Below are 72,089 nucleotides of genomic sequence, written 5' to 3'. Positions count from 1 at the left end.
TGGGACTGCAGGGGACATCGCCCTGAGGAGGCGTGACATCACGTGAAATGGCCGTAGGCCAAGGAATCATTGCCCTCCTGTGCAATACCCTTGCATTCCGCTTATATTCATCTTTGCATTCAAGTTTTGTGGGACTTTATTTAATTGGCGTGCACCACCAAAAAGAGCTGTATGGTTATCTGAGTTAACCCCGTGTTGTGAGTGGAAAGCTGCTGGAGTGGAGCGGGGTGTCAATATTGGTAAGTGTGTTGTGAACGGGGCTGACAGAAACTACAGACACAGTAGGCCTGTGCCTATAGGTAGCCCTGTGTCTTAATATAATAAAAGACGTTGGGCGTGAGAGGAGGACACCAAAAGATGAACAAGGAGAAGGCTGTAGAGGGCGCTAGATTTTCTAAGAAGCACATCGCAATTTTCTTCTTTGTTTTTTTTTAGGTGCGGCCTACTTTATGGGCGGAGTCTAAAGTGCGAGACTATCTGTGCCCATAGGCTGCTGAGATATAATTCCCGTACTGATTATGGACATATATTCCCCTAGAAGCAATGTCTTTAGGGGAGAATCCCTTCGTAATATGTAACTGTAGGGACTCTGTCCCGACTCCTAAGGCTGGATTCACACGAGGTCATTACGTCCGTAATTGACAGACGTATTTCGGCCGCAAGTCCCGGACCAAACATAGTGCAGGGAGCCGGGCTCCTAGCATCATACTTATGTACGATGCTAGGAGTCCCTGCCTCGCTGCAGGACAACTCTCCCGTACTGTAATCATGTTTCCAGTACAGGACAGGAGTTCCACGGAGACGCAGGGACTCCTAGCGTCGTACATAACTATGATGCTAGGAGCCCGGCTCCCTGCACTGTTTTCAGTCCGGGACTTGCGGCCGAAATACGTCCGTCAATTACGGACGTAATGACCTCGTGTGAATCCAGCCTTATTCTGTTAGGCCCTGTTACACTGAGTTTTTTGCAGGCAGATTTTGATCTGCCAGGACGCCGTTTGCCGCGTTTTTCGCTGTGTTTTTCGCTCACGCCCATTGATAGCCACGGGCAAAAACGCAGCGAAATACGCTTTCTCTGCCTCCCATTGGGAGGTCAGAGACATAAACGCCCGAAGATAGGGCATGTCGCTTCTTTTTACCGCAAGCGTTTTTTTCCGGTCACGGGAAAAACCGCCTCCGCCTCCCATTGAAATCAATGAGAGGCATTTTCGGACTTTTTTTTGCATTTTCTGGTGTTTTCCAACGTGGTTTCCGCGTCATAAAACTTGTGAAAAGAACTGTGTGTGAACAGGGCCTTAGAATGTATCCACGTTGCAATCCAGCTGGCAAAGCACAGTATAAAACTGAAAAATTCCTTGTAGATGCTGTAGAACAAATTCCCTTTATGTACAAGAAAGCGTCTCATTTCTATTAGTCTTTTATGTTTTCGGGGAGTAATACTTAGTTCTGTATTTTAAACTGGATTTGCACAGGACATTATTTATGGCTGGATATAATATCCATATAATTAAATGACTGCCAGCTGAGCTGATTGAAAAAGATCCGCAGTCTTATGTGCGGCAATGTAAATATTAAAGGGGACTTTGATCCAATCTAAAATGCACGGTGAGTTATTATCCCCGCGACTCTTTCGGGATTTGTTAAACACATGAAACAAGCGAGGTGAGGTCATGAAATGTGGAGTGTGAAGCTGGCCAAATAAGGAAGGAAACGTAAAGGTGTTAAAAAAGAGAAAAAGGAAATAACTGGGTACAAAAAAATTATATTACTGGAAAAATCAAGTTTGTTAGCTCGGATATTGGAAGCGCGGGGTTTATCGTAAAAGCACGTTAGTGTGGAAGAGTTAAGACATCCTGCTCAAATGTCAGAATATACGTTTTCCAGTAAAAAGGACACATGCAATATATCTATCATTTATAACCAATAAAATATTTCTTATGTATTTATTACATATCGCTGTCTTTTTGCTTAAGGTCAATGCATTGAGCTTTGCCAAATGTTATAAACAGGGACACAAACTGTATATGAATAAACAAATGTAGAAGAGCTGAATTTCTCATTCCATTCTTTAAAGGGTATGTGCAACTAATTTTTTTTTTTATATCTCCATTGCATCTAAAATAAAAAATGAAGCACCCATTGTCACAGATTAGCAGCCTACACAACATTGTACGTAGATCTCATGAGAGTCAAAAACAGAGGGACAGACGAATTAATAAAGATAGATAGATAGATAGATAGATAGACAGACAGACAGACAGACAGACAGAGAGAGAGAGAGAGAGAGAGAGAGAGAGAGAGAGAGATAGATAGATAGATAGATAGATAGATAGATAGATAGATAGATAGATAGATAGATAGATAGACAGGGCATAACTAGGAAACACTGGGCACTATAGCAAACTTTTGACTGTGCCCCCCTCCCCTGGGTGCCACACACAGCTTGCCCCTGTAGATAGTGCCCCCCAGTAAATAGTGCCATGCAGCCCCTCCTGCAGACAGTGCTATACAGACCCCCCCTGTAGACAGTGCTATACAGACCCCAATGTAGACAGTGCTATACAGACCCCTCTGTAGGCAGTATTATACAGACTCCCCTGTAGAGTGCTATACAGCGCCCCCTGTGGACTGTGCTATACAATACTTTCAAGTATCACATAGAGGGACAATCGATGCGGCGCGCAGTGGCATTTTTTTTCCTTTAAGCCACGCCTCTAATCCAACTCAATCCCCACCCATACACACCTGGTTCCACCCACACAGTATCATGCTCCCATAGTGCCCCCGACACACACTATAATGCCATCATAGCTGCCACCATACAGTGTAAGGCCCCCATACAGTACACTGACCCATAGATGCATACAGTATAATGCCCACACAGATGCCCCATACAGTATAATGCCCACACAGATGCCCCCATACAGTATAATGCCCACACAGATGCCCCAAACAGTATAAAGCTCCCAATAGATGAACCCCACACAGTATAATGCCCCCCATAGCTGCCACCACAGTATAATGCCCCACACAGTATAATTCCCCCCATATCTGTCCCCACAGTATACCACCCATAGCTGTTCCCACACAGTATAATGCCACCCATAGCTGTCCCCACAGTATAATGGCCCCATAGCTGCCTCCACAGTATAATGCCCCCCATAGCTGCCCCCACAGTATAATGCCCTATAGCTGCCCCCACAATATAATGGCCACCATAGCTGCCCCACAGTATAATGCCCCCCATAGCTGCCCCCACAGTATAATGCCATCCATAGCTGTCCCCACTGTATAATGCCCCCTATAGCTGTCCCTACAGTATAATGCCACCACAGTTTAAAGCCGCCCATAGCTGCCCCCACAGTATAATTCCGCCCATAGCTGTCCCCAAAGTAGAATGTCCTCCATAGCTGCCCCCACAGTATAATGCCCCCATAGATGTCCCCACATTATAATGCCACCCCATAGCTACCTCCACAGCATAATTCCATCCATAGCTGTCCCCAAAGTATAATGCCCCCCATAGCTGTCCCCACAGTATAATGCCCCCATAGCTGTCCCCAGAGTATAATGCCACCACAGTATAATGCCACCCATAGCTGTCCCCACACAATACCACCACAATATAATGCCCCCCATAGCTGCCCCCACAGTATAATGCCCCCATAGTATAATGCCCCCCATAGATGTCCCCGCATTATAATGCCCCCATAGATGTCCCTGCAGTATAATGCCCCCATAGTTGTCCCCTCAGTATAATGCCCCCCATAGCTGCCCCCACAGTATAATGCCCTATAGCTGCCCCCACAATATAATGGCCACCATAGCTGCCCCACAGTATAATGCCCCCCCATAGCTGCCCCCACAGTATAATGCCATCCATAGCTGTCCCCACAGTATAATGCCCCCTATAGCTGTCCCTACAGTATAATGCCACCACAGTTTAAAGCAGCCCATAGCTGCCCCCACAGTATAATTCCGCCCATAGCTGTCCCCAAAGTAGAATGTCCTCCATAGCTGCCCCCACAGTATAATGCCCCCCATAGCTGTCCCCACATTATAATGCCACCCCATAGCTACCCCCACAGCATAATTCCATCCATAGCTGTCCCCAAAGTATAATGCCCCCCATAGCTGTCCCCACAGTATAATGCCCCCATAGCTGTCCCCACAGTATAATGCCACCACAGTATAATGCCACCCATAGCTGTCCCCACACAATACCACCACAATATAATGCCCCCCATAGCTGCCCCCACAGTATAATGCCCCCATAGTATAATGCCCCCCATAGATGTCCCCGCATTATAATGCCCCCATAGATGTCCCTGCAGTATAATGCCCCCATAGCTGTCCCCACAGTATAATGCCCCCCATAGCTGTCCCCACATAATAATGCTACCCCATAGCTGTCCCCACAGTATAATGCCCCCCTATAGCTGTGCTGCAGTATAGTGCCCCCCATAGCTGTCCCTTCAGTATAACTCCACTGCAGTATAATGCCACCCATAGCTGTCCCCACAGTATAATGCCCCCCATAGCTGTCCCCGCAGTATACTGCCCCCATAGCTGTCCCACAGTATAATGTCCCCCATAGCTGTCCCCACAGTCTAACTCCACTACTGTATAATGCCACCCATAGCTGTCCCCACAGTATAATGCCCCCCATAGCTGTGCCCACGGTATGATGCCACTACAATATAATGCCGCCCATAGCTGTCCCCACAGTATAATGCCCCCCATAGCTGTCCCCACAGTCTAACTCCACTACTGTATAATGCCACCCATAGCTGTCCCCACAGTATAATGCCCCCCATAGCTGTGCCCACGGTATGATGCCACTACAATATAATGCCGCCCATAGCTGTCCCCACAGTATAATGCCCCCCATAGCTGTCCCCACAGTATAATTCCCCCATAGCTGTCCCCACAGTATAATGCCACTACAGTATAATGCCGCCTATAGATGCCCCCATAGTATAATGCCCCAATAGCTGTCCCTTCAGTATAATGCCCCCTTATATCTGTCCCCACAGTATAATGCCCCCATAGCTGTGCCCACAGTATGATGCCACTATAGTATAATGCCACCCATAGCTGTCCCCACACTATAATACCACCACAATATAATGCCCCCCATAGCTGCCCCCGCAGTATAATGCCCCCATAGCTGCCCCCATAGTATAATGCCCCCCATAGATGTCCCCGCAGTATAATGCCCCCCATAGATGTCCCTGCAGTATAATGCCCCCATAGCTGTCCCCACATAATAATGCCACCCCATAGCTGTCCCTACAGTATAATGCCCCCATAGCTGTCCCTACAGTATAATGCCCCCATAGCTGCCCCCACAATATAATGTCCCTCTATAGCTGTCCTGCAGTATAGTGCCCCCCATAGCTGTCTCTGCAGTATACTGCCCCCATAGCTGTCCCTGCAGTATACTGCCCCCATAGCTGTCCCACAGTATAATGCCCCCCATAGCTGTCCCCGCAGTATACTGCCCCCATAGCTGTCCCACAGTATAATGTCCCCCATAGCTGTCCCCACAGTATAACTCCACTACTGTATAATGCCACCCATAGCTGCCCCCACAGTATAATGTCCCTCTATAGCTGTCCTGCAGTATAGTGCCCCCCATAGCTGTCCCTGCAGTATACTGCCCCCATAGCTGTCCCTGCAGTATAATGCCCCCATAGCTGTCCCCACATAATAATGCCACCCCATAGCTGTCCCTACAGTATAATGCCCCCATGATGCCACTATAGAATAATGCCCCCATAGCTGTCCCCAGAGTATACCGCCCCCATAGATGTCCCCACAGTATAATGCCCCCATACAGTATAATGCCCCCATAGCTGTCCCCACAGTATAATGCCCATATAGTATTATGCCCCCATATAGTAAAATGCGACTATAGCTGCTACCATATTAGCCCCCCCTTCCCTACCCAGTATAATGCCCCATAGTGCCTAATAGAAAAATAATAACATACGGTAATTACTTACCTATCCCCGTTCCCATGACGGGTGGAGGATCCTTCTCCTCCGGTCTGTGCTGTGAGTGACTCGGAGCAGACAGGCGAGATGACGTCACAACATCACGCCTGCCTGCACTGAGCCGCTCAAGGCAGAGTGAATGCTGGAGCAAAGAGCTGTCAGTTCCTTGATTCAGGAAGCAGGACCAGCGCGGTCAGCGCTGTGTGGCTACGGGAGGCCTGTGGGCCCCCCAGGCTTAGGTGCCCGGTTGTGTTCAATAGCATCTGCATCCGAAGTACGCAGATACTATTGAATGTGGTGTCGCTACCGCTGTAGCAGCCATGGTGGCTGCTAAAGGAGCCTCCGGGCATGGGGAGGCCGTGCGGGCTGGTGGCACAGGCCTCCCTATGCCTTGGGCCCCGTAGCAGCAGCTATGGCTGCTACAGTGGTAGTTAAAGAGGCTCTGTCACCAGATTATCAAATCCCTATCTCCTATTGCATGTGATCGGCGCTGCAATGTAGATAACAGTAACGTTTTGTTTTGTTTTTTGAAAAACGATCATTTTTGGCTAAGTTATGAGCAATTTTATATTTATGCAAATGAGCCTTTCTAATGAACAACTGGGCGTGTTTTCTCTTATTTCCAATGAGAAGTGTAGGACACTGATTGGTCACTGATTGGTCACTGATTGGTCAGCCTCATACACTCCTCTGTACAACACCCAGTTGGTAAAAAGTAAAAACACGCCCAGTTGTCCATTGAGAAACTCATTAGCATAAATCTAAACTAGCTCATAATTTGCTCATAAATGATCGTTTTTCAAAATAAAAACCACTACTGCTATCTACATTACAGCGCCGATCAGATTATGTAGGAGATAGAGCACTTATAATGTGGTGACAGAGCCTCTTTAAGCCACTGGATAGATGGATAGATAGATAGATAGATAGATAGATAGATAGATAGATAGATAGATAGATAGATAGATAGATAGATAGATAGATAGATAGATAGATAGATAGATAGATAGATAGATAGATAGATAGATAGAGACAGACCGTAGCATTTCTAGTGTCTTAAAAGATTCGGGGCACAAGCCTTAAAGGCGTTTCTCCCATAATCATTATTTATCACCTATCCACAGGATAGGAGATAAATATATGGTCGTTAGGGGTCCAACCGCTGGGACACCCACCGATCAACAGAACGAGCTTACCTTGCCATTTCTGGGAGACCCATAGGAATGGAGCTGTAGTGCGCTTCTTCAGCAGCCCCATAGAAATTAATGGAGCGGTACTCGAGCATGAGCACTATAGCTCCATTCCTATGGGTCTCCCAGGAACAGCAAGGTAAGCCCGTTCTCGTATTCTGTGGGGGTCCCAGCAGTTGGACCCCTACCGATCAGATATTTATCACCTATCCTGTGGATAGATGATAATTATGGATTATGGGAAAACCCCTTTAAAAATAAGACCAATGTCTCCCCCCTTAAAAAAAACCATAGTATAGCTTTAAGCCAACTTTTGGAACAAAAGCTTAGCTACACTGCCTCAGCAGTTAACTGTCCCTGGATATTACTTTATGATGAAATCAGGGCTGTAGGGCCTGGAACCTGTATCCAAAGGTACATCAACCATGCCCCCAAATAATTTTCTTTATCGTGACCACTAATGTATATGTGATAGTATAACTCTGAATAATTTAGTAATACACTTACCCAATAATAACACTATACAAGGACCTAATAATACCTCCACATCCACATCATGAAATATAACTACCATAAAGACCAATATAACCAATAATATTACCATACAGTGAGCACATAGTGGCGAGATGCCAGTTCTACGCAGGCGCTGTGCAGAATATACTCGAATACAGTAGCGTTAAATTAAGTGACTTTCAGGTGACGTCTTTTCTGTTTGGAGTCGTTTACTTTCCCTATTCCTGCCTATTAAGTCAAGACTACCATGATGACTTCTTCCAACCTGGGGTCGTCTCTGCAGTTTGCTGCTCAGAAATCTTTGTCTCTTTGTATTCAGATAGATAGATAGATAGATAGATAGATAGATAGATAGATAGATAGATAGATAGATAGATAGATAGATAGATAGATAGATAGATAGATAGATAGATAGATATGAGATAGATAGATAGATAGATAGATAGATAGATAGATAGATAGATAGATAGATAGATAGATAGATAGATAGATAGATAGATAGATAGATAGATAGATAGATAGATTGATAATCAATTTGTCTATAAAGAGATTTGTTACATTGCATCATATCATGAGTTGTGTTCCATACTCATAGATGCTCATTTTTGGAGGTCACTGTGAAATTGTCTTCCCCTGTTTCCTTGGGCATCCAATGTTATGAAGACTTAAGCAGGTGTGACAAATGGTAGCCACTGACTGTGACAGCCCTGGGAATTTAGACTAACAGTTGTTACTAGCACTGCTGTTAGAATGATTGCCTTTGCCCATACTTCTTGTTCATCACTTTACATTTTAATAATTTCATATGGCACTTCGGTGATACATGGGGTGTGCTTCATTAATGAAGGTCAGAATTTGCCTCTTGTGGCAGGATCTGTTCAGTTGTAGTGAGGAAAAGTGTCTTGTATTTCGGAGGGGCAAACACAACGGGGCTTCTGGGAGTATGTACGGGGCGCACGCTTCTTGTTCACCTCTTGCTGCTTCATTATTAAAATGACATTGAAGAAAGTAAGACGGTGTTTAGAGAACTGATATGGACAGCACGTAATCTAAAATGAACACTTATCGGAGGATTGTCTGTACTTATTTGGGGATTTTTATTGTTAACTCCACCAGTTGAGTCACTGTAAAGGCCCTATTACACGAGTCAATGATCGGGCAAACGAGAGACCATACGAACGCTCGTTCCCGATCATTGCCCTGTGTAAACAGGGCAACGATCAGCTGATGAACGAGCAGACATAAATTACATAAAATGTACAAAGAAGGCTAAATTCACCTTACATTATGTGAACACATTCAGGGTATACAATGAATGTAACCATAGGCCCCCCATTCACCTGATGGCGGCTAAAGAGTGTCCGACCTGCTGTATCTTTTTTATATTAGATAGGAAAATGCACTATGTGTTACGACCAGCGGGTTGTGCACCCACTGAGCTACTCCACCAATGAGAGTAGCGGCTGGCAGCTGATAACAGGACACAGGCCGTAGCGGGTAGCTGGATACAGGCTGATAACAGGAAGCTGGATACAGGGTGGTAGCGGATAGCTAAATGCAGGCTGATAACAGAGAGCAATAGCAGACTTGATACAGGCTGACAACAGATAGCAATAGTGGACTAGAATCAGATGCACACGGGAACTTTTGCAAGATACAACTAGGTTGATCAAATATTGCTCAGGCAGGGTGTATCCAGTAAAGCCAACTAATATACCCGGTGATGGACAGGGACTGGCTGGGGATGGATTTGGGGGCGCGAGCGCTGTCCCTATAAGATACAGGAAGTCAGCGTGCAACAGCCCTATGGGCAGCCCCAGAAACACCAGATCCAGGAAATTCAGGAACCTTACAGCATGTACAAAAAGTAACCTGACAGCTATGCCTGCCGGGAGAGGTAGTACGCCGATGATCGCAGAGCGTCAGCGTTACACGATGCTGAGCTTTCCTTTACAGCGGGCCCTCCCCAAAAAAATAAAAAATAATGTAGACATTGTAGACAATGGCTGACATATGCCACTGTATGGTTGTACAGTGGCATACATCGAAGGTATTCGTCTGGGAATACCCCCCCCCCATATACCTCTGACATATAATCCTATCATGATGTGAACAGAGCCTAAGAGTACTATGCGTGACCAAGTAGTATCACACCACACTGCTCTAATAATCAACATGTGGAGTGTGGTGGAGGCCATCAGATGGTGGCATTTCCCCCTCTTACCCTTCTTATAATCTGGCCCTGCCTCTAGATGGCAATTTGCCAATCCAGGCAGAGATGACTTATAAATGTTGGTGGATTTGTGCCTACAGCGCAATTCACTGGTGATATGTTTTTTTATTGATCCACCCAATGTCCTCCATTTTATTTTTTTATTTATGAACACACCTGAAGAATTTCATGACCATGTTTAGTTTGATATTAGTGTCATATAGACTATTGTAAGTGTTAGAGATCTACATTATTACAAAGCATGTGACTGATGTCATCCCAAATCCCACTGTAATCCGGGCGTGATCACAGAACCAGAGGTCTTTTAGAATGAGCTGATGTTAAGTTGGCTAAACAGACTCCATCCCGGGAGAGTACACGGATACTGAATCTGCCATTTTGTACTGAAACACTTAAATGGGCTTCACAACCACAAATCTCAAAACCAAGACAGAGTGACCTATATACAAGAAAGAGAAGAAACCACAAAAACTCACTCAATATACACATATAGTGATAGTCATACGATTTAGAAATAGGACTTGATCTCAGATTTATGTACAGTGACTTGTGGTCTGTATTCTCATAAATAGTGGCTTATCCTATAAAATACCAGCCTGCAATGATTACACCTCATAATGGTTCCTATGTTTGACCCAAAATCCCTCTGCCCCTCTTTTGGAAGTGATTAATAGATTTACATTAAAGTGGGTTGTCTGCATTAAAGGGGGTTGTTCCAAGTGGACAAATCTGTGTCTATACGCCTTTTAGGGCCTATGGATATCATAGAGAGGATTTCCCTGTAGTTTTTCCCTGGACGGTGGCGCTCCTGTCCACTCGCTGTAGGATACTACAGAACAGCCCTGTAACACAACGTGCAGTACTACACGCCGGGTGGTCAAAGTGCAGTACTACACTCCCCTCTGCTGTCCCATGATCCTTTTTGACTGACTTCATAAGTCTCTTTCTGGGCACCACCAAAGTTTTAGGTCCCATCCTGACTCTTCTAGAAGGGAGAAAAAGAGGGAGAAAAGGATACGGCGCTCCTCTAAGGTATTACTGTTTTACAACACTTTGTTGTCGCACATTGTGAGGTATTTGCAACTCACTTGGTCAGGTTGTGCAAGTATAGGCACAATGCTACTGCTTGGCATTAGTGTGGGTTGCACTGTTTCTTAGGATGCCGGCTGCCACCCGCTGCTATCCCTGGGGTAGAATCCCTTTCTTCCCGGGGAGAACTAATAAATAAAATTTGCAGCTTTACGGATCACGGCTAATGGTCCCTTCATCAGGGTCATCCCTGTATGTTCCTGATGAAGGGACCTGGCCGGTCCTGAAACACGTAGTCCTGCAATAAACGTTTACAAAGAGAAAAAGACAACTATGTGGATTTACTTGCCAGGCGCCGTGACCCGTAAAGCTGCAAATTTTTTCCTGCCTTCTCCTAATGATCCATCCTGACTCTAGAACTCTTGTGCCAATACCTGTGATTGACTATTCGTGTACCTGACCTTAGCTAGTGACCAGATCGGTCAGAGATCAGATCAGAGATCGCTCAGGGTTACTAGAAAGTCCCTGATGGTGGGATTGTTCTTCTCATGGCGGCAGTCCATCTGTTGGTAGGACTGCTCTACAGTTGGGGTCATTTTAGGGTTTTTCCGGCGACCTCAGAGATTGCTCACTGGGTAGTTTGCGCCAAGTCTGACTGGAATTCTTCTTTAATTTAACAATACCGTGACAATTACATCTCCACGCTACAAAGACTTGATTTAGTTCTCCTCCACTTAGGCATCAGAACCACGAGAAGACTACGCAAGAAAATCGTGCAACTCTGGGCTATAAAACAATCAAGACAAGGGAAGAAAATTCAGAAACTAGCAAGATTGGAAGTTATATACTAGCAGTGCACCACGAGTGTGGCTTCAGGGAGGCCTACAGAGATAGTCTGTAACCACCTTAGACATGGCTTCTGTCCTCTGCTACTGTCTATACGATTATTAATTGCAGCAGAGGTTTCTATACTAAACTCATATCTGTGTCATGTTCACAGGGGTATCCCTCAGCGTGAACGGAAAAGCCTTGAGTCGATTTTCGAGGAGTCTTCACTCCCGGGATGATTTATGATACCAGACAGAATGATGTGACACAGCATCCATAGTTATTTAATAACAATGACTCCTGGACTTCTATTGTCTGAACAAAGTGGGTGCTCAGTTTTTGTCAGTGACAACTGTCAGCGATCATAAAGCCATAACACTGACTTTGATACTCACCGGTTTTATTTGCTAGCTCCGTATTGATTGCATAAGTACTCTATGGTGGTGATTAGGTAGCTGTGACCTGTCATACAGGCGAGATACAGCCAGCGCTATAATTCATTACTGGCTGGAACTAGAACATCAGACATAGAAGCCAAACAATGAGTTTCTTTCTAATGATTAATTACCAGCAGCTGCATTATTTTCACAAACGTACACATACCTCGCCTGTACTGGAGATATCGGTGTGCATTACATTTAACCTGTGCGCTGCCTCAGCTGAAGGGGATGCAATTAACTTGTTCCTAATTAGTCAAAAAAGGATACTGAAAATTGGAGGAAAAAGGTATGGAGGCACTGGTTTACATTAAGGAGAGGGGGGCCCTTTATCAAAAATTCAAATGCCCCCCCCTCATTATTGTGTACACGTTTTCCACCCAGGGCAGAGGGACCTGGTGTTTGTTCTCACCCCTAAATAGCAAAAGGAACAACCAGGGCTGAAACCCATCTCTCGAAGGGCCCTCTAGTAGCCGCATGGTCTGCCTCTTTGGTACTGTACGTTCCGTATTTCCTTGAGTCGACACGTAGAACTCAAAATAGGTAAATATGGTAATACACTGAACCTCAATGAGAAAGTAGTGGCCTATAACAAAATCAGCAAATGGGTGTTAACCTGGCTATATACTTTAGATTGCTGTTCGTTCGGCCGACAGCTGTTTCTCCTGAGCCCCCCATACACATGTCGACCGAGCATGCTGGTATTATCAATTGGGAGAAGGGAGTAAGCCGCCATCAGACATCTCTGGCAGCGGCGTATCTCCTAGCAAACAAATGGATCGGGCATGTTAAAATTTAACAGCACCGATCCTTATATCCCCCGACATCTCCCATCATGGGAAAGTCGGGACACCGCCGTAAACATTTAATGGTCATCTGGTCCCGCTGAAATCATCCGTAATTCATCTAATGTGTATGGCCACCTTTATGCTGTTCAGGAACCAAAGATGACTCATCATCAGGAAGAAAATTAAGTGCACCCAGTTGCATTTATTATGAACCATGACCTCCACATTGAAACCACGTATATCGACCTCTATTCCTAGGATGGCAGCATGTAGTGAACACATTTAGGCTACATTCACACGAGCGTGACAGATTTACGCGCGTACAAAACGCACGTAAATCTTTCCGTGTGCGTTGCATTATGCATCAGTGTGCTTTGCGTGTGGCATGTGTTTTTCACGCACTTGCATGCACTTTTTTTTTAATTCAATGTAATAGATGCGTGAAACACGGACAGCGCATGGATGCGCGTCCGTGTGCTGTCCGTGGTTTTCACGCACCCATTGTCTTCAATGGGCAACTAGGTGCGTGAAAACGCACGAATACAGGACGAGTTTCAAGCAACGGACACTCGCTGCGTGAAAACTCACGCATGTGTGAATAGCCCCTTTGAAATCAATGGGTCCGTGTGCTGTGCGTTGTTCAAACACGCAGCACACGGGCGAGAATCACGCTCGTCTGAATGAGACCTTAATCTTTTTTTTTACGTCTAAAAGTTTATTTCTTGTATGAGGCAATATAGCCTCTTGGTATACCAGTGCCAGCTAAGTGTTCAGATCTTTGAGAGACGCACATCAAAAAATGTACATGTAGAGCCGTAACGGAAATATACAGCATTTCATATAGCAATGACCCCCGGTGATAATTGAGTTGTCTATGGTACCAAAATGATTGGCCAGAGCAATTATTGAACTTGCATTAAAATCTTTCTCTTCAGGTAGTAGTACTGTAGCACTTATATCACAGTTGATAAAGAATTTCCAATCTATTTCCAATTAATTTATGCCCTTTTATAATCTGTCTCTTCATGGGTACGTCAAATCAAAGACATTTAGACCCTAGATTTTTTTCATTAGATTTAGATTGTGTTTTTTAAATAAAACTTTCTTTGTGTAGAGCTATTTTTAGTGAATGTGGTTGAGTACACACATAGTAACTCTAGGTAGGTAGACTCAGACCAGTCAGTGGACTATACAATACTTAGGTGAGCCCATGTCCTGACACATTAATTTGTCATGCTACATAAGGGCCCATAAGGTTCAGCCGAAACAAAAAACAACCTGAAGCTGATTCTAGAGTAGATCACAAGCCACTAAATTCCATTGTTTTTTTTGTTTTTTAGTCCATTCACAAATAACTTGGTAATAATAACAGCAGAGTTGAGATACAATGCGATTAAAAGTTGAGATTTTCTAGACTCTCTGGATCATTTTCTTCTAAAAGTGACCATACACGTTAGATGAATATCGTCCGAAACCAATGGCAGAAAGAAGGATTCAAGATAAGCCGCTTCCAAACGCGTCTGGCCTATCCCCTTCTCCACATTGAGTATACATGCATACTCGGCCGGGCGTGAATGTGGTGGTTGAGAAGAATAGGCTGAATGAGAATTTGACAACTATCTAAGGTATGGCCACCTTATGGATATAAAGTATCCACGTCCAACACTGAATAAAATTGTTACAATTCAGACAGTAATGATCACTATAAGGTTGGCCCTACACATTAGATTAAAGTTGGTTGAACCTGCCAATTACAATGGGTACAGCCAACAGTTTAATGTGTATGGGGAAACCCGAACGTTACCTTGATGTTTGCTATTACTGGAAAGAAGGGTCAGGCACATTGGCTTTCAACATGGACAATCCTTTGTTAAATTAAAAACGGTATAAATACAAATATTTTATGTTAAAGAGGCTCTGTCACCACATTATAAGTGGCCTATATTGTACATGATGTGATCGGCGCTGTAATGTAGATTACAGCAGTGTTTTTTATTTAGAAAAACGATCATTCGCTTTATTTTAATGAGTTTCTTAATGGTGAACTGGGCGTGTTTTACTTTTTGGCCAAGTGGGCGCTGTGGAGAGAAGTGTATGATGCTGACCAACCAGTGACCAATCAGCGTCATACACTTCTCCCCATTCATTTACTCTGCACATAGCGATATAGCTATATCGCTATGTGCAGCCACATAAACACACTATAACGTTACTGCAGTGTCCTGACAATGAATATACATTACCTCCAGCCAGGACGTGATGTGTATTCAGAATCCTGACACTCCGCTAACACAATCCCGGCACTAGAGCACAGCAAGTGTAATCTCGCGAGATTATGCTGTAAACTGCCATTTGAAACGAGATTACGCTTGCTGTGCTGTAGTGTCGGGATTGTATTAGCGAAGTGTCAGGATTCTGAATACACATCACGTCCTGGCTGGTGGCAGGGCCGCCATCAGGGGGGTATTAGGGGTAGTGGTGTGAGGGGCCCGGCCAAACCTAATTGAAAGGGGGGCCCGGCAACTGCCTCGACATTCTTTTGGTAGGAAAAAACGGGCCCCTGCAATGGGGCCCGTTTTTTTCACCAAAAGAATGTCGTGAGCTGCTGCTGCTGCTGCGGGCCCCCTCGTCATGGGGGGCCGTCAAACCGTCCGCCCGCGCGCGCGCACCCGATCGCGCGCACAATGAAACTCCCGCGCGTGCGCACTCGCGAGCGCGCATCCACGAACGCCCGCACTGGAGACCGCCCGCGCGCACCCGCGACCGACCGCGCGCGCACCCGCGACCGACCGCGCGCGCACCCGCGAACGAAGCGCGCGCAGCCGCGGACCCACATGGACAAAACTTACCTGGAGCCTGGCTGGAGGTGAAGGACTGGACGTCTGGACCGAAGACCTCCCCTGGAAGACATCGCCGGAAGAGGACTGGAGTGGGAGCAGCTCTTCTGACAGTGAGTAAATTATCTCAAAGTGCTGTTTATGTATGGCCCTGTTCACACAGTATTTTGCAGGCAAAAAAAAATCTGCCTCAAAATTCCTTAAAGAATTTTGAGGCAGATTTTGCCCTGCCCACACTATCTTGCCGCGTTTTTTTGCTGCGTTTTTTGCTCGCGGCGATTGAGGACAGCAGACAAAAAACGCAGCGAAAAATGCATTTTCTGCCTCCCATTGATTTAGATGGGAGGTCAGAGGCGGAACCGCGGCAAGAAAGGACGTGCTGCTTTTTCTTTTTTCCGCGACTGGCTCCCATTGATTTCAGATTAAATCAATGGGAGGCGGTTTTGGACGTTTTTTGGTGCTGATTCTGACGCAGTGTCCGAGTCAATATCAAGGCCCAAAAACTCTGTGAACTGGGCCTTATTGTTAGGGCTTATTCAGACGAACGTGTAATACGTCCGTGCAACGCGCGTGATTTTCACGCGCCTCGCACGGACCTATGTTACTCTATGGGGCCGTGCGGACTGTCAGTGATTTTCACGCAGCGTGTGTCCGCGTGTCCGCTGCGTAAAACTCACGACATGTCCTATATTGGTGCATTGTTCGCGCATCACGCACCCATTGAAGTCAATGGGTGCGTGAAAATCACGCCCAGCACTCCCGCAGCCGTATAAACTATGAATGAAAACAGAAAAGCACCACGTGCTACAAACATACAGAGTGTCATAATGATGGCGGCTGCGCGAAAATCACGCATCATACGCTGCTGCCACACGGAGCTGTTATGGACCTTTTGCATGCGCAAAACGCCACGTTTTTTGCGCGTGCAAAAAGCACACGCTTGTGTAAATCCGGCCTTAGGGTAGGAATACACTAGGCATGAACACTGCGGATTTTATGCAACACATTTTATTGTGGATAATCCGCAGCGTATTAGTCGCAGCAGAGTGGATGAGATATGAACAAATCTCATCCACACGCTGCGAAAAATAATGGACCTGCAGTGTGGCTTTGGCTTTTTAAGCCGCAGCGTGTCAATTTATTCTGTGGGATCGCTGCTCCTCTGTTGCGGAAATGCTGCGGTTCTGCCGCAAAAATCACACAAGAGAAGAAAAAAAAGGTACTTTTTTAAATTGATAAAGTTTAGACTTGCCCCGGCCGTAGTCCTGGTGAGGCGATCCTCTATTCTTAGCGCAGCCCCGCCTCCTGTCATGACGTTTCATCCCATGTGACTGATGCAGCGGTCACATGGTCTACAGCGTCATCCCACGAGGCGGGGCTACGTTCAGAAGAGAGAGATGCGTCACCAGGACTACGGCCGGGGTAAGTCTAAACTTTTTTTTCCCTGCAGGATTCCCGCAGCGGACACGCCTCACAAAACCTGCGCCACTATTTGGTGCGGTTTTGCTGGCAGAATTCCCTGCGGCTCCCGGGGCGGATAAGCTGTGTAGTCTTACTCAGCATATCCGCCTAGTGTGTTCCTTATGATGTCGCTCCTGGAGCTGCTGCCGGTCTCTAAATAGGCAGTTGGTTCAGTAGAATTTGGAATTATTTTTTTGTGTGAACCAGCTTAAAAAAATACAAAACTTTTGTGTTAGGGCCTGTTCACATCACTGTTCGCTTCCGCTCCGGGGTTCCGTCTGAGGTTTCTGTCGGGTGAACCCCGCAACGGAAAGTGAAAGTGACAGCACAGCTTCCGTTTCAGTCACCATTGATCTCAATGGTGACGGAAACATCGCTAATGGTTTCCGTTCGTCACCATTCCGGCTGGTTTTCGGACGGAATTAATAGCGCAGTCGACTGCGCTAATGGTGATGGAAACGGAAGCTGTGCTATCACTTTCACTTTCCGTTGCGGGGTTCACCCGACAGAAACCTCAGACGGAACCCCGGAACGGAAGCGAACGGTGATGTGAACAGGCCCTAACACAAAAGTTTTGTATTTTTTTAAGCTGGTTCACAAAAAAAAATAATTCCAAATTCTACTGGACCAACTGCCTATTTAGAGACCGGCAGCAGCTCCAGGAGCGACATCATAAGGGACACACTAGGCGGATATGCTGAGTAAAACGACACAGCTTATCCCGGGAGCCACAGGGAATTCCGCCAGCAAAACCGCACCAAATAGTGGCGCAGGTTTGGTGAGGCGTGTCCGCTGCGGGAATCCTGCAGGGAAAAAAAAGTTTAGACTTGCCCCGGCCGTAGTCCTGGTGACGCATCTCTCTCTTCTGAACGTAGCTCCGCCTCCTGGGATGACGCTGTAGACCATGTGACCGCTGCAGCAGTCACATGGGATGAAACGTCATGACAGGAGGCGGGGCTGCGCTAAGAATAGAGGATCGCGTCACCAGGACTACGGCCGGGGCAAGTCTAAACTTTTTTATAAATTTAAAAAAGTGCCTTTTTTTTTTTTTCTCATTTGTGATTTTTGCGGCAGAACCGCAGCATTTCCGCAACAGAGGAGCGGCGATTCCACAGAATACATTGACATGCGACTGCAGTCACACTGCAGGTCCATTATTTTTGCAGCGTGTGGATGAGATTTGTTCAAACCTCACCCACTCTGCTGCGACTGTAATACGCTGCGGATTTTACACAATAAAATGTGTTGCATAAAATCCGCAGCGTTCATGCCCTGTGTGTTCCTACCCTAAGGCCGGATTTACACGAGCGTGTGCTTTTTGCGCGCGCAAAAACGTGGCGTTTTGCGCATGCAAAAGGTCCATAACAGCTCCGTGTGTCAGCAGCGTATGATGCACGGTTGCGTGATTTTCGCGCAGCCGCCATCATTATGACACTCTGTTTGTATGTTTGTAGCTCGTGGTGCATTTCTGTTTTCATTCATAGTTTATACGGCTGCGGAAGCGCTGGGCGTGATTTTCACGCACCCATTGACTTCAATGGGTGCGTGATGCGCGAACAATGCACAAATATCGGACATGTCGTGAGTTTTACGCAGCGGACTCGCGCTGCGTGAAAATCACTGACAGTCTGCACGGCACCATAGAGTAACATAGGTCCGTGCAAGGCGCATGAAAATCACACACGTTTCACGGACGTATTACACGTTCGTCTGAATAAGCCCTAACAATAAGGCCCAGTTCACAGAGTTTTTGGGCCTTGATATTGACTCGGACACTGCGTCAGAATCAGCACCAAAAAACTTCCAAAACCGCCTCCCATTGATTTAATCTGAAATCAATGAGAACCAGTCGCGGAAAAAAGAAAAAGCAGCACGTCCTTTCTTGCCGCGGTTCTGCCTCTGACCTCCCATCGAAATCAATGGGAGGCAGAAAATGCATTTTTCGCTGCGTTTTCTGTCTGCTGTCCTCAATCGCCGTGGGCAAAAAACGCGGCAAGATAGTGTGGGCAGGTCAAAATCTGCCTCAAAATTCGGTGCGCGGTTCCAGGCGGTCGCCGGTGCGCATGCGCGGGAGTTTGCGGGTGCGCGTGATCGGTCGCACAGGCGGCGGTGTTTGACGGCCCCCATGACGACCCCATGCTACCCAGGGCCGCCATCAGGGGGGTATTAGGGGTACTGATGTGAGAGGCCCGGCCAAACCTAATTGAAAGGGGGGCCCGCAGCTCATGACATTCTTTTGGTGAAAAAAACGGGCCCCATTGCAGGGGCCTGTTTTTTTTCTACCAAAGGCAAGTCGCGGCAGTTTGCCGGGCCCCCCTTTCAATTAGGTTTGGCCGGGCCTCTCACATCAGTACCCATAATACCCCCCCTGATGGCGGCCCTGGGTACCATGATATAGTACTGGACGGAGTACCGTTAACAGGCGGTGCCACGGTAGGGGGGCCCAGAAAATGTAGCTGTAGGGGGCCCTGAAATTCCTGATGGCGGCCCTGGCTGGTGGTAATGTATATTCATTGTCAGGACACTGCAGTAATGTTACAGTGTGTGTATGTGGCTGCATATAGTGATATAGCTATATTGCTATGTGCTGTGTAAATGAATGGAGAGAAGTGTATGACGCTGATTGGTCAGCGTCATACACTTCTCTCCACAACGCCCACTTGGTCAAAAAGTAAAACACGCCCAGTTGTCCATTGAGAAACTCATTAGAATAAAGCTAATATAGGTCAAAAATGATCGTTTTATTAAATTTAAAACACTGCTGTGATCTACATTACAGCGCCGATCACATCCTGTACAATATAGGCCACTTATAATGTGGTGACAGAGACTCTTTAAGGACTTGAAAACATTAATTTCCTAAAAAGCAAAAAAATCTTAAAATCAGCAACACATTATTGATTATTACGGGTGGCTGCAACTATTTCCCATAGTAAACGAGACATTCAATTTCATAACTTCCTCCTCCCTCCTTTGTGCACATGATGGTGATGATGATCACTTATAAGACAGGTCAGGTACAGTTTATGTTTCGAATTTAGATTTATTTAAGTCCAGAGAAAATCAAAATGTGTCTTACAACAATCCCACCCATATCCTTCAAGGAAAGCCAAGCGACGTCTTTGGTCGGAGTACAGTATATCCAGTTGCTTAAGGACCCGAGTGTCTCCCAGCTCCTTCCACACAGGCAGTGGGTCCTAATTGTGAATGTGAAGCAGTGAATGATATACAGTTACACTTTACATTTCCCATTGATCGTTAGATAGTATTGATTGTCTTAGTTTCAAGACCTCCTTCTTATCCTCTCAGTGGGTAAAATGATCTATATATAAAGAAACACATGAGAAAGTACAAATTCATCCTGACGCTTCCATTTTTCTCTCCACCTCCCTGGCCGGTCTAGTGCTCATTTTCCGAGGAAATATCAGTTATTATTTTTCTAGGTCTTTCTTCAGTATCGAAAGGGTTTGGGGTAGTACAGTCTCGTAACCTCTATTCTTCAAAATGACTACACAGTGGGAATATAACCATGTAATTGGTGTAAACCTTACAAATAAGGATCATTTTAATTCGGCATTTTAATTCTTATTTCGCAAAATATAGTACATCAGTGATCTAAATTTGGTTACATAGAACTACGGGTGGTTTGGATCCTGCGGCCATAATACGGACGTTTTTACGGCATCCATATTACGGCTTTCTGAATCTGATCTGTAGCTCCAAAGCATTACAGGACAATTTCAACCTTACTATTTCTGGATAATTTAGTAACACTAGATGGTAAATGGCCTTGAAGACTAGAGATAAGGGTCTTATTTTTATTATTATTTTTTGCCCTCACGTACCAGCAGCCTTATTGAAACTTGAGATGGAAATTTTTTAACAAAGATAATTAAAAATTACAAAATAAATATATTAAAAAAATAGGGATCTTTTTACATTGGCCAAGTACCGCACTGTGGATAGGTTTTTAATAACTTAAGTATTTGCATTATTTCTACACGGAGTAAATACAGTGTATGTGCTGTGTATATATATTTAATATTAAAAGTAAAAAATAATTCTAAGAAATAATAAAAAATGCTTTCTAAATCTATGAAAAACAAGAGAGGAAAGAAATTCAAAAAAATGACTTAACCATTTAATAAAGGTGCAAAATTGCCATGAATCACTAAACAAATGTAAAAATAAAAGACATAAAAATGTAAAAGACCATAGAAAATACTTTACTGAAACAAATTACCGCAGTTTTCTACTATTATGTAGCTTTTTATTTAACCCCATTGCTTTTTACTATAGTTTACAACAATTAAATTAAAGTAAGTCTGATCAGTTTACATGAATAAGGAGGGAAAAAGAGAAAAAAAACTAATTATCATTACAGTAAAATGTATTCAATTTGAGTAGATTTAGTTAAAAAAGTTTTAATTTATAAAATCAAATTGAATGAAATGTAATACTGTAGTGTGTATTATTATGAAACTATTTCATTAAAACAAATTGAAATATCAATTTTAGGAAAGGAAATATTCATTTAAGGCTGTGTTCAAATCAGCGTTCGACTGCACCATTGTTTCCGCCCAAAAAACGGAAACCTTACAGAATGGAGACAAACGGAAACCATTAGCAACAGAAGCATTACCATTGAAATCTATGGTTTCCGTTTGCCTTTCCGTTGATGGGTTCCTTTGATAGAAAAGTCTGACAGAACCCATCATAGGGAACCGAACACTGATGTGAACAGGCCCTAATACTGTGTCAAACTCTCTTCTCGTTTATATATATATACACACACACACACACAAGATTTTGTATATTTTTTAGAACTAGTTAAAAAATAAAAATGCACAATATTGAATTCCTGTAAAATATGTCATTTAATTAATTTTTACATTTGGGACCGGTCAAAATAATGATTTTAATTACTGTAGAATTTATTTTAGTTGCCAAAATTTTTAAATATTTCCGGAGGCACTTTCCTGCCGAGCCGGTGCACAAAAGCAGGTTCTATTCAGTTCGGTCTCCACAGACCATAAGCTCTACTCTTTCCATCATATCTTGTTTATTGAATATTTTTAGATTATTTTTTTTAGATTTTAATACATATTTTGGACAAATATTTTAGAGAACATTTTTGGTAAACTGGTAAACGGATGGTTGAGACACCTGAAAATAAGAAAAACAAGAACAAAAACTAAAATTCAATGATATATATTTCTAACAAGAAATGAACATTAGCCTTTGTAAACTAGAGATCAAGGTCTCATGCACATTGTCCTATTATGGCCTGAGATGGGCTCATACTTTATCTCTGTGTGTATGTAAAGTACACCGTGGGGCAGATTTTCTATTCAAACAGATCCAGAATTGTGGTGTAGATGCCGTGTGTCACATTTATTAACTGTTTAAGATTTTTTTTCTCGACAAGCTAGACATGGAGGCGTGGCTTAACCAGAAAGGGGCGTGGTCTACCAGAAAGAGGCATGGCTTTAAATGCAATACCGTGTGCCAAAAATGCTCCAAAGATAGTGGCGTAGACTAATAGGTAGTATAGGAAAGAGAAATGTGTCTGACATGTCTAGCTAGATGTGCCAAATTTATCATACAGCATGCTTTTCTTTGACAAACTTGGCGCATTTTCTAACTGCCTTGTCCAAGTTTACAGTCAGTATTAGTAAATCTGACTAAATATATATTTTTTTCTGTAAGGTTAAGTCCAAACGTGGCGGAAAAAATCTGCAGTGAATCCATGGAAAAGATAGAGCGGCACTGTCTTATCATATGGAACTAGTGACTCTGTGTGCCGCCATATTGGACCCGTTTGTACAGCAATGCTGTGTGCATGGAAAATAAAGGCATTTTCCCCATATTTTTCCCATTACAGTCAGTATGTTACCGAAATTACACTGTTGTAATTGGGATTTTATGCAACGCCACTCACACATTGGAGTGTTCAACCACCACCCACTGAAAGAATAAACTGGTGGGTTTTTTTTTTTGTTTTTTTTTTGTAAACAACGTGTAGGCCTGTTTTGTTTGTTTTTTTGGAGCGGTAGATAAAGAGGCGGTCTATCATTACTCAAATTTATTTAATTATTTTTTTCCTTTTTGTGTGGCCTGGTTATAACCCAAAAGATCTGTACTTATATGTAGAAACAAGTATGATCCTAATTCTTGGCAAATTTTCAAACTTTGTCTATCTATCTATCTATCTATCTATCTATCTATCTATCTATCTATCTATCTATCTATCTATCTATCTATCTATCTATCTATCTATCTATCTATCTATCTATCTAATCTATCTATCTATCTATCTATCTATCTATCTATCTATCTATCTATCTATCTATCTATCTATCTATCTATCTATCTATCTATCTATCTATCCCTCTCTCTCTCTCTCTCTCTCTCTCTCTCTCTCTCTATCTATCTATCTCATATCTATCTATCTATCTATCTATCTATCTATCTATCTATCTATCTATCTATCTATCTATCTATCTATCTATCTATCTATCTATCTATCTCATATCTATCTATCATCTATCTATCTATCTATCTATCTATCTATCTATCTATCTATCTATCTATCTATCTATCTATCTATCTATCTATCTATCTATCTATCTATCATCTATCTATCTCATATCTATCTATCTATCTATCTATCTATCTATCTATCTATCTATCTATCTATCTATCTATCTATCTATCTATCTATCTATCTATCTATCTATCTATCTATCTATCTATCTATCTATCTCATATCTATCTATCATCTATCTATCTATCTATCTATCTATCTATCTATCTATCTATCTATCTATCTATCTATCTATCTATCTATCTATCTATCTATCTATCTATCATCTATCTATCTATCTATCTATCTATCTATCTATCTATCTATCTATCTATCTATCTATCTATCTATCTATCTATCTATCTATCTATCTATCTATCTATCTCATATCTATCTATCTATCTATCTATCTATCTATCTATCTATCTATCTATCTATCTATCTATCTATCTATCTATCTATCTATCTATCTATCTATCTATCTATCATCTATCTATCTATCTATCTATCTATCTATCTATCTATCTATCTATCTATCTATCTATCTATCTATCTATCTATCTATCTATCTATCTATCTATCTCATATCTATCTATCATCTATCTATCTATCTATCTATCTATCTATCTATCTATCTATCTATCTATCTATCTATCTATCTATCTATCTATCTATCTATCATCTATCTATCTATCTATCTATCTATCTATCTATCTATCTATCTATCTATCTATCTATCTATCTATCTATCTATCTATCTATCTATCTATCTATCTCATATCTATCTATCTATCTATCTATCTATCTATCTATCTATCTATCTATCTATCTATCTATCTATCTATCTATCTATCTATCTATCTGTCTATCTGTCTGTCTGTCTGTCTGTCTGTCTGTCTGTCTGTCTGTCTATCTATCTATCTATCTATCTATCTATCTATCATCTACTTTTTCTAGCACTTATCAATTTAATATATATGTTCTTGCTTTCAGGGTATGTTGGGAGTTGTAGTTTTGCAACAGTCGGAGAGCTACGGGTCAGGGATCACTGTGTTAGTGTGTTCTGTATATGTGCCAGTACATCAAATAATGAAATATTTTTTTGGAGATCTACAACATTATGCATATAGTAGTAGTAGAAGTTGTATTCATTTTGATGCAAATAAGATTATGTTTTAAAAAGTTTACCCAACAACTTCAGAGGAATAATGAGATTAGAGTGCCCTGCTTAATATTTGTTAAAGGGGTAGTTACTTCTTTTACCACAGAAACAGCGCCACTGTTGTCAATGGGCTGTGTCTGGTATTGCAGTTTAACCGCATTCACTTGAATATGGATTAGCTGCAATACCAGACACATACCTGCATATGTAAATGTCCCATTTAGTTCTAACCATGTTATAATGTAATGAAGTGTCGTCATGGGTCTGTAATTCCTGGGGACCATTTCTAATTCCAAAATCTTTTAGCTATTATAACTCTTATTATACATTTCTCTGCAATTGCCTACTACTAGAACTGAACTAATACCCATTGCATCTCCTTTTCTTTCCACCAGTCTGAGACAGAAGCAGAACTGGTGCCCTCTACAAAATGTCTTTAAGTATCGTATGCAGACTTCATGCCCAATCAGAGAGCTACGTCTCAAGTTTTAAGGAGATGCAAATATCGTATGTGATACTTCTGCTGAGAATGTTATTCTTTAGCTTCAGCCTTTGGCAAGATAATTCAAGTTGACATGCAAGGCCCTACCTAGTCCTAATATATGATGCATGCTAATTGCTGCCAAAGATATAATAAGCTTGCATTAACTTTAACTGTTTCTGTGCGTAAGACGCCAATTTTTGATGACACCGGCTCCTATGATGGCCTATATAATGTACAGTTGATTACAGGCTAGATATATATTGGCAATTAATTCTACTACAAAAAGTGTCATATATTAAAGCTTATTTATGGATGGTATGTAATGTGATTCTGGAATTCGTATGTATTTATATAGGGCGTTTACGGTCTTTAGAAAATGTACCCCCCAAATCTGTAATAAGGACCTACGCCCTGAAAATTCTCGCATAATTAAATGTTAAAAATCAGACAATCCCTTTAACACCTAAAATCAGCAAACGCAATATCTAACATCTAATCTTCTATAAGGGCAGTGTATAAAATATCTTCATTTTCTATTTGCTTGCTATCTGCTGTTGACTGATCTTAATATGGATCTATATTTTTCTAATTATAGTTTGTGTAAATGCCCAGTGAAGCAATGACATATACATACTGTGAATATGCAAATGGTACAATTAACATATAAATACCTTATGTTAATGAAGAGGATTTGGTAATAAAGAGTTAATAGGCCAATCAGACCCACATTCCAGTCACAACAGACTGTAATTATTCTCTAAATATACTCACGAGACACTCAATAAAAATAACAGATCCACCATCAGCAGCTTGTTGACAGTTTCCATGTAGCAAAATAGAGTTGCTTTTTTCATTACAGTGAGTAAGGCTATGTTCACACAGAGTTTTTTGCAGGCGGAATTTCTGCCTTAAAATTCAGTTTGGAAGTTTGAGGCAGATTTTCCACTCCCTGCATGCCGATTTTCGCTGCGTTTTTCGCCCACGGCCATTGAGCGCTGCGGGCATAAAACGCCGCGAAATATGCTCTCTCTGCCTCCCATTGATGTCAATGGGAGGTCAGAGGCGTAAACGCCCGAAGATAGGGCATGTCCCGGTTTCCGCGTAAAAAAACTCGTCAAAAAACTTAGTGTGAACATAGCCTTATAAAACTGATAAAAATAAATGATTGTTAATACCTACATTAAACCGACATCACATAGTCATGTAATAATGAGGAGGACTTCAGTGGTAATACAGTGTCAATCAGACCCACAGCCTATTCACAGCAGGACATAATTAGACTCAACTATCAAAATATTAAAGAGAAATAAAATTAAAATAACAGATCCATCAACAGCATCTTATTGACAGCTTTCACCTGGCTAAAGAAGATTTTATTTTTCAATGCAGAGTGTAAAGTTGAACGTTAACAAATTGTATTACTCTTAAAACTATTAACTAGACAAACTCTATTAACCATATGACAATAATATGCCTGCATTAGGCTATGATCTCACATTCATAATCTCCAGGCTTTGCTGACCATTCATGCCTTAACTACAGCAATACACATCGGTGCTGCCCATTATTGATCCAGCAAATCAAATCCACCTTTGACTAACATTTGCTGCATAGTCAACCTCTAATCTAACGTATTTGTAATATATATTCTTCTTACATTATTTGTGCTTTTTTTCCTTGTTTTTGGTTTAGTTTTACATTGCACAGGGAAGAAAAAAAAATGTGGAAACTATCAGCAAGTTGAATGACTGCTGCTATCAGGTCTTATTAAAGCGTTACTTTTATCCTATAAGTCATATGTACTTTAATACACTCTAAAGCTCAGTTTATTAACATCTACATGTCCATTATGATTTACACATGAATACCTAACAGCTGTAATGGGTGAATGAGCAGGACTACAAGTGTTATTATTTCAAAATACTAAATAGAAATACAACATGAGAATAGCAGATCCACCAACAGAAGCTTATTGATGTTTTTTTTTTTTGCAAACTTAAAATAAATGCAAACAGCAAAAAAAAAATGTTTATAAAAATAATAATGAAGAAATACAAATATGCGTCACATTAAAAACCATATTTTAATTTTCTTAGATTTTCCATGCCCCAAGTACTCCCCGCGACTGCCATTTCTTAAAGGAGCGGCGTTGCCTACTTATGTTTAAATTGCATCTTCTTTTTGTCGTAAACTATTTTAGATTAATTTATCAATGAAATGCGCCAAAAAGAACAGATGTTTAGACTCGCCATACAAGGGTGTGTGGCTTCGTGAATAATTGGGTGTGGCTTAAGGTGTGCCAAAATGTTGGCGCAAAAAAAGTGGACTCAAGTAAGCCAATTAAGAGGTGACATAAAGATAAACTAAAGTGTCTAAACATGCACCACATTGATAAATTCACACATCTGGTGTAATTTAGGACAGTATTAGTAAATCTGCCCCACTGTATTATTAAACCTTATTGATCATATGTCCTGTGTGTACAAGGACAACAATAAAGTTTACAAAGCAATCAAAAGGGCATGCGCACATATTCTGTATAGATGTGGGGCGAGCCCTCAGAATCATTACCCCTGGTGGGCCCGGGGAACTCTAGTCCAATATTGCACATGGTCTTTATATATCATAAATCTGCACAACAAAACTTTGTATATATATCGAATTAGTTTATTTGACCTAAAAATATCCCTTTAGCTGAAGTAAACAAGCAGAGGGCAAATTTCCATAAACTATGCAATATCTTCACTGCATAACCTTAAAAGCCATTGAAAGCAGAACGTGTCTTATACAGAAAGTGAGCAGCTAAAAATGCAAAAAAGACAGTCTATTCTGAAACCACAGTCAGTAAACACCTTGGGGGCTACTTACTTAATAAGATATTCCAGGCTGGATTTATATGCACCCGAAGGCATATTTGACATTAATAATTTTGCAGCTGAGACACGGCAATGATCACCGGCTCTATGTGTAAAGACAAAAATACAATTCAGCTGCTGTGTTAGTAAAACAATTGTGATAGTATTCTGCTGTTAGAGTTTACATGTCACGTCCTAACCGTTAAAGCAGCTATTTTTGTGGCTAGGGTGCCTAAAGTCTTAATATTACTAGTTCCTAAAAGATTAAAAACTCCAACAAGGAGATTAAAAAAAATGTAACTTACTGCCACCTCCCCTTCTTTTCTCCTTTAAAACTTTGACATTTAAAATGAAATCGGAGGTGCTGGAAAGTCCCGGGTGTCCCTCACCTTTGGAAAAGAAAATAGAACTATACTAAAGTTAGTAATGTCAATGAGACATTACTAGTGTTACAGGCTACAGCCAGTAGAGGGCAGCACCACTTATACACAGTGTAGAAAAGTTCTGCCTTGGAGCAGGAACGATGGGGAGGTAAGTGTTGCCTGCTTTGTGATGAGTTGCGCAACTGAAGACTGTGGCACTGTTTGGCCACTGTGGGACACAGAACAATATGACTATGTGGCAAAGAATGGCATTCTAGACACTATCTGTAATTTTGGGAACATCATTGCATTATGTGGGCCACGTATGGTTTTATGTTGACACAGTATTGCTATGTGTTGGCAAATTACGGCATTCTGGGCCCGGCATAGCTCAGCCTGGACACTGTTAACCAATATGTGGGCCAACTGTAACTTGTTTATTGGTTAGGTCATGACATCTCTTACACTTGCAACCTCTGGGAAATTCATGAAGTGGTGCAGTTCGGTTGTGTTCACATCTGCGTTAAAGGCTCAAAATAATGCAGCATGCATCGCTATCTTGTCCGGTAAAATAATAGACACCATGACGGAAACTCAACAGACCCCATTAAAGTCAATAGGGTCCGTCGGGCGACCTCGGTGTCCGTCATGCGACGGATCTGTCACTGCTAAATAACTACCTCTGGCGGGCACCGCACAAATATTGCCACATACCCTGAAAACTTCAGTCAACAATCAGCAAAAACAATTGGGTATGTAAAGGGCAAAAACAATCAAATTGCGGAATATTACACAAAATTTTATTTTATTTTAAACAAATTACACCACATATACAAAAATGTAAAACCATTTAAAATAGCATAGACATGCTGAACACAATACTCTTGGGGGCTAACACCCTAATAAGTGGTCACAAATGAACCCCCAAAAAACCACCAAACCCCTCAATATTAATCGCTAACACATGGATGACCATAAGGTCTGAAGAAAAAGATATGCATGAATAAATCAAAAAGTTTAATCAAACCAATAGATGTGTGTAGCATTGTTGCCAGTGAGGGAAGAGGGGGCAAGATGCCCCACGCGTTTCACCACAATGTGGTTTCCTCAGGGGTGCCGGATAATGAGGTATGTTGCTGCTTTATAAAGACCATACTTCAGATAAAATGGATATTAGCTGTGTGCAGCCATAATTGGGTACCCCCTCCTCCCGGCGGGCGCCAGTCAGACGCTCGGATCTGTCACTGCTGTTATTTTCGTTATTCTGCTCCTATAATGGAACAGAACAATGGAAATGACAGACACAGATGTGAACAGAGCTTAATAAAAATAAAGAAAGCAACAAAAAAGTTTTTGGTGGGAATCTGTGCTAGACAAACAATTATTCGAATACGATCTATTGAAACTGCCTGGAAATGTGTCAATTCACATCCGCTTTATGGGAATTATTATTCATTGGCTTAATAAGTCACACGGATATTGTGAGTATTGCATCGATGTGAGTTTTACACCAGCGTAATACTGGCGCATTTTGCACTCGTAATATGGCTGCATATCTTGTCCGAATGTGGGCCTAATACCACATATTAACAGGGGTATTTGAAAAATCGGCTATTATTACCTATCCACAGGATAGATGATAATTGTCTGATCACTTGGACCCCCACCAATGGCGTGAACAGGGTCCCGAACTTCATATTCCTCATTACTGCTCAACCGCAATGAAGAGGACATTGAAGTCGAGCATGCGTGCTGCCACTCCATTCAAAGTCTATGAGAATGACGGATTGTAATGATGGGGTAGGGAGACAGACAGGTGAGCCCTAATCTACCCGCCACTCAGTCCCTACCTACTTGCAACGACCCGCCCTAGGTGACAGGGTACAACTGGGCGACGGTCCCTACACTCAATAGGTGCACAACAGACAAATAGACAAGGGTATAAAGAAGCCAGGGAAATGGGGAAGTTGCCCACGAGAAGACCGTGAGCAACAAGCGAGGTGAACGAGCCGAGTCAAACCAGGAGATGAGCGAGGTACAAAAACGCAGAGCAGAAGAGTGGTCAGTAAAGCCAAGGTCAAAAACAAGCAGAGAGTCAGTAGTTCAAGAAGCTGCAGCAGGGCCAGGAAACCAGAAGAGAAGAATCACAAGCAAAGGAGGAACAGGAAAGGCAGGTATAAATAGACAGAGGGCGGGAGCTAGCTCCGTCTGGCCAGGCTGTGATAGGCTCTCCCACTCCTAAGCCTGCCATCCTGGGTGGTGGAAGATGGAGTCAGTCTCACAGACATAGGAGCAGGTGCAGACTGATTACCTATGGGCGTTGACACAGAAGCTGTGTCTGGCAGATCCATTACACGGATACAGCCGATTACAGTGCTCAGCTGTTTCCATCAGTCCTATACACATTGATTCGAGTGGCGGTCGCATGCGCAACTGCTCCATCTCATTGCAGGGGGTGCAGAGAGGAGGAATGGGAGTTCAGTGGGGTCCCCATCAATGAGGACCCAGCGATCAGACAATTATCACCTATCCTGTGAATAGGTGATAATTGTCAATTTTGGGACAACCTCTTTAACCCCTTCAGGACTGAGCCACTTTTGGACCAAATGACAGAGCCTCATTTTTTAAATCTGACGTGTGTTACTTTATGTGGTAATAACTCGGGAATGCTTTTACCTATCCAAGCGATTCTGAGATTGTTTTCTCGTGACATATTGTACTTTATGTTAGTGAAAAAATTTGGTCGATATATTCAATATTTTTGTGTGAAAAACACCAAAATTTAGTGAAAATTTGCAAAAAATTAGCATTTTCTAAATTCAAATGTATCTGCTTGTAAGACAGATAGTTATAGTACACAAAATAGTCACTAACTAACATTTCCCACATGTCTACTTTAGATTGGCATCATTTTTTGAACATGATTTTATTTTTCTAGGACGTTACAAGGCTTATAAGTTAGCAGCAATTTCTCACATTTTCAAGAAAATTTCAAAAACCCATTTTTTTAGGGAACAGTTCAGTTGTCAAGTGGCTTTGAGGGCCTTATATATTAAAAAACCCCACAAATCACCCCACTTTAAAAACTGCACCCCTTAAAGTACTCAAAACAGCATTTAGAAAGTTTCTTAACCCTTTATGCGTTTCACAGGAATTAAAGCAAAGTAGCAGGGAAATTTACAAATTTCATTTTTTTGGCAGAAATTCCATTTTAATCCATTTTTCCTGTAATACTGAAGGTTTTTACCGGAGAAACACAACTGAATATTTATTGCCCTGATTCTGCCGTTTTTAGAAATATCCCACATGTGGCACTAGTGCGCTACTGGACTGAAATACCGGCCTCAGAAGCAAAGGAGCACCTAGAGGATTTTAGGGCCCTCCTTTTCTTAGATTATATTTCAGGCACCATGTCAGGTTAGAAGAGGTCTTGTGGTGCCGAAACAAAGGAAACACCCCAAAAAATACCTCATTTCGGAAACTAAACGCCTTGAGGAATTCATCTAGGGGTGTAGTTAGCATTTTGACCCTACAGGTGTTTCATAGATTTCATTAGAATCGGGCAGTGAAAATGAAAAATTACATTAATTTTCCAATACCATGTAGCTTTACCTCAAAATGTTTAATTTTTTCAACAAATAAATAATAAAAAGCCCCCCAACATTTGTAAAGCAACTTCTCCAGAATACGGAAATACCCAACATGTGGTCATAAATGGCTGTTTGGGGAAGCGGCAGGACTCAGAAGGGAAGGCATGCCATTTAGCTTTTGGAGCGCTGATTTTGCTGGATTCATTTCTCTGCACCATGTCGCATTTGTAAAGCTCCTAAGGTACCAGTACAGTGGAAACCCCCCAAAAGTGACTCCATTTAGGAAACTACACCCCTTGAGGAATTAATCGAGGGGTGTAATGAGCATTTTGACCCCACAGGTGTTTCATAGATTTCATTAGAATTGGGCAGTGAAATTTAAAAATTACATTATTTTCCAATAAGATGTAGCTTTACCTCAAAATTTTTATTTTTTTCAACAAATAAATGATGAAAAGCACCATAACATTTGTAAAGCAACTTCTCCAGAGTACGGAAATACCCAACATGTGGTCATAAACAGCTGTTTGGGGAAGCGGCAGGACTCAGAAGGGAAGGCACGCCATTTTGCTTTTGAAGTACAGATTTTGCTGGATTCATTTCTCTGCACCATGTCGCAATTGTAAAGCTCCTAAGGTACCAGTACAGTGGAAACCCCCCAAAAGTGACTCCATTTAGGAAACTACACCCCTTGAGGAATTCAACTAGGGGTGTAGTGAGCATTTTGACCCCACAGGTGTTTCATAGATTTAATTAGAATTGGGCAGTAAACATGAAAAATTTCATTTTTTTTCCACTAAGACGTAGCTTTAGGTAAAAATGTTTCATTTTCTCATCAAATAAAGGAGAAAAATCACCATAACATTTGTAAAGCAACTTCTCCAGAGTACGGAAATACCCGATATGTGGTAATAAAGTACTGTATGAATACACATCAGGGCTCAGAAGGGAAGGAGCGCCATTTGGCTTTTGGAGAGCAGATTTTGCTGGATTGGTTTTTCTGCGCCATGTCGCTTTTGCAAAGCCCCTTAGGTAGCAGTACAGTGGAAACTACCCAAAAGTGACTCCATTTGGCAAACTACACCCATTGAGGAATTCATCTAGGGGTGTAGTGAGCATTTTGACCCCACAGGTGTCTCATAGATTTTATTAGAAATGGGCAGTGAAAATGAAAAATTACATTATTTTCCAATAAGACGCAGCATTAGTTAAACATTTTTCATTTTCTCAACAAATAAAGGAGAAAAAGCACCGTAACATTTGTAAAGTAACTTCTTCAGAGTACGGAAATACCCCACATGTGGTCATAAACTGCTATTTGGACACACAGCAAGGGTCTAAAGGGAAGGAGCGCCATTTAGCATTTGGAGTGGAGATTTAATAAGATTAGTTTTTTGACACCATGTTGCATTGAGCTATAGTACCAGTACAGTGGTACCCCCCGAAAAATTACCCCATTTTGGAAACTAGATCCCTCAAAGAATTGATCTAGGGGTGTAGTGAGCATTTTGACCGCACAAGTGTTTTGCAAAAATGAGTGAACAATAGATATTGCAGATTGAAAATGGCTGTTTTCAACAAATATGCCATTTCAGTGCCCAATGTGTTGTGCCCAGCTTGTACCACCGTAGACACACATCCCATAAATTGTTAAGCGGGTTCTCCAGAATACCCCATATGTGGTCATAAATTGCCGTTTGGGCTCAGTTGGACCACCATTTGGCTTTTGAAGCGCAGATTTTGCTTGGTGTATTAGTTGTAATTCAGCTTATAATGTGGGGGCATATGTGAGCTGGGCGGAGTACATCAAGGGTATATATGTAAGCTGGGCGGAGTACATCAGGGTATATGTAATATGCGCGGGTACATCAGGCTATATGTAAGCTGTGAGGAGTACATCAGGATATATGTAAGCTGTGCGGAGTACATCAGGGTATATGTAATATGTGCGGAGTACATCAGGGTATATGTAATCTGTGAGGAGTACATCAGGATATATGTAAGCTGTGCGGAGTACATCAGGGTATATGTAATATGTGCGGGTACATCAGGGTATATGTAATCTGTGAGGAGTACATCAGGATATATGTAAGCTGTGCGGAGTACATCAGGGTATATGTAATCTGTGAGGAGTACATCAGGATATATGTAATATGTGCGGAGTACATCAGGGTATATGTAATATGTGAGGAGTACATCAGGGTATATGTAATATGTGAGGAGTACATCAGGATATATGTAATATGTGCGGAGTACATCAGGGTATATGTAATATGTGAGAAGTACATCAGGGTATATGTAATCTGTGCGGAGTACATCAGGGTATATGTAAACTGGGCGGAGTACATCAGGGTATATGTAAGCTGTGCGGAGTACATCAGGGTATATGTAATCTGTGCGGAGTACATCAGGGTATATGTAATATGTGAGGAGTACATCAGGGTATATGTAAGCTGTGCGGAGTACATCAGGGTATATGTAAGCTGTGAGAAGTACATCAGGGTATATGTAATATGTGCGGGTACATCAGGGTATATGTAAGCTGGGCGGAGTACATCAGGGTATATGTAATATGTGAGGAGTACATCAGGGTATATGTAATATGTGAGGAGTACATCAGGGTATATGTAATATGTGAGGAGTACATCAGGGTATATGTAATATGTGAGGAGTACATCAGGGTATATGTAAGATGGGCGGAGTACATCAGGGTATATGTAATATGTGCGGGTACATCAGGCTATATGTAAGATGGGCGGAGTACATCAGGGTACATGTAAGCTGGGCGGAGTACATCAGGGTATATGTAAGCTGGGCGGAGTACATCAGGGTATATGTAAGCTGGGCGGAGTACATCAGGGTATATGTAAGTTGGGCGGAGTACATCAGGGTATATGTAAGCTGGGCGGAGTACATCAGGGTATATGTAAACTGGGCGGAGTACACCAGGGTATATGTAAGCTGGGCGGAGTACATCAGGGTATATGTAAGCTGGGTGGAGTACATCAGGGTATATGTAAGCTGTGCGGAGTACATCAGGGTATATGTAATATGTGAGGAGTACATCAGGGTATATGTAATATGTGAGGAGTACATCAGGGTATATGTAATATGTGTGGAGTACATCAGGGTATATGTAATCTGTGCGGAGTACATCAGGGTATATGTAATATGTGCGGAGTACATCAGGGTATATGTAATATGTGCGGAATACATCAGGCTATATGTAAGCTGGGCGGAGTACATCAGGGTACATGTAAGCTGGGCGGAGTACATCAGGGTATATGTAAGCTGGGCGGAGTACATCAGGGTATATGTAAGCTGGGCGGAGTACATCAGGGTATATGTAAGCTGGGCGGAGTACATCAGGGTATATGTAAACTGGGTGGAGTACATCAGGGTATATGTAAACTGTGCGGAGTACATCAGGGTATATGTAATATGTGCGGGTACATCAGGCTATATGTGAGCTGGGCGGAGTACATCAGGGCATATGTAAGCTGGGCGGAGTACATCAGGGCATAATAGGATGATGTAATAATGGGGAGAATGAATAATCCATGGATTGGTGTGGTCGCTTGGAACCAATCCTTTATACACAGGCCGGGTTTATTGGGTATTATACAAAATATCTGCGCTCCAGTATTGCCTTAGATTTGACTTCTTCACTAGCCCTATAAGCCGCACAAGGCCCTAAAGTTTCCTCATCTCCGCTGCGTCCATGGGCTCCACCTGTGGGGTCCAGCAGATGACGATGTGGGATATTTAGTGAAATTCTACTGGACCGTAAAATGAGTCTGGGCCGTCATTTAGAATCATTTTGCATCATTGCGTTTTGAGAGTCATAACGTGTTATTTTTCCGTTAGGGCGTGTGTGAGGACGCGTTTTTTGTTGAACGAGCTGTCATTTTTATTGGTTCCATTTTGGGGTACATGCAATTTTTGTTTATCACTATTTATTCCATTTTTTGGGAGATGAGGAAACCAAAAAACAGCCATTCCAGCACGTTTCTTTTTGTTTTTTTTACAGTGCTCACCGTGCAGTATAAACAACATGGTAACTTTATTCTGCGGGGCGATACGATTACAGCGACACCAAATTGATATTGTTTTTTTACGTTTCACTACATTCCTGCAATAAAAATACTCTTTTCTAAAAAAATCATGTTTTAGTGTCGCCATTTTCTGAGAGCCGTAACTTTTTTATTTTTTCGTTGATATCGCTGCGGGAGGGCTTGTTTTATGAGTGGCGAACTGTTGTTTCTATTGGTACCATTTTGCGTTACTTGCAACTTTTTGATCACTTTTTATTACATTTTTTTTGAGACAAGATGACCAAAAAATAAAATGCGGTCATTATTTTTCATTAAATTTTTTTACGGTGTTCACCGTGCGGTAAAAATAATGGGATATTTTTATAGATCAGGCCGTTCCGAACGCGGCAATACCTATTATGTATAGTTTTTTTTCATATTTTCATGTTTTTTTAATAATTAAGGAGTTGATCAGGGAAACAGGGCAAGTGTTGTTTTTATTATTTATTTATTATTTATTAACTTTTATTTATTTATTTTTCTTTCACATTTTTTTTTACATTTTTTACTTTTTCTTTTACACTGACCTGGGGACTTGAAGATCTGGTCTTCCGATCCCCGCTACGATACATTGCACTACTTATGTAGTGCAGTGCATCGGAACTGTCATTTTTCATTTGACAGTTAGCCGATTAAGTCCTGACTCGGGCAGGACCTAATAGGATATCGTACCTTGGCAACCAGGAAGCCTAGTAACGGCTTCCTGGTTGCCGTAGCAACAATCGCCACCCGCGATCCACCACCGGGGGGGGGGGGGTTCGTGGGTTACAGAGGGAGCTCCCTCCCTCTGTAAACCACTTCAATGCGGCGGACGTCATTGACAGCCGCATTGAAGGGGTTAAATGGCTGCGATCGGCGGTAACAGCTATCGCAGCCATTGCAGCGGCATGTCAGCTGTGTATAACAGCCGTCAGCCGCTGAAGATAAAGCGCGCACAGCTCCTGTGCTCGCTTTATCTGCAGGGCGTAACTGTACGCCCGTCTGCGGGAAATCACTTTGATTTCGGACGTACAGTTACGCCCAATCGCAGGAAAGGGTTAAAGGTGACCTGTCAGCTCTCCTGTTTGTTGTAGTAAATACTTTTTATTCCCTATGAAATAACAATTCTGGAGCATCTTTTTTTTTTTTTGAACTCTGCATTGTGCCATTCCTCTAATATCCCTCCTAATAATTTATGAATAAGTTGACAACTGGCTGTTACCATTCCTCATTGTCTAAGTGGGGTGTCCCTAAAAAGTCTCTGTCAGCACATATTGGACAGTGTCAGTCTGTGTAAGGACACACCCCCAACTGGTAACACCCAGTTGTCAATTTATTCATAGATTTCTAGGAGGAATAACAGAGTAACAGCACAATTCATGGTTGCAAGAAAAGATGCTTCAGAATTGTTAAAGGGAATGTGTTGTTAGCAAAAAATGTATTTTTTTTTTTTAGTTAAACAATTATTGTGTGGGTGATTAAACATTGTTCTAATTTTTTTTATTTTCTTCACGAGTCAGGAAATATTATAAATTGGATTCAATTGGATTCTAATTTATAACATTTCCCATTGCTGGTCACTAGATGGAGCAATTCCCAAAATTGCAGCATTGCATGTGGTAAAGCAACTACATTGCTTTATGCTGCAAAATTGGGAAAAACTCACTCGCTCTAGTGAGCTCTCAGAATCCCCCCCTCCTTTATCCTGGCTAGTGCCGGGAGAAACGAGGGGATTGAACGGTCAAACCTCCTACACTGTGTGTCGCCATTTTTTGAGCTAACACACAGTGTAGTAGGTTTACATAAACCAGTAAACACACACTGAAACACGAACATACATAGAAATCACTTACCTGCTCCAGTCGCCGCCGCTCTCTCCGGTCCGTCCGCTCAGTCTGCTCCATGTGCACAAGTCCGGAAGCCGCGACCGGAAGTAGTAATCTTACTGTCCGGCCGCGACTTCCGGTCCACAGGAAAATGGCGCCGGACGGCGCACAGTTCAACTTTGACTGTGTGGGAGCGGCGCATGCGCCGTTCCCACACAGACGGCGTACACCATAGTGGATGGAACGGGCCCCGTTCGCATTCACTATGGGACTGGAGCTGCCGTACTCCATGTCTGTATGTGTCGTTAATCGACACATACAGAAATGGAGTAAAAAATGGCAGCCCCCATAGGGAAGAAAAAGTGTAAAAATAAAAAAAAGTAAAACACAAACACACAAATAAATATAAAAGTTTTTAATAAAAGACTAAAATCAAACTGATGTTAAAAAAAAAAATTCGTGACACTATTCCTTTAAATTCAAAAGAGCTGACATGTCCTCTTTAAAATAATTTCTAAGTCTAGGTTCACACAAGGGAGTTTCGGTGCATAAAACTTTTTTTTTACACCAATTTATATAAAAGAAACCATAGGACAAGGAAACAGCAACATGACCTCAATGAAGATCTTCATTGAAGTCCTGGTGCTGTTTCCTTGCCCTATGGCTTCTTCTACATTTAAGTTGGGGAACGTGCACATGGCCTAATATTTGGTGGAGTTGGAGTGCTGTGTTCATCTGTTTCTGGACTATATATATATCTATACACACACAAAATTTTCATTTAATTTTTTTATCTCTCTTTTTGATCCGATCCTGACTGAAAAAATGTATAAAAAAAACTGCATCAAATTGCATTGTGTGAATACGGCTTTAACTTAACTCAACAAAACTGAAGCATTGATTTAACTACTATTTACTTCTTATGTACTAGTCGGTAGGTCGCCACAGTTATCAGTTTTTCTTTTATTCCAGGCACCTGGAACGTAAGGGGTTATCAGCCAAGGACACGTGCACAGTGGAGGATGAAGAGCAGCGACACTGTGAGGTAGATAAGTCTATGAAAAATAAACGATCCAGCGCGCCTTTCGTTACCCCACTAATGTCTTTCCATAGAATCATTGCCTCAATGTCAGAAGCATTGTATTTCTTGGAATGCATTATTTTGATGTCACATTCTCATGTCAAATCTACAGGGCTTTAAAAGGCACTTAAGATACCGAGAGCTGGATGATTCCTCAGAGCTATGCAGCGCCAGATATTACCCACTTGAAATTAAGCTATGTGTCTCGCTTCATTAAAATGATTCATCTTCACATTTAGATGCACAGGTTAATTGCAATTTATTACCCTGACATATACAATGTACGGCTCCGAAGTGTAACCCGGTAGATATTCACTTACCACAAACAGACAAGCTGCCAGATATTTTTATATTAGTTAAAGCTCTATATCAAATCAGTTTACTGATGGGGACAAGGCTTGATGTCTTGTAGATAAAACAAGAAGAGGAAATTGCAACGTGTATGATATTATAAGATTGAATTACTGGTATCGCGGCTGTAATTGTGTCATACAAATACGTCTTCACCTTCCAGATACACGAAGATGTTGGTTCCTTTAGAACTGCTGCTGACTTGGCCGTAAACTGCTGTTTTTGAAAGATTTATGCTTGTTGTGCCGCGAAAACAAACCAATATATTTTCCTTCTGAAATAATTAGAACAAACAGACTATTTAGTCACCCGCAAGGAATTTTTGGAGGATCAGTTAGCAATTTTTTTTATACACTGTTATCCCACTGGGGAAATGTTGTTTGTGCTGTTTTTGATATCATTACTTCTTGTTGGAAATAGTTTTTCCTTTTTAAATAGGGATATAATTAGGGTGGCGGGTGAGGTACAGTACCCGGGTTAGGGCATTTTTTTAGTAGGTGGTCATAACAAATTTGGAAATAAAAAAATAAAAACATTACAATTTTTGGAATATTTTCTAACAATAATGTGGTGTTACGGCAGTCTATTTAAGGTTATGTGCACACTTGCTTTATTTAGGCATACAAAAAAAGTAAGAACAAAGACTAAAACAAAAATTGGAAAATTGTTGCAAGATAAAGAAAAAAAGGCAAAAATAAAAAATGGCTGCAGTACAGTATTTAGTCCAGTAAAAAAAAAAAATTATTCGATCCATTGATGTCCATTCATAGATCTTTTTGGCAGATTGTTTTTCCATTCTTTTGGGGCTTATAGAATTAAACGGTAACTTTTTTTTCTTTCCATTTTTGTTTGCTTGAACCCTGACTAGATAAGAGCTCATTAACTCCTCGAGGTTTGAATAAAAAAACACTGATATGCCACAAATGGCTCACAGTGAACAATTTTATATTCGGGTGAATCTAAGATTGTTGACTGCAGAATGAGAATGGCCATTCCCTCATGTGCCTCCAGGGCTTGGGGGCTAACATATGACAATCTCTATTGCCATGATTTCCGTCCCAAGTGCTGATCACCCCGTTTCCCCCATATAGAAGTGAAGCCCATTTGGTACTTTACTAACTGTAATCATTTCGGGGGAATTTTTTTTAATGGTTGTATCTAATGGTTTATTCACGTTCAAACAATATCAGCTGGATATATTGTTTAAATATAATATTTTGGAATTTACTTTAATCTTTATATATTATAGTTTAGTATATATAGCACCAACATATTACATAGCGCTGTTCAGAGAAAGCACTTGCATTGGTTCCATCCCCATTAGGGCTTTCCTTTATCAAGCGCATGTACATATAAGTTATTGGGAAATATCATATCAAGCCAAGTTATCTCAGCCTGTTTTTGGAGGATGGAAGGGGAATAAAAAAGTTGCCTGCCTTAGACATCCCCTTTATATATGCCCTGCTAGGGCATATGAATGTTATAGATGACAATAATGGGACTGGTGGGCCAACGTCCCTGTGGTTTGCACCACTTTGATAGATAAACAGTGCTGTTTTTTCCCCCATTTTTGTGAATGTAATAGATGAGGGTCTTTAACTTGGCATCCCCTTATATTAGTCGAGTTTCTACAGTGATCGTCTCTTCCTCTGGAGGACCTGTCTCATGCACCAAACGGATGGCACATTGATTTCAGTTGGCGAGGTGTAATTCTTCATTTATCCTTAACACTTGGCCCCACTTCCCTGGGTGTTCACAGCTGATCAGCTGTTACTAGGTATCGTCAGGGGGCCATTCACATAGGTGTAATTTGTAGCTTCTGGTCCCCAATGCACAATCTGTAACATGGTCCCCACCTACCATGTGCCATTTATAATGTGGCAGAGGGGGCTGTGGGCCTGGGCGTGTCTGTTACCTCGGAACCCCCTTTAGCTACCCCCTGACCCTTCATTTGAGCAGAAACTGTCCCTGGAAACCCATACAAGCACGAGCAGAACATCTCCTGTCAGAATTAAATTTATTGATCCTGTGGTGCATGGTATCGGTGCAGAATTTTGCCCTTTAAAAATCAGGTACTTGTCCCTAAAAGGTAAAAAAGATGCATTTTACGTAAAAATCCTTCCTATTTTAGATGATACAAGGTTTGGATTTGCACCTGTAGGAAATCCATTGTTCTTCTGCTCAGTGTAAACGGATGTACAAATCACATTACCAGCTCCTCGGCTCACATGTGTCAATGCCCGGGAATGTGATATCTCTGTTCTGGAGCAGAATGCCTGGATATGTACCTGCTAGTATTGCTGTGAACGTCTCCAGGACTGGATCACTGATTTAAGATGACAGATTGAGTCCCCCACTGACTGCTGTAAGATTCTGGCAAACATTAGACTTGACAGTGGGAATAACACAGGTACCCTTCCTCCTCCATACGGGATTGAGTCAATTAAGTATTACCATGGGTTCCATGTACCTGTAATTAATATTTTCACTCCATGTGTTGTTTGTTACCAAGCTCGCTCAGGGTTACAAAATGAAGACCTCAAATTTAGAATATGACATTTCAGTAAATGATATTATACAGAATATGACTTTTCTAAATTTATTAATATAATAGGAAATTTTAATTTTATCCTATTGATGATTTGTAATAATCACTCCTCCGATGTTTAATCAAGAAGTATCACAATGACGATCAACGCATCAATAGTTTTAGACAGTTCAATTCAGTTTAATGAGAACTTCAAATTATTCTGTGTCGATTTATTTTGCTACTTTATTCCTAGTGTTTTACAAAAATAGCTTCAATGTTTCTGATGTGGGTCGAAGCAAAAATGGTGTCATCCCAATTTTTATTATTATCCGGACAATTATCAATGTAAAAATCATTCCAATCACGGCAAATTGGACAGTTATGGAACCCATTAAAGCTAAAAAGATGATATAAAATGTGAAGGGGTCATCCCATCATGACAACCCCTTTTTAAGTTGGTCTCTTTAGGTGTGTCTGGCTGCATATACCCAGATGCGAATGCCTCGTTTTGTTGTATCCCATAGACTCCATGTTCAGGAATGACTGGAAAGGGGCTGGTTGCGTACTCTTTAACATGAGGTGTGGGGTCCTGGGAGTGTGTGCAGTCCTAAATTACCATTTTTTGGAAAAGCAACTGAATTGTTACATCATCTATTCGGAAGTGTGGACCAATTTCTACCTCTTTAAAGGGAACCTGTCACCAGCATTTCTCCTATTAAACCAGCAATACCTGGTGGAAGTGGGTGAAATATCATGTATATGTAACTTATAAGTATCTTCTAAGTCGGCTCTGTATCTTTTTTGTATTCCCGCACTGTATGCTAATGAGCATAAAAGAGTCATATCTTTGTTAGAAAAGAGTCATATTGTCATTCCTCAAGCGTTGCGAGTTAACCTCGCCTCCGTACTTTTGACTGACAGCTCCTCACCTCCCCCCACACACACGACATACCGCGCTTGTGTATCGATGTCCTGTTGTGGTGCATGCACACAATAGGACACCATGGCGGCACATACGCAGGAACTAGATTTGAGGCCCAGACGAAGCAGGGAAGGGTATCGGACCATACATGACGGGCACATGCATGCTATCTCAGACAAGATTTTGTCATTCAGGGCAGGCCACTTTTCGGCGGGGGGCGGGTATAAGAAGCGGAATGAACGAGACGGACGGATTATTACTATAAAAGGTGCAAAATATTTGCAGACCGTTATTTATGGTCGGAGGAGTGGTTTAGGAGAGGGGATAACGGCAATGAACTTTTGACAGCAGCGGCCAACGAGGGGTGAGTAGAGTTCAATTGGTGAAATGCTGGTGACAGGTTCCCTTTAATTAGATTTCCAACTCAAATTAAGTCTTCAGAAAAAAGAAGAGTAGTAGACAACACTATTCCATCCTGGGGTATCCTGTAAAAAAAAGTCCCTGTTAAACGGATAACATATTAGACTATGTCTGATAGATCTCCATGTATGGCATACATCACAGGCATTCGTTCAAATATCCATTAAATGGATCCCATATTAATCTAGGGGGGACTGATGCCACTGTTAGGCATCGGTCACAACCTCCATTAAGCCTATACTTTGGGAGCATTTCAATAGCTTTTAATGATGTATACGAAAAACAGATGCCTTTATAGCCTATGGGTTTTGGATGCTACTGTTAGGCATCTGTCACTACCTCCATTTAACGTATACTTCGTGAGCTTTTCCCAGTGTATTCCCAGCTGTGAGGACAAAACACAGTGTGTACCTTGCCCTAAATGGTATGCAGTAAGCTCCTAAGCTCCCCCTAATGGTGACTACAGGCAACCAGAATTTTATTAATTAACCCTATGTCTATGCAGGGCATTTGGAGCTCTGTATCAGGAAAACTGAGCTCCAATCTCTATAAGGCTGGGTTCACACGTGGCGGAATTTCACTTAAATTCCGCTGCGGACACTCCGCAGCGTTAATCCGCAGCGGAGCCGTTTCTCCATTGACTTCCACTTTAATTTAGCAGTGTTCGTTTAGACGATGCGTAAAATTCCGCTGCGGAGCATAGGCTGCGGAGCGGAATTTGGTGTCCGCAGCATGCTCTGTCTGTTGCGGAGCAGTGGCGGACTGGTTGCGGACTCATGGCGGAATTTCTCCATTGACTTCAATGGAGATTCTAATTTCCGCAATGAAGTCCGCAGCTGTCATGCACATGTTATGTGTGCTGCGGATGCGTTTTGCTTTTTTAACTTGACATTTCTTCATTCTGGCTGGACCTATGTATTTCTAGGTCTACAGCCAGACTGAGGAAGTCAATGGGGCTCCCGTAATGACGGGAGCGTTGCTAGGAGACGTCAGTAAATAGTCTCTGTGCAGGGTGCTGAAAGAGTTAAGCGATCGGCAGTAACTGTTTCTGCACCCGGGACAGTGACTACCGATCCCAATATACAGCAACCTGTAAAAAAAATTGAAGTTCATACTTACCGAGAACTCCCTGCTTCTGTCTCCAGTCCGGCCTCCCAGGATGACGTTTCAGTCTAAGTGACGGCTGCAGCCAATCACAGGCCAATAACAGGCTGCAGCGGTCACATGGACTGCCGCGTCATCCAGGGCGGTCGGGCTGGATGCCGAAGGAGGGACGCGTCACCAAGACAACGGCCGGTAAGTATGAATTTCTTTGACTTTCACAAGGGAAAGTGCTGTCCCTTCTCTCTATCCTGCACTGATAGGGAGAAGGGAAGTACTTTTACCGCAGTCCGCAGCAGCTAGTCCGCATCAATTTACTGCACATTTTGGGCAGATCCGCAGCAGAATCTGCAACGCAGATTCTGTGCGGCATTGATGCGGACAGTTGCGGAGGAAATCCGCCACGTGTGGCCATGCCCTAAAGATGTATTTAGAAATTATTTTGCATAGAATGTTAAACTTAAAAACTACACAATGTTAACTGTTGGAAGTCACTTTAAACCTACGATGTTGGCTTGGGAATAATATGGACTTATTGGCCCCAAAAACAATAAATCATACAGTGAACACATACTTCATACGTCTACTGTACTTTGACTAATTGGTTATATAGGAAGGGAAAATAAGCAATTCATATATCAAGGAATGCAGCTGTACGCACAGCTGATGATAGAATAATTGTTTTCCATCAAGGAAACAAAAAAAGGACTAGTAATAAAATTTTACAAGTTAGCTGCCAACGAGCATAAAGTATAGAGCACTATACGAAATGAATTGGGTGCCGTAACTGAATCTTCTCTCAGGACAATAAGTCTAATGTAGAGCCAAGGTCTGAGGAGGTCGCATGGAGGGAACACTCTGGGGCCTTCTCTAAAGAGAAAGACAATCTTCCATTCCCTGTCAAGATCACTTCAAGTCATAATACGTCTGAGGATGTGCCCTGAAAATGTATTACTGAGCCAACATTATGAATGGAGGCTCACATAACCCAGAATCATTAGTAAATCTCCAAGGATTGTCGAATTAACCATTTGGAACCAGATCGGGTCTTGCTTGAATAAAATACAAATGATAACCAGACCATTCATTCATTTATATTGTTGTGGAGATTTGCTCTGACATAGTCAACACATGGTAAATATGTCTGTAAAGAGCCTGTGTACCTTAATTTATATCCTTAGTTAGTGATTGCTGTAGCTATAGGGGCAGTTCCAACTAGGACTTATACCTTGTGGGCCTATAACCCACATACCACTTGATTGAGCTATTTTACGAAACAAATATTCTATACAGCATGTTATGAATAGATATATAGTCATTGAAATTCAGTTTAAGGGCCATAATGTTGAATTAAGGTCCAGGACATGTCCTGAAGAGAGCCTTTTTGGAAAGTAATGTTGATAGAGGACCCACATTCACTCATTTCTGGGGGTTTTCTGGGACTTTTTGGGTATGTTCACACAGGGCGGGCATACTGCGTAAAAGCACACAGCGTATCCGCTCTGGTCGCGCGTGTGAATTCTGGATGAAGCACCGCACCAAATTGTGGTGCCAGAATCCCTGCTGCAGAAAACTGCTGGTAAAAAAAAGTTTCATACTTACCCATAGCCATGGAGACGCGTCCCTCTGCCGTCCTGCAGCCCGGCCTCCTGGGATGACGTTTCATTCCATGTGACCGCTGCAGCTTGTGATTGGCTGCAGCAGTCACATGGGATGGAACGTCCGGCCTGGACAAAGAAGCATAGAATTCTGGGTAAGTATGAGATTTTTTTTTTCTTAGTTGCGATTTTTGTGTATGTCTTGATGATCGTATTTTTATGTTTACCTACTATGTTACCTTTACCTACATATGCATATAATTTACGTTCTCTATCAGCACATTGTCTGTTGCACATTGTCCACTATTTTTATTTTTATACAGGTAAGCAAGCCAACAAATTAGCTTGCCATTGCCAGGTATCCAATATAACTTAAACATAATAAGACTTTGACAATGTAGCATAGTGTCATATTAATGCAACAAATCCCGGCTTTGAGAATCAGCACAAAGGAATATTCTCTACTATGCCTGCAGCATTGTTACAGTGCCACCAGTCTATTATTAAGTAACCTCGGTTGCCAAGGATGCCACAGCTCTGGCCAATGTGCGCGGAGCACCAGCACTCATATAGGATGCATGGAGCCGCTTCAGTGTCCCTGTGCCCCGCGGCTCCGATCTTCCCCAGAAAGCCCACGCCCAATCCCTACTCACACCCCTGTGAGCTCACTTAGATACTGGTTACCCTGGTCCTGTCAGTGGACTCGACCAGGCAACAAAGTCAGTACGATCACCAGCATAAGCAGAGAAGCCACTCTCTGAATCATTCGAATAATCTCCCCGGTTACGCCAACAAACTCAACACCATAATTGTATAATTAAATGCTGCACTCCTGTATGTGTTATTCATTCTTACCCTTGCATAACATTTATGTAACATTTATAAACCCTTGACCTTCTCACTGTCAGTTTTTTCTCCCGTTTTTTTCAGTATAAATATTTGTATCTTCCCAACACTCCTTTATCCCTGTCATACTGCCTTCCGAAACGCGTTGCCTGTATCAATATTATTATCATTATTTACCTCTTTGCGCACTACTACGTACTATTGGGTTATGGTGAGGGTGGGGATGTTTGGAGTGCGCTCACCCACTGAGCCTGTTCCGTATGCAGCAGGTGTCAGCTGTGTATTACAGCTGAAACCCGGGACTAACGAGCAGGAATAGCAATCGCGCTGTTTCTAGCCGTTTAACCCCTAAGATACTGCAATCAAGCAAGATCGCAGCATCTAAGATGTTAAAAAGAAGGGCATCCCTTTATGACAGCTCATTGCCCTCCACAACGGGAGCGGGGGGGGGGGGCTTGAATGGTTGTCATGGCCACCCAGGGGGCTACTGAAGGCCCCCAGAGCTGCCTTTTTTCATCTCCTGTTAAAGAGGCTCTGTCACCGGATTATAAGTGCCCTATCTCCTACATAATCTGATCGGCGCTGGAATGTAGATAACAGCAGTGGTTTTTATTTTGAAAAACGATCATTTTTGAGCAAATTATGAGCAGTTGGGCATTAAGAAACTAAATCTAAAATTGCTCATAACTTGCTCAAAAATGATCGTTTTTCAAAATAAAAACCACTGCTGTTATCTACATTACAGCGCCAATCAGATTATGTAGGAGATAGGGCATTTACAATCTGGTGACAGAGCCTCTTTAAGCCCTGCCTGTGGCCAGATGCCTGTAAAAATGACAATATACTGCAATACATTAGTATTGCAGTGTATTATACCAGTGATCTAACGATCGCTGGTTCAGGTCCCCTAGGGGGACTAATGAAATGTGTAAGAAAAGTTAAATAATGTTTTTGGTAGTGTAAAAAAAAATAAAAAAAATGTAAGGTTCAAAAACTCCACTTTTGCCATTTTTCCTCTGAAGTAATGTATAAAATGAAAAAATATACAAAATTGGTATTGCTGTGTCCATAGACGTCCGTACTTTTACAATATACCATTATTTAATAAGAAAAAAATATAAACCACCAGAATCGCTGTTTTTTGGTCACTTCATATCCCACAAAAAATTAATTAAGAAGTGATCAAAAAGTCTCATGTAGCCCAAAATGATACCAGTAGAAACAACACCTCGCCTCGCAAGAAATAATCCTTCATACCACTCAATCGATGGAAAAATAAAAAAAAGTTATGGCTCTCAGAATGTGGCGACAAAGCACAAATTTTAATTTTTTAAGTTAGTTTCTTCCTTGTAAAAGTAGTAAAAAAAAAACAAAACAAAAAAAAAACTGTATAAATTTGTTACGCCGTAATCATATACAGTTAGAATAAAGTTAACATGCCATTTTTACTGTATGGTGAAATCCGTACAAACTAAACCCCTCAAATATTGAGGAATTGCTGTTTTTCCTATTCCACCCCACAAAGAATTTTGTTTCAGTTTCCCAATACATTACATGGTACAATAAATTCTGCCTTGAAAAACTACAACTTGTCCCGTAGAAAACAAGCCCTCATATGGCTATATCGACGGAAAAATAAAAATGTTGTGGCTTTTGGAAGGTGGGGAGGAAAAAATTAAAACAAAAATCCAAAAAATTGCTGCGTCCTGAAAGGGTTAAAGAACTCTCTACTGTGAACAACCTAGTGTCGGTTCTGGCTATGCAACACTAGAAACCAGCTAATTACTTCGCCAAAAGGGAACAGCGCCAAACTAAGGGTTGCTTTTTGATATATTCACCTGATAAGAGGTGTACTATCCAATACTACTATAGAAGAGTTTACAGGGCACATACCGTAAGAGAATTTAAAAAATATCACGTTTTTATTCATAATATATCTTTATATAAACTATAAAATTGTGTTCAAAGCCACATCCCAGTGGAAATGCAGAATCAGACAAGGCTGTTTGGTTGCCTTTGTATAGAAGCCTCTCCTGCGTACCTCTACAGGAATGGGTTCGGGTGTCATATTTTCTTTCGTGTCAGAAGTGGCTTTGTACGGCCTGGTCGGAGATACGAATAGTAGTTTGTGACAGTGTCACTTTGAAGGGGTTCTTCACTTTGGACAATTCATACTTGTTAGAAGGTTCCCTTGGCAACAAGCAGATCACAAAGGGTCCACCTACTAGGCCTCCCAGTTTAATTTCCCTGCAGCGCCACCACAGGGGAAACTAAGCATTACACAGTGTCCAAAAAAATCAATGGGTAGTCTGTGTAATGCAGGACAGGACAGGTCCTCCAAAGCAAGAGACACTCTTTGTAACTGCTCTCCACTCTGACCAAGAAATGAGGATCCAGAACTGAGGACCCCCAATCTGTTATCTCAGAATTTCCTAATAGTCTATGTTAAAATGGGTTTTCTAAACTAGACAAGCTATGTACACCCCTGGTGATATATATATATATATATATATATATATATATATATATATATATATATATATATATATATATGTATATATATATATACATATGCATATAAAAATGTCTATCAGTGTGCTTGGATCAACTTTCTAAATACTTTTTTTTATTAAAAATTAGTTTTACTTTGTGAGATACATCTGCTTTGTATCCTATATACAGAGCAGCTGTATCTAGCGCTGAGCCAAGAGTCCGTGAGTTCAGCAAGACTGACGGGTTCAGTGACAGTGGGTCCTGTGTCTCTGACCCGCAGGGTCGAGCTGTTATCGATCACATCGAAGTTCATAGAGACACGCAGGACTCGCTGTCACTGAACCCGTCAGTACCGCGGACCTGACGGATACAGGTTTCGGCGCTAGATACAGCTGCTCTGTAAACAGGATATAAAGCAGCTGTATCTCAAAAAGTAAAACTAATTTGTCATAAAATGTAATTACAAAGTTGCACCGATCACACGGATAGAACATTTTAATTAAAGAAAAAAAAAGAAAGTTTTCAAAGGTGTACATAGCGTTTAAGCAAATCAGGCAAATGTTATATGTATGAAATTGCAGTATGTAGATTTTTTTATGTGCACATACAGCTAAATAGGAGCCACTTTCCACGCCATGCCTGGCTGTTGTTAATGATCCCTCCCGTTTGCATTGATTGAATCAAAATAATTTGTGTGAAATGGAAATGACGGCGCTGAAATCTTGGGAATAATATAGAAACCGCAGAATGTGGGATATAGGCAGCAAATCAGAAGTGCTCTGGAAGCATGTAAACATTATAAATTATATACAGCGAGAGGTCTGGTTACTCCACGAGATGTGAATCAGCCATGCACACACCACTCATCAAGTAAAGAGCACCACAAATTAACTTTAATGTTTATTGTGCCAGGCTTGGAACCAGTAGTCTAAAGTTCTGGATAATGTCCATCTTACTCACAGGGAGTGCAATATTTAACTGCTTTCATGCCAGCATGAATGTAGCAGAAAAGTCCAGAAAAGCTTATGCTGTATAAGGCCCCATGCACACGACCGTAAATATCGTCCGCAATTACGGACGCAATCACTTCTATTGTTCACAGACACCTTCCCGTTTATTTACGGCATGGCCGTGTGCATGGGGCCTAAGATACATAGAATAAAGCCAGTAATTTCTTCTTATTGTATATGGTGCCCATAGCAACCAGATACATTTGAGATGTCATTTTCTATTTAATTTAAGACATATGGGGTGGATCAGCTTAAGCAATTGAATTAAAAAATGGTGGTTGCCTTTGACTCCTGGTGACAAGCACCAGGCCAAGTGTCGTACATGGTTCCTATACCTGGGTATCCATTTCAGAAAAATGGATGAATTACAAAAAGTTCGCTCACCACATTTCCACTGCGTTTCCAATGCGTTAGTTGGAGAAAGTTGATGTGAATATATCCAGTTGCTGCAGGTGCTCATAGATATTCCCCATGAAGTCCTGTGTCGACAGCAGGTAATCAAGGTAATAGAGTTGTATGATGAAGGTATATCCAGCACTCGATATAAAAGTTATAAGGTTTATTAGGTCATGTTAAAACAGAGTTTAAAATTAGCTTATGATTAAGGACCTCATTGGTCTCAAACGCGTAAGCGTGGTCCCGGGATTTTTGTTTTAAACTCTGTTTTAACATGACCTAATAAACCTTATAACTTTTATATCGAGTGCTGGATATACCTTCATCATACACCTCTATTACCTATCTATTTCTGATACTGTCAGCACTGCACTGAGAACGCAGTTTTATGTATGGAGGAGCTGACCAAGAGATAGATTCTGGTGACCAATACTTATTAAAGGGGTTCTCTAGGAATGTTCAATGATAGACCAATGAATGGACCAAGAATATTTATTGATGGGGCGGACATAACATATGTGCAACCTGTGCAGCTGCAGTAGGGCCCAGTAGAAAACAAAAACCACTGCCACCTTAAAACTGGCTTCCCACTGACTGTTAGATTACATATAAGAGACTTAGCTAATGAATTTAATAGTTCACAATTATTTATGGACTGTTAAAGAACCCGAAGGGAGTATATCTGTGTTAAAGTATTGGGAGAGTAAGTGATCTATATACTGTTGTTGCACAGGGGCCCACTACTGTCTGTGTATGCCCCTGGTGATGGCATATCCATAGACGATGCCACAAAACCCTGAAATCATCAAAATTAAAGGGCAGTACATGTGGCTGTGCCTGGTATTGCAGTGCAGCCCTATATATGTATGGATGGGCCGTCATGTCTTAAATAACCAACAAGTGATGCTGCCCCATTGTTCTTCTGATCGACCCCGTCAATTAAACAATCATAGCTTATCCTAAGGATGGGCCATCAGTAGATAATCCTGGTAAGTCCCTTTTATGGAACTCTTTCACAACCAAAGTTTAGCGCCAACTTTGGCGCCATGTGACGTACATTTGGAATGCAGGAGCCGTGGGAGGACGGCTGTGATTGACAAATGGCCTTCTGCGGTAACGGCTAATATCAGAGATAACTCAGCCCTTTAATTCCTTAGATGCCGCGACCAATGCGTACTGCGGCATCTCACCAATGAAAACAAAGGGATAGGGCCCCATCGCCGACCCCCATGACACAATTGTGGGGGGGGGCAACAGTTAAATACTGCAGCCAAGGGCATAATAAAGGTCCCCATGGCTGCCATAGATATTTGCCTATCAGGCTGTGCCTTAAACATGACCTAATAGGTGCCTGTCAGTTTTTCACTGACACGCAGTAATTTAATGGAAAATAGAGGTATTCCAATGCTTTATTATTTTATATTACATTATATTATATTATAGGTAAAAGTTCCCTAATGGGACAACATTGTTTTTATAAAGTTTAATAAAGTTGTAAAAAAACAGACAACTAAAATAAACAATATAGACATTTATTTCCATATAAATAGCATTTATTTAATAAGGCCTCATGCACACGACCGTAAAAACACCCGTTATTACGGCTCGTAATTACGACCCAAAATAGCGGGCACATAGACTTCTGTTAGCCATGGGTACCTTCCCGTTTTCTCACGGGAAGGTGCATAAAAGTGAGGAAACATAAAATACTTGAACTATTTGGTAACTACTCCAGAAAAAAGTTACACCCTGTCCACAGTTGGATTCGAACCCAAGACACCATTATTGCAAGGCTACAGTGCTAACCACTAAGCCCCCATGCTGCCCAACTGTAAATGAAACATCTGAGCAGCACAGCCCAGTTTTAATGTAAATTGGTGGTGGTTGTCATGAGCTCCACTGAAGAGATATTTTGAACAGTAGCCTTGACATAGCAGAAGATCATTTTGGCTAGATCTCACCTTTTAATGAATTGCTATTTTGGACATTCCGTTTCGATAAGCCGTATTATGATATTTGAGTTAATAGTGGGTGGTCCCCTGGCCGACCCAAAGTCAGAATGGAAGGTCACTCGCTTTAGAAGACTTCTGGAGTCCATACATTACATGAATATCTATTTATTTCAACCCTTTAAGGGATATGGCTGCACCCATCAAGTTGTAGTTAATTCAAACCAATGGACATGGCCAAAAATAAATAAATCCTGTTATCTTTGTAAAGTAAAGGATGGAGGTAAGACTTTGGACTTTGATGAATGTTTTCTGGTTCAGGCCATATGACACTTAACATAACGCATACATTTTCATATAGCCGTACTCACATCAAAATGGGAAGACGTTGAATTCTCCTCAATGTACAATGGCTTCTATTTGTAATTTGGTTTCCAATACTAATCTTTATTTTCATAATCTCCTAAGGAAAAATAGACTTCACAATATGTTCCCCTGCTCTGCTCTTCTATTAAACTGGTTTAGGTTTCCTGAAATTCGAAATCATATTTTGCATCTTAATGTTGTTTTTCAGCAGCTTCGACATACAAAGGTTTATGTGAATGTCGTTTCCTTACAATGGTGAGCAGAAATGTCTTCGGTATTTCAAATGTAAAGACTCAAAGTTATGCAGTCATATCTTGTTTATAGATCCTTAACCCCAAAGGATTGTTTGCAAAGCTTCTTAAGATGCATCTTCTTGCCTTGAGTCCTACCTTTGTTTTGAGGGGGCTTTATAATGACTCTTATTTCTTACATTGAAGAAGTACTTGATGACATATTAGTCTAAAACAAATAATTAGGGAAAATACAATTGTTTAATAATGGTTCCCTCAAGTAGCGAAGAAACCATTTCTTGGTCAACCAACGATCAAGCATATAATACCAAGAGGCCCTTATCTCAAGGAACAATGCCGGGTTTTAACGATTTTTTCGTAGGGATATCCCAGTTTTTTGCTTTGGCCATCTTCGGTAAAATTGTCCTCTTTTCTTACATCGCTCCAACTTTTAGAAAAAAAAGATGAGCATCATAAAGAGTTCACTCTAAGAAATTACAGAAGGTTTTGGGAAAAGGATCTTTTGTGATCTGAATTTAAGCAAGGACTATATTAGGATTTTTTTTAGTTAACCCTAATATACTTTTTAAAAGGTCTGTGTGTTTCCGATGGCCCCTTAGATGCCATGTTAGGGCCTGTTGAGATGAGAGGATGGCTCCTCATTCATGACCTCCTCCATGGGTCCTGGCTTTTGAATTGTATGTTGATTTCAGAGGGTGGTTTGTACCCAATTACCCCATATTATGCTGCTGGAAAACAATCATTTACATTGTGGTTCTCAGAAGCATAACTTAAAGGGGTTGTCCGAGATAAAATGACTATGTGTTAATGTTTGTAATTTATTCATGTAAATACATTTGTAATATACTTACATTTTCCTGCTGTGGGGTACATGACGGGTGACGTCACACTCTGGCCGCTGTGTTGATCTTCAATTCTTTTGCGGGGATGTGACACGTCACTTGTGATGTGCCGTGTATGGGCTGTCCTGTTGTACCGCGGTCCCTGCTGTTGTCTCGAGAACAGCAGGGACCGCGAGAACAGTAAGGACCGCGCATGCGCGTTATGGGGTGTGCAACAGAACAGCCCATACACGGCACATCACAAGTGACGTGTCGTATACCCGGAAAAGAATTGAAGATCAACACAGCGGCCAGAGTGTGACATCACCCGTCAAGTACCCCACGCCAGCATCTGGGAACGGGGGCCACTTTGGAAAATGTAAGTATATTACAAATGTATTTACATTAATAAATAGCATTAACACATAGTCATTTTATCTCGGAAAACCCCTTTAACTCAAACCTTCATTTCTTAAATGGCCAATTGATATTACTGGATTTGATCTGATGTGATGCAGGAGTATAAAAGGGGTTTTACACAGGGCAGTTATCGGGCAAACAATCATTCACAGAAGGCTCGTTCCCGATAATTGCCCTGTGTAAACAGGGCAGCAATTAGCAGATGAAATGGCAAATGCTCGATCACCTGCTGATCGTATCATTTTAAAAAACTGAAAGATTATCGTTGTCGGCAGGACACCCCCTGTGTAAACAGGGAGACGCGCTGCCGACATGATAATAATGTATGGGGACGACCGATCGGAGTAACGACTACTCGTCTTCATACATAGCTCCTTGTGACAGGGAGCAAATGAGCGCCGATCATCGGCGCTCATTTTACCGGCCAAAATTTGCCGTTGTAATAGGGGCTTTAGTTCCAGGGTTAGATTGACTTACCAAAGTACCAGAGGATCCTCCGGTGTGCCTATTATCCTAACGGTCCATCAGAAGGCCACCACATTTGAAGCTGATCCTGGAGCCAAACACTTACTACTATGGTCTATTTCTTATGGGTTTATTCACAATTAATCTATTAGACCCTTTTGAAGATATATCCTGTGTGTGTAATGATGATAGCAATATTTACAGAGTTCTGTATAGATGGAGGGTTGGCCCTTCAAATTATTTTCTCTGGTGGGCCCAAAGAACTCCAGTCCAACACTGACTACCTCCCCCCAAAACTACCACTGCTGGTCCAGGTATAAGATCTTTAGACTTTTTGATATGCAAAAGTCTGTCTTTGGGGGACAGGGTAGAAGTATTAATGCTTCTAATTGATGAACCTATGACCAGCTTCTATCTGTAAGCCCTCAATGGAAGCTCTACTTTTTCAAAGTACAATATATTTAATCCACAAAGGGGTTAACCCGCCTGCAACACATTCCCTTGCTGGAGCAGACATATGGTGTTTATCTAGATAATCCCTGTGTTATAAAATGAGGTTACGACTGACGGTAAGTCAAGTTCTGCGCATCTCACCGCCATCCCCACACTACAACCTGCCTGACTAATCTCTCAAATGACTCCCAATGTCTTTCATGAAATGAAAGCAGGAGATTTAGCCACAGGAAATGCTTAGAAAAAGGGTCATCTCCATGACATCTCCCACTAAATGGACACTGCTAGACTCAACAGATAGTAATTACCCTATCGATCAGATTCTAAATGGATAAGTTAGCCGGCATACCAAATTATCTGAGTGCGTTTGTGTTTGCAGATGGCTGCCTGAATTAACTGCTTTTCAGCTTTAGGCCATTGACTGGTTGTGTTTTTTTTTTATTTTTAAAATACCCTGTACTATATGCATGAATATAATTAAATTATATGGAATGATGCTTCCAAGAAAGCAGCTAGAGCTTTCCTGCATTTATATTAGATATTTAACTATTCTAGCAATAGATACACAATGAAATTCCTTTAATCCGTCATTTGAAAGTCCGATAATCCGTCACATTTTCCAACACAGTGTACAAGATTAAAACTACTATAATACTGCCCCCTATGTACAAGAATATAACTACTATAATACTGCCCCCTATATACAAGAATATAACTACTATAATACTGCCTCCTATATACAAGATTATAACTACTATAATACTGCCCCTATATACAAGAATATAACTACTATAATAATGCCCTCTATGTACAAGAATATAACTACTATAATACTGCCCCCTATATACAGGAATATAACTACTATAATACTGCTCCCTATATACAAGAATATAACTACTATAATACTGCCCCTATATACAAGGATATAACTACTATAATACTGCCTCTATATACAAGAATATAACTACTATAATACTGCTCCCTATATACAAGAATATAACTACTTAAATACTGCCCCCTATGTACAAGAATATAACTACTACAATACTGACCCATGTACAATAATATAACTACTATAATACTGCTCCTATATACAAGAATATAACTACTATAATACTGCTCCCTATATACAGTAATATAACTACTATAATACTGCTCCTATATAGAAGAATATAACTACTATAATACTGCTCCTATACACAAGAATATAACTACTACAATACTGACCCATGTACGAGAATATAACTACTATAATACTGCCCCCTATATATAAGAATATGACTACTATAATACTATCCCTATATACAAGAATATAACTACTATAATACTGCTCCCTATATACAAGAATATAACTACTGTAATACTGCCTCCTATATATAAGAATATAACTACTATAATACTGTCCCTATATACAAGAATATAACTACTATAATACTGGCCCTATATACAAGATTAGAACTACTATAATACTGCTCCCTATATACAAGAATATAACTACTATAATACTGGCCCTATATACAAGATTAGAACTACTATAATACTGCTCCCTATATACAAGAATATAACTACTATAATACTGCTCTCTATGTACAAGAATATAACTACTATAATACTGCCCCCTATATACAAGAATATAACTACTATAATACTGCCCCTATATACAAGAATATAACTACTATAAGGGCATGACCACACATGGCGGAATTCCTCCGCAACTGTCCGCATCAATGCCGCACCTAATCCGGGTTGCGGATTACGGCTGCGGATCTGCACAAAATGTGCAGAAAATTGATGCGGACTAGCTGCTGCGGACTGCGGGAAAAGTGCTTCCCTTCTCCCTATCAGTGCAGGATAGAGAGAAGGGACAGCACTTTCCCTAGTGAAAGTAAAAGAAATTCATACTTACCGCCCGTTGTCTTGATGACGCGTCCCTCCTTCGGCATCCAGCCCGACCTCCCTGGATGACGCTCCAGTCCATGTGACCGCTGCAGCCTGTGCTTGGCCTGTGATTGGCTGCAGCCGTCACTTACACTGAAACGTCATCCTGGGAGGCCGGACTGGAGACAGAAACAGGGAGTTCTCGGTAAGTACGAACTTCATTTTTTTTTACAGATACATGTATATTGGGATCGGTAGTCACTGTCCCGGGTGCAGAAACAGTTACTGCCGATCGCTTAACTCTTTCAGCACCCTGGACAGTGACTATTTACTGACGTCTCCTAGCAACGCTCCCGTCATTACGGGAGCCCCATTGACTTCCTCAGTCTGGCTGTAGACCTAGAAATACATAGGTCCAGCCAGAATGAAGAAATGTCAAGTGAAAAAAGCAAGACGCATCCGCAGCACACATGACATGTGCATGACAGCTGCGGACTTCATTGCGGAACTTAGAATCTCCATTGAAGTCAATGGAGAAATTCCGCCATGAGTCCGCAACCAGTCCGCCACTGCTCCGCAACAGACAGAGCATGCTGCGGACACCACATTCCGCTCCGCAGCCTATGCTCCGCAGCGGAATTGTACGCATCGTGTAAACGAACACTGCGAAATTAAAGTGAAAGTCAATGGAGAAACGGCTCCGCTGCGGATTAACGCTGCGGAGTGTCCGCAGCGGAATTTAAGTGCAATTCCGCCATGTGTGAACCCGCCCTAATACTGCCCCTATATACAAGAATATAACTACTATAATACTGCTCCTATATACAAGAATATAACTACTATAATACTGCCTCCTATATACAAGAATATAACTACTATAATACTGCCCCTATATACAAGGATATAACTACTATAATACTGCCTCTATATACAAGAATATAACTACTATAATACTGCTCCCTATATACAAGAATATAACTACTTAAATACTGCCCCCTATGTACAAGAATATAACTACTACAATACTGACCCATGTACAATAATATAACTACTATAATACTGCTCCTATATACAAGAATATAACTACTATAATACTGCTCCCTATATACAGTAATATAACTACTATAATACTGCTCCTATATAGAAGAATATAACTACTATAATACTGCTCCTATACACAAGAATATAACTACTACAATACTGACCCATGTACGAGAATATAACTACTATAATACTGCCCCCTATATATAAGAATATGACTACTATAATACTATCCCTATATACAAGAATATAACTACTATAATACTGCTCCCTATATACAAGAATATAACTACTGTAATACTGCCTCCTATATATAAGAATATAACTACTATAATACTGTCCCTATATACAAGAATATAACTACTATAATACTGGCCCTATATACAAGATTAGAACTACTATAATACTGCTCCCTATATACAAGAATATAACTACTATAATACTGGCCCTATATACAAGATTAGAACTACTATAATACTGCTCCCTATATACAAGAATATAACTACTATAATACTGCTCTCTATGTACAAGAATATAACTACTATAATACTGCCCCCTATATACAAGAATATAACTACTATAATACTGCCCCTATATACAAGAATATAACTACTATAATACTGCCCCTATATACAAGAATATAACTACTATAATACTGCTCCTATATACAAGAATATAACTACTATAATACTGCCTCCTATATACAAGAATATAACTACTATAATACTGCTCCTATATACAAGAATATAACTACTATAATACTGCCCCTATATACAAGAATATAACTACTATAATACTGCCTCCTATATACAAGAATATAACTACTATAATACTGCCCCTCTATACAAGAATATAACTACTATAATACTGACCCTATATACAAGAATATAACTACTATAATAATGCCCCTATGTACAAGAATATAACTACTATAATACTGCCCCTATATACAAGAATATAACTACTATAATACTGCCTCTATATACAAGAATATAACTACTATAATACTGCTCCCTATATACAAGAATATAACTACTATAATACTGCTCCTATACACAAGAATATAACTACTACAATACTGACCCATGTACGAGAATATAACTACTATAATACTGCCCCTATATACAAGAATATAACTACTATAATACTGCCCCCTATATATAAGAATATGACTACTATAATACTACCCCTATATACAAGAATATAACTACTATAATACTGCTCCCTATATACAAGAATATAACTACTGTAATACTGCCTCCTATATACAAGAATATAACTACTATAATACTGCCCCCTATGTACAAGACTATAACTACTATAATACTACCCATATATACAAGAATATAACTACTATAATACTGCCCCCTATATACAAGAATATAACTACTATAATACTGCTCCTATATACAAGAATACAACTACTATAATACTGGCCCTATATACAAGAATATAACTGCTATAATACTGGCCCTATATACAAGATTAGAACTACTTTAATACTGCTCCCTTTATACAAGAATATAACTACTATAATACTGCCCCCTATATACAGGAATATAACTACTATAATACTGCTCCCTATATACAAGAATATAACTACTATAATACTGCCCCTATATACAAGGATATAACTACTATAATACTGCCTCTATATACAAGAATATAACTACTATAATACTGCTCCCTATATACAAGAATATAACTACTTAAATACTGCCCCCTATGTACAAGAATATAACTACTACAATACTGACCCATGTACAATAATATAACTACTATAATACTGCTCCTATATACAAGAATATAACTACTATAATACTGCTCCCTATATACAGTAATATAACTACTATAATACTGCTCCTATATAGAAGAATATAACTACTATAATACTGCTCCTATACACAAGAATATAACTACTACAATACTGACCCATGTACGAGAATATAACTACTATAATACTGCCCCCTATATATAAGAATATGACTACTATAATACTATCCCTATATACAAGAATATAACTACTATAATACTGCTCCCTATATACAAGAATATAACTACTATAATACTGGCCCTATATACAAGATTAGAACTACTATAATACTGCTCCCTATATACAAGAATATAACTACTATAATACTGGCCCTATATACAAGATTAGAACTACTATAATACTGCTCCCTATATACAAGAATATAACTACTATAATACTGGCCCTATATACAAGATTAGAACTACTATAATACTGCTCCCTATATACAAGAATATAACTACTATAATACTGCTCTCTATGTACAAGAATATAACTACTATAATACTGCCCCCTATATACAAGAATATAACTACTATAATACTGCCCCTATATACAAGAATATAACTACTATAATACTGCCCCTATATACAAGAATATAACTACTATAATACTGCTCCTATATACAAGAATATAACTACTATAATACTGCCTCCTATATACAAGAATATAACTACTATAATACTGCTCCTATATACAAGAATATAACTACTATAATACTGCCCCTATATACAAGAATATAACTACTATAATACTGCCTCCTATATACAAGAATATAACTACTATAATACTGCCCCTCTATACAAGAATATAACTACTATAATACTGACCCTATATAAAAGAATATAACTACTATAATAATGCCCCTATGTACAAGAATATAACTACTATAATACTGCCCCTATATACAAGAATATAACTACTATAATACTGCCTCTATATACAAGAATATAACTACTATAATACTGCTCCCTATATACAAGAATATAACTACTATAATACTGCTCCTATACACAAGAATATAACTACTACAATACTGACCCATGTACGAGAATATAACTACTATAATACTGCCCCTATATACAAGAATATAACTACTATAATACTGCCCCCTATATATAAGAATATGACTACTATAATACTACCCCTATATACAAGAATATAACTACTATAATACTGCTCCCTATATACAAGAATATAACTACTGTAATACTGCCTCCTATATACAAGAATATAACTACTATAATACTGCCCCCTATGTACAAGACTATAACTACTATAATACTACCCCTATATACAAGAATATAACTACTATAATACTGCCCCTATATACAAGGATATAACTACTATAATACTGCCTCTATATACAAGAATATAACTACTATAATACTGCTCCCTATATACAAGAATATAACTACTTAAATACTGCCCCCTATGTACAAGAATATAACTACTACAATACTGACCCATGTACAATAATATAACTACTATAATACTGCTCCTATATACAAGAATATAACTACTATAATACTGCTCCCTATATACAGTAATATAACTACTATAATACTGCTCCTATATAGAAGAATATAACTACTATAATACTGCTCCTATACACAAGAATATAACTACTACAATACTGACCCATGTACGAGAATATAACTACTATAATACTGCCCCCTATATATAAGAATATGACTACTATAATACTATCCCTATATACAAGAATATAACTACTATAATACTGCTCCCTATATACAAGAATATAACTACTGTAATACTGCCTCCTATATATAAGAATATAACTACTATAATACTGTCCCTATATACAAGAATATAACTACTATAATACTGGCCCTATATACAAGATTAGAACTACTATAATACTGCTCCCTATATACAAGAATATAACTACTATAATACTGGCCCTATATACAAGATTAGAACTACTATAATACTGCTCCCTATATACAAGAATATAACTACTATAATACTGCTCTCTATGTACAAGAATATAACTACTATAATACTGCCCCCTATATACAAGAATATAACTACTATAATACTGCCCCTATATACAAGAATATAACTACTATAATACTGCCCCTATATACAAGAATATAACTACTATAATACTGCTCCTATATACAAGAATATAACTACTATAATACTGCCTCCTATATACAAGAATATAACTACTATAATACTGCTCCTATATACAAGAATATAACTACTATAATACTGCCCCTATATACAAGAATATAACTACTATAATACTGCCTCCTATATACAAGAATATAACTACTATAATACTGCCCCTCTATACAAGAATATAACTACTATAATACTGACCCTATATAAAAGAATATAACTACTATAATAATGCCCCTATGTACAAGAATATAACTACTATAATACTGCCCCTATATACAAGAATATAACTACTATAATACTGCCTCTATATACAAGAATATAACTACTATAATACTGCTCCCTATATACAAGAATATAACTACTATAATACTGCTCCTATACACAAGAATATAACTACTACAATACTGACCCATGTACGAGAATATAACTACTATAATACTGCCCCTATATACAAGAATATAACTACTATAATACTGCCCCCTATATATAAGAATATGACTACTATAATACTACCCCTATATACAAGAATATAACTACTATAATACTGCTCCCTATATACAAGAATATAACTACTGTAATACTGCCTCCTATATACAAGAATATAACTACTATAATACTGCCCCCTATGTACAAGACTATAACTACTATAATACTACCCCTATATACAAGAATATAACTACTATAATACTGCCCCCTATATACAAGAATATAACTACTATAATACTGCTCCTATATACAAGAATACAACTACTATAATACTGGCCCTATATACAAGAATATAACTGCTATAATACTGGCCCTATATACAAGATTAGAACTACTTTAATACTGCTCCCTTTATACAAGAATATAACTACTATAATACTGGCCCTATATACAAGATTAGAACTACTATAATACTACTCCCTATATACAAGAATATAACTACTATAATACTGCTCTCTATGTACAAGAATATAACTACTATAATACTGCCCCCTATATACAAGAATATAACTACTATAATACTGTCACTATATACAAGAATATAACTACTATAATACTGCCCCCTACATACAAGAATATAACTACTATAATACTGCCCCTTATTTCCAAAAATCTGGACTATCCTGGAATCCGATACCTATCAGGTCCTGTCAATGCCGGATTAAAGGAATTGTATTATTTATTTCATAGCTGTAAAATATTCTAAATATATTGCTCCCCATCTTCAGTGGATTAACAACCTAATTCCCCTAACTCATGCACTCACAAACACTGTAATTCCAATATCATTAGAAGCTAAATATCCTAAATTCTGTATGTTTTTAGATTGGTGAAGGGAACTGTATTACCCAGAGCAAAACCACACAAATTCAAGAAAAACATGTAACCTTATGAAGATGCGTCTCTGGCCGGATGAGACCCATGGCCCCAGTGCTGTGAAGCTGCATTGTTGACGTTTATATATTTCTGTATTATTTATGTGATAACCAGATAGTTGTTCTGTGGCATATAAATAAAGCCTATCCATTGTTAATGTACATTTATTTTGATTCCTCATTTTATATCTCTGCTTGCTGTCACTGAATAAAAACATCATTCTTGTTTGCACCAATCCTAAAAATGACCAACTAACAAAGATGCACTAATACTCATAGCAAGGGAAATCTCTGATCTGTACACTTTCCTCAGCTGATCTAGATCAGGACTAGCATCCCCTGTAAACTGAATTGTTTCCATTTACTGACAGCAAGCAGAGATCTTGAAAATGGTGAGGAGTTGAAACACAACGTTTATACAAACCAAATCATGATTTTGAGTTTCTTTTGGATCATTTTTCTAAGGGTACATTCACACGTGGTGGAATTGCTGTTGAATTCCGCTGCGGACAATCCGCAGTGGAATTCTGCCGTAGCCGTTTTTTACATTTGTTTCTATACATTTTTAGGAAACTTAGTTCAGATGTTGCGGAAAATAATTGTGCGGAAATCAGGCTGCGGTGCAGGATTTTCCCTCCGCAGCATGCACATTATATTGCGGAGAAGAAGCAGCGGAATTTCACTGCGGATTTCAGCCTTTGCAATGCAAAAACTGAAATCTGTGGCAAGTCCGCTGTGTTTTCTGTAACGTCTGAATTACCTGTCAAATAGGCAAATGTTGGTGCAGATTTGTTGCGTAATTGCCCTGAATCTGCACCAACATTTGCAGCGGAAAAATTCTGCCAGGTCCGAACATGACCTAAATGATTGCATTGCTCCACTGACTTGGAGGTCACATATCAAGCAATGGTGTGCTGTACCCCTACCAGGTCATATAATTACCCATTATCTTCTCCTCTCATACTGCTCACTATTGCCCCACTCCTTAGTTCTTGGAATATTCGGGACAATCACATCTTGGACGATCAGGCAAAAAGTGATCAACTTTTCTACCTTACATTTTTGGACCATCATTAAAATGTTTTGGTCACAAGTCAATTGATGGGAATATTAAATTTGTCAGGGGTTAATAGAGTTTCACTATATTGGTATATCTGTAGTAAGCAGTTTGGATAATCAAAGATATTTTTGACTGACTGAACCTTTATGACAGTTGTTTATTTGCCGCGCGTCTCTGTTATTATGGTTCATTCCTGAGGGATTGAAATTGGTTACCGAAGTTCTCCAAATACATCTCACTTTTCTCTCTGGCTTCCTTCTCTGTGATAATTGGAATACTATTGTGGATATTATCCAAAACTCCACTTAATGCATTTGGAGAATAACCTCATTCACTTCTCTCCAATACATTCTACCGATAGACTTGGAATGTCCGACTGCCCCTGGCTGCCTACTGTTTCCATACATCTTTACATTGCGGCTTTTGGTTATTATAGATGAGGAGAACTCTGACCCTCAGATATTATTTTGACACATTTACTTATAGATTTTCTAGATACAATCTTTCTAGATGAATGATTTTCAGTAGAATACATTTAGTATAGACCTTTTAATATTAGAAATAATACAACTGTCCTAGAAATGAAATTAAATATATTGTGGGCAAGGTAGGTAGAGTGGAATTAATCCAACTATTAATATCCGATATCTCAGATGTACAATATACATTGGCTTGAATCCCAGGAGAAGGATAATTATTGGCAGTAACAGCCCTTAGATCCACCAAGGGTCATGTATCGATTACATTGCTTTCATTATAATGCTCCCGAATATGAAACATACACTATATGGACAAAAGTATTGGGATACCTACTCATTACACTTACAGAAGCCTTTATGGCAACCCATTCTAAATCTGTAGGCATTAACATGGAGTTGGTCCCACCTTTGCAGCTATTATAGCTTCCACTCTTCTGGGAATGTTCTCTACATGATTTCAGAGTGTGTCTCTGTGAATTTTTGCCCATTTATCCAGAAGAGCATTTGGGAGGTCAGACACTAATGTTGGAGGAGGGTGTCTGGCTCGTAATCTCTGTTCTAGTTCATCCTAAAGGTGTTGGATGGGGTTGAGGTCAGAGCTCTGTACAGGCCAGTCAAGTTCTTCCCATCACTTCATCCGATGCTTAGCATTGTGTTTGCTGATGTAAGGCTTACATGCCATTACTCAGCCCTGGAAACCCATGCCATGAAGCTACAGTTTTGGTGCGGATGTTAATGCCAGAGGAGGTTTGGAGCTCTGCGGTTATTGAGTAGTGCATGGGCGACTTTTATGCGACCCTGCTCTGTAACTTTACGTGTAACTCACAGTTGTTCGTGTAATATCTAGGAAGGAAGAACTTCCACATACTCACATACTGACTTGTTACAACGGTAACATCCCATTACAGGACCTCGCTGGAATTCAGTGAGCTCTTTAGAACAACCCATTCTAACAAAAATGTTTGCAAAGGGCGACTGCATGGCGAGGTGCTGGATTTTTTACACCTGAATTCAATGATTAACCCCTTCCTGACATTTGACGTATCCATACACCAAAGTCGTGTAGGGGAAGTATGGAACGGGCTCACGGAGTGAACCCGCTCCATACGATGCCGGTGTTGGCTGATACAACCGACTCTTCAGAGTAACGAGCGGCATTTAAATCGTTAGAAAGAGGGGTTTGCTATGGCTGCCTGGGGGCCTAATGAAGGGCCCCAAGTCCGCCATCTTGGTGCTCCTATTAAGCGCTGCCTCCGGCAGGGCTTGATAGATGCATGTCAGAAACACAATATACTGCAATCGCTGGTTGAAGTCCCCTAGGGGGACTAATAAAAAAAGTAAAAATGAGTAAAATTGAAAAGTTAAAAAAAAAAAACTTTTCCCATTTTCCCTCTAGAGCATAGTAAAAAATTAAATAAATAAACATAATTGGTATCGCCGCGTCCATAAAAGTCTGAACTATTACAATATATCATTATTTAACCCGCACAGTGTACGCCGTAAAAAAAAAAAAAAATTGCAAACGCCAGAACTCTCTATTATTTGGTCACTTCACATCTCCTACAAAAAATTAAATAAAAAGTGATCAAAACAATGCATGTACAATAAAATTGTATTATTAAAAACTACAGCTTATCCCGCAAAAAATAAGCCCTCATACCACTTCATCGACGTAAAAATAAAAAAGTTATGGCTCTCGGAATTTGGCAACACAAAATAAATTTTCTTTTTTACACTTTGGTTTTTACTTGTAAAAGTAGTAAAATATATAAAAAACTATATCGGCGGTATTGCCGTAATCGTATTGACCCACAAAATAAAGCTAACATATTGTTTTAAATTCACAGTGAATTCCGTAAAAACTACGCGCAAATAACCATGGAGGAATCGCTGTTTTTTTCATTTTCTACCCCAGAAATATTTTTTTTCCCGTTTCCTAGTACATTATATGGCACAATAAATGGTGCTACGAAAAACTACAACTCGTCCCACAAAAATCAAGCCCGCATAGGACTATATCGACGGAAAAATAAAGGAGTTATGACTTTTTGAATGTGGGGAGTAAAAAACAAAAATTGTAATCTGAAAGTTGTTTACAACAGGAAGGGGTTAAGATGGGTGTGTCCCAATACTTTTGTCCATATAGTGTATAAGAGGAAACTCAACAAAGACCAACCCAGCCAGGACAATCAGTACTTCATTGTGGCTACTTTTTTGCTAAGCTATCAATAGTAGTTGTTGAGCACCTCCCTTCCAATGACCAATCCAATGATCCACCCACTCCCTTTGGTCTTCTGTGTAAAGTATCGGCCCACCGTTTTGCTATTCCAAGCCAAAGGAATCGTCCACTGTGACCAATCCCTATTTTGTCAGAATGGTCTACAGGTGATAAGATGATCATAGGGTGTACCACTGTTGGAAAGCCCAGACATCAGCTGTAATATGCAGGTTAACCTGGCAGCAAGTGTACAATTTCGCTGCAGTATCACCACAGAGGCATCACATGGTTCCTATTGAAGTTAATGGGTTGTCCATGTAAAGCACAGATATGCCGGGACCTCCATAGCAAAAGAGGCTCTTTGTAACTGTTCTCCACTCTGGTTAATAGATGAGGATCCTAAACGGGGGAACCTACCTCTATTATTAACTCAGTACAGCCTATAAGAGTATTGGAAAATGAGTTTTATAAACTAGACAACCCCTTCAAAAGGGTTGTATAAGAGTAAAAAAAATGGCATCTATCCTCCAGATGCAGAACCTACACACAGATCAAGAGCAAGAGTGCCACTGTTTCTGTACGAAAGAAGTTTTTATTTTCAATCTCATAGAAATTTCAGTTTTGAAGCAAAATTTTTAATCTGAAAAAATTTAGGGGTCTGAATTTATTTAGGGGTCTGTGGTCTAAATTTATTTAGTGGTCGGGCCTGCTGTCAGCATTAATTTAGGGGTCTGGGGTCATAAATACTTGTGGATTATGGACTGGGGTCTGAATTTATACAAGGGTCCTGTCTGTGGTCTACATTAATAAAGGGAACTGGTCTGGAGTGTGAATTTGTGTTACAATAGAGGTTGGGGATGGGCTGCAGAAGCAAGTGGCCAAAGATGTTTGGACAGTAAACTCTGCTGTCTTTGGGAGAAGTTGTCATGGAAGTCTGGGTTTGATGGAGGAAACGACAAATCAGAGAAGACGTCACCTGTGAGTCGTTGGATTTAATTGTTGTTTATTCCGCCTGTGTCTGATCAGTACTGGATTCACTTGTATGGTCTGCAGCGAGATGTTACTCTTCAGACCACGTGTGTAGAATTAGTATCTGACCACTATATGGTCACTGTATTATTAGTCACTAAAATAGCGAGTGTCCCTGACTGTGTTATCAGGTATTTCTGTGTTCCACTTTATTTCTCTACCTGTGGTAATGGTGTGGATTACATACAGTGAAGGAAATAAGTATTTGATCCCTTGCTGATTTTGTAAGTTTGCCCACTGTCAAAGACATGAACAGTCTAGAATTTTTAGGCTAGGTTAATTTTACCAGTGAGAGATAGAAAAACAGAAAATCACATAGTCAAAATTATTATATATATTTATTTGCATTGTGCACAGAGAAATAAGTATTTGATCCCCTACCAACCATTAAGAGTTCAGCCTCCTCCAGACCAGTTACACGCTCCAAATCAACTTGGTACCTGCATTAAAGACAGCTGTCTTAAATGGTCACCTGTATAAAAGACTCCTGTCCACAGACTCAATTAATCAGTCTGACTCTAACCTCTACAACATGGGCAAGACCAAAGAGCTTTCTAAGGATGTCCGGGACAAGATCATAGACCTGCACAAGGCTGGAATGGGCTACAAAACCATAAGTAAGATGCTGGGTGAGAAGGAGACAACTGTTGGTGCAATAGTAAGAAAATGGAAGACATACAAAATCACTGTCAATCGACATCGATCTGGGGCTCCATGCAAAATCTCACCTCGTGGGGTATCCTTGATCCTGAGGAAGGTGAGAGCTCAGCCGAAAACTACACGGGGGGAACTTGTTAATGATCTCAAGGCAGCTGGGACCACAGTCACCAAGAAAACCATTGGTAACATATTACGCCGTAATGGATTAAAATCCTGCAGTGCCTGCAAGGTCCCCCTGCTCAAGAAGGCACATGTACAGGCCCATCTGAAGTTTGCAAATGAACATCTGGATGATTCTGAGAGTGATTGGGAGAAGGTGCTGTGGTCAGATGAGACTAAAATTTAGCTCTTTGGCATTAACTCAACTCGCCATGTTTGGAGGGAGAGAAATGCTGCCTAAAGAACACCGTTCCCACTGTCAAGCATGGAGGTGGAAAGATTATGTTTTGGGGGTGCTTCTCTGCTAAGGTTACAGGACTACTTCACCGCATCAATGGGAGAATGGATGGAGCCATGTACCGTCAAATTCTGAGTGACAACCTCCTTCCCTCCACCAGGACATTAAAAATTGCTCGTGGCTGGGTCTTCCAGCACGACAATGACCCGAAACATACAGCCAAGGCAACAAAGGAGTGGCTCAAAAAGAAGCACATTAAGGTCATGGAGTGGCCTAGCCAGTCTCCAGACCTTAATCCCATCGAAAACTTATGGAGGGAGCTGAAGATCCGAGTTGCCAAGCGACAGTCTCAAAATCTTAATGATTTACAGATGATCTGCAAAGAGGAGTGGGCCAAAATTCCATCTAACATGTGTGCAAACCTCATCATCAACTACAAAAAATGTCTGACTGCTGTACTTGCCAACAAGGGTTTTGCCACCAAGTATTAAGTCTTGTTTGCCAAAGGGATCAAATACTTATTTCTCTGTGCACAATGCAAATAAATATATATAATTTTGACAATGTGATTTTCATTTTTTTTTTTTTTGTATAATCTATCTCTCACTGGTAAAATTAACCTAGCCTAAAAATTCTAGACTGTTCATATCTTTGACAGTGGGAAAACTTACAAAATCAGCAAGGGATCAAATACTTATTTCCTTCACTGTAGTTAAGGGATAGTGAGGGGTGTTGCGCTGCGAGACACTATTTTCCGCCCCTCCCCTTCAGATTTGAGTTTTGGATCCACCCCTGTATATACTGTGCTGATTATTAAAAGCACAGCATGAGCACAGCATGAGAACCCCCTGGAGACAAGGCATGTACCCCCTGGGGTACTCGAACAACAAGTTAAGAACCTAGGATTTAGGTTATGAATGCTGTACTGTAACAATAAGATGTCAATTTTAACCCTTCAATATTGCTGCATAATTTATATCCTCTATATAAAATAGTGAAGACCTTTAGACACGTTCTATGCGGTTCGTGTGATACCCATCAACTCCTGTGTCAGCGGTTTTCATGAGAAGCTTTTATGACCCTGAAGGTTCTAGATGTATGATAAATTAATCCAGTAAAGCTTTCACTGTGTAGGATGTGCGATAGTACTAAGAGGAGGTCAAGACTGTCAGTTAGAAGTGGGTCAGTCGAGAGACACCCTGACATGAAGATGGTCTGTACATCTATAAAAGCTCCATGTGACCCAGTACAATTCATGACATCTTGCGATACCAGAGGCGCTGATCAAAAGTTATGCTGAAATCTTCTTGCTCAAAAAGGTGATAAAAGATTCAAGGTTGACACATTTTATAACGGACAGGAAAAATATTTTGAGGCTTTTCTATGGTTTCTGTATGGACCTAAGGTTCCCTAATGTTAGAAAAAAAAACGAGAAAAAAAACCCAAAACAACTGCCATGGGCCCCAATGGGCTTACAAATTACAAGCTGTCACGGCGCAGGGTGTGGACCCACTGGGCCGTACCGCGTAGCGGGCTAGCAGCTGGCCAACAAGGTACAAAACAATGTCTATAGTTCAGAACGGGTACCTGAGGCAATGTAGACAGTGGCAGGGACACGACTTGGCTTTCACAGCAGGTGACGCCGCGGATGCAGCGGGAAGACACGACTTGGCTTTCACAGCAGGTGATGCTGCGGATGCAGCGGGATACAGGGTACAGGCAGCAGGAACGGGTAACGCTGGGAACTGGAAAACACTGGGAGACCTTTAGCAAGACAAACTAGGGAATACAATAACGCTCAGGCAAGGAACCAGTGGGCAGAGCACCTTTTTATAGTCCAGCAGCCATTTGGGCTGATAACTGATCTTTGACAGCTGGACGCGTACTGGCCCTTTAAGGCCGTGCACGCGCAGGCGCGCGCGCCCTGCGGGAAACAGCACGAGTACCCGGAAGAGAGTGCCGGCGTCTGCAAGGAGGAGGAGGACGCCGAGCAGAGAGATGTCCATGACTGGGATCGTCAGGGGGTGAGTTAGAACGGCGATCCCTGGCCATGGACGTAACAGTATCCCCCCTCTTACGCCCCCTCTTCTTGGGACCAGAGCGGGAAATTTCTTCACGAGGACAGGGGCATCGATATTCTTCTCTGGCTCCCAAGACCTCTCTTCTGGACCAAATCCCCTCCAATCCACCAAGTAAAATATCCTGCCTCCTACTTTCTTGGTGGCCAGGATCTCCCTCACTTCGAAAGTTCCGGATGAACTGCCAGGAGCCACTGCGGA

This window comes from Rhinoderma darwinii, chromosome 9 (genome assembly GCF_050947455.1).
Source record: "Rhinoderma darwinii isolate aRhiDar2 chromosome 9, aRhiDar2.hap1, whole genome shotgun sequence".
In the NCBI taxonomy this organism is placed as follows: Eukaryota; Metazoa; Chordata; class Amphibia; order Anura; family Rhinodermatidae; genus Rhinoderma; species Rhinoderma darwinii.
Note: the sequence above shows the minus strand (reverse complement) of the source record.